The sequence below is a fragment of the Giraffa tippelskirchi genome, chromosome 9 (genome assembly GCF_054371585.1).
Source record: "Giraffa tippelskirchi isolate mGirTip1 chromosome 9, T2T-mGirTip1v1.2.pri, whole genome shotgun sequence".
Lineage (NCBI taxonomy): Eukaryota > Metazoa > Chordata > Mammalia > Artiodactyla > Giraffidae > Giraffa > Giraffa tippelskirchi.
This window is the reverse complement of record NC_137283.1, coordinates 123,369,546-123,441,634: the sequence shown is the minus strand read 5'-3', so window position 1 is coordinate 123,441,634 and position 72,089 is coordinate 123,369,546.

The window sequence follows — 72,089 nt, the reverse complement described above, 5'->3', positions numbered from 1 at the left end:
CAAACTGGGTGGTTGATTTGTTTGCTGAAAATAACTTTAGCATTTTTAGCATTTCAGTTGAAAAGGGGTCAGAATATTCACTGAAACCTGGTATTTGCAGTCAGTAAATGGAATTGCTAATGGTCTTAGCAAAGCAATTTTAATGACTTGGAAGACATGTTACCAGATTGCTCCCAGTCAAGGGGAGGAGAAAGCAAGAGGATAGTAACACACAGATGGGGCCTCAAAAGTTGCAAAGACATTTAAGTTTTATGTTTAGTTAGAGGGAGACAGGGGCTTTCCAGGTGGCACTGGTTGTAAAGAACCCACCTGCCAATGCAGGAGACATAAGAGATATGGGTTTGATCCCTGTGTTGGGAAAATCCCCTGGAAGAGATTGTCAACCCACTCCAGTATTCTTGCCTGGAGAATCCTATGGCCAGAGGAGCCTGGTAACTATGGTTCATAGAGTCTCAAAGAGTCAGACACAACTGAAGCAATTTAGTATGAATGCAGAAGGAGACAGAATCAAGAGAATTACTTTTTTTATGAAATTGAGCACATTCATATGAAGAAGAAACCAATGATGACCAAAATGTTATAGATAATGCAGAGAAAGAATTATTAGCTAGAGCAAAGTCTCTGAACATGTGAATTGGAGTGGGAGGCTGTGCACTGGGAGATGTATTTGCTTTAAATTATGTGGAGGGCGATGCCTCTTGCCATTTTGAACACAGGTCCTAAGTCATTTATTTTCACATCTCTGTGTCTGGAGACAAAGACAGTAGGGTAAGAGGAAAGTCAAAATGATAGGACCTGCCACCGAACAGATGAGAATTTTTAAAAATAAATATTATTTTTATTCTTTAAGAAGAGATTAATTATGTCATAACTGAACTATGCAACCAGAACTCAAAGAGCAAAATCTCCAAATATTTTATGGTTTAAGTTTATGACCTCTTCACACTTCCAATGAACACTTTATATTTTCTTATGACTGAGTCCAAATGTTATCGAATCAGAATGGGAAAATGAGTTATTTGCTGACACATGAAGTGGAAAGAAATTGTGCTTTTATTTTTTCAGAAGTATTTTCCTAATACATGTGTTATAAAATTTTATTTCTTGATGCTTTCCTTTTTAATTAAAATTTCCTTGAGATGAATGACCCTGCTTTTTTCAATCTTTTTTTTTTTTGTGTGTGTGTGTGTGACTAGAAAAGCAGTCCAATCTTCTCCAGACCAATTATGGTTTAAGTTGTTAATAGAATCTCAGTATATGTGGTCTACATATTCAGGTTTTAAAAACACTTAACTCTAATTTGCTTAAGTTTGTTACATATTTTCAGATATTACCTGTAAGTGTTTAAACATGTTTAGTCCTACTAATTGCTTGAAGAGAGTTAGTAAAAAGCAGCATTTTTAGAACTGATTTAGTGTCTGTTTTGTGAAATGTGGGAATATATAGCTCAGACCATTTTCTTTGTATTTATTTTGGAGGCAATAAGAGAAGTCATAAGAACATTTTTCTAAGACAAATTTATTTCACCCATTTGGGCTGCTTACTAAAACTGTCTGATAAGGATGATTTCAGAAAGGGAATAAATAATATTCACAATAAACTCTCCATGCAGTCTAATTAGAGTCTGTTATTGACACTGTGTACATACTCACTCCTTCTTCTCCCCTTGGATAAATAGATGAGAGGATGACACAAAGGCTATGATTATACAATGATAAAACATCTGGTTACTTCAATATACTTTCAGAAATCAAATGATCTACACTGTTTAACTTCAACACTGTGGGCTGCTTGAATTTTTTTTAATGAAATAAAGCTATCCAGACAAACAATTTTTTTCATCTTAAAGACATTCAGAACAAAATGAAGGTGGGAATGATTATCAACTTGGATTTTATGATTAAAAATCAAATGCTTTTTGCAGTTATAGAGTACAGACTGTTCTTTACAACATTAAGTAAAAAATGAGAGAATTATAAGAATAATGATCAAACTAAAATGTAAAAGGATAGTATAATGGTAAATACCAATATTAGCACATTTCTCTGTAAAGTAGAAAGGCTCAAATCAAACTATAGATAATGTAGTTTAATTAAAGTTAATTTATAATTAATGGAAAGCAAATGCTTTAAAAAAAAAATAAGCACCTCACCACCACAAGCAACAATAGCAACAGGACAAGAAACAAATGTAGTAAGTCTGGGTTGTGGCAGTGTTCATCAGCAGGCTATGAACTGAGACTGTAAAATCAGGTAGACTTCAAATCTAAGCTGAGATCTTAAGTCATGTAGCTGTCTTTCTGAGCCACTTTTGAAAAATGAAGATAATATACTTTATAACCTGAGCTTTTGTGAAAAGGCTAAATGAAAATATATATTAAAGTATTTATTATAAAAGAGTATCTGGAACAAAACAGTCATTTTAATACTGATATCCTTTTTACCCTTCTACTCTTCTCTAAATGCTGTTGTGTTGACGCTTCTTGACTCTATTTGCCAGTAAATAAAAATGTTGTTTAAGAGAATGTGATCATCCTGACGGGCTTTCAGAGAAGACAGAGGCTCCTCACCAAATCTAGGAGTAGGAACTCTGGGAAGTGTGAACCAAGAATATACTGAGTTTCAGTCTAAGGCCCTATTTTCATGTATCACTTACTGATTACATTTTAAAAAAATAGGTTTGCTTTGTCCTCATAAATTGAGTCCCAAAGATTTTTGCATGGCTTCACATTGAGGGCTCAGCTGAATGTCAGGCTTTCTAGTTATACAATCTGGGATTGTAACCTTCAAACCTATTGAGTTACAAATCATAACTTCCTGTTTCATTTTATTCATGGCAACTGTCACCATTTGAAATTATCTTATTAGTTTATTTATTATTTCAGTGTTTGTCTTCCCCTTCTAGAGTGAGAGGCAGTGATATTACCAGTCTTTTAATTGATTTTAAAAATCTATTTTGTGGTGACTTAATATGGTTGAATTAATTATCAAACTATTCATAACGAGTTTTCAGAGGCAGATAACCAATGCTAATACTTCTTGTGCACTTCTTACAAGCCAAGGCTTACTTTAAGCATTGTATATGTTTTAACTTATTTATTCCTCACAATTACACTCATCAGGTAGGTACTATTATTATCCACATTTTATCAAAGATCAAACAAATGTAAAGAAAGAATAAGTAATTTGCCAAATGCCCCAAACTGGTAACTGTGGACAGAAATTGGAACCCAGCTGGTTTTAGGGTACATAGGTTTAAGTGCTGTGCTGTGATAATTTTGCTTCTCCTGACACAGGATGCTTTCTGTGTTGCTATGGATATCTGCCTATATGATGGTGCTTATCTAAGATTGCTGTGTACTCTAACACATAAATAATGACATCTTATTTCCAGAAATTTTCACTATTAAAAACATGGGAAAAATGTCTTTCTGTAGTAAAGCTTGCTAAGAAATAGCATTTGATAAAGCAAGTTGTATGTTACTGTACAAAACTTCTTTAAACTTAATAGATTCTATAATCTCTGAGATCAGTTCCTAGTATTACAACACCAAGATGGAATAAGATATCATTCAATGAAACTTTTAGAATCTTACTGGAAAGAGATGTATTTTGAGAACAAATATAGATTTTAATTCCAGCTCTGACATTTATATTATAAGACTTATTAGATTTATATGAGTCACTTAATCTTTTTGAGCATCTGAGACTCATTTTCCTGATCTTTAAAATGGTTATAATGATATTTGACTTGTGAAGATCAAATGGGAAACATACAAAAGGCCCAGCAAAATGCCAAAAGCATAATGGAAGTTAAATGAAGGTTAGATGCCATGGATTCCCTTAGATTCTGCACATTAGGATAAAGTAAATTAGGCTAAAACCCTTCACTATGCATAGCTTATGATATATGCATTTCCTGACTCCTGTAGTTTATTCATTCAATCAATTATGGAGCTGTACCAGGAATCAGACACAATAATATGTCCCAGGAATTTGTGTGGGCAGTATGGAATAAAACAGGGTCTCTTTCTTCTATGAGAACAAATGCCCTGTCTTATCTTCCCTTCCATTCTGGTAGGGAAGGAAAACATTTAACAACTAATCATGAAAATAAATATATCATTATGGGTTGTGATATAATTTTTTAAAAAAAATTTGTAGCTAAATTAGCAAAGAATGAGCTAAAGAAATAGAATATTACACTTAAGGTATAGCATGAGCTTAGTGATTCAATTGATCAAAAATACTAATGTGTCAGAGTCACTGTATTTGAATTGAAGTAGTCTGAGACCAGATTGCACAGGTCTGGCCCTATTGTCCAGGTTAAGGATTTAAACTCTATTTAGAAGGAAGTAGGTAGCCAATGAAGCCTTACCAGCAGAGTAGTACAAAACTTAATTTATCTTAAAAAGATGATGTGGGCCAAGTTGGCAGCAGTCACAAGGGAGCGATGACCTGTTATTATTATTATTTAAATTTACTTATTTTTGGCCACATGGCATGTGAGATCTCAGTTAGGATTGAACCCATGCCCTCTGCATTGGAAGCACCTAGTCTTAACCACTGGACCACTGGGGAAGTCCAGTGATGACTGATAGAATTACACTTTGGAGGCACTTTCTGGGGCATGGTAACAGATGAGCTGTGTTGATGAGAGAAAGGGTAATGCTGAAAATGCCTCCTCCTAAGATTTTACATAAATAACTGGGTTGATTGGGAAGCCATTTATTGATAAAAAAGAGGAAGAACATATAAAGAAAAAAATGAACATGTTAATTTTGTGGTGTTTGAGACTACTTCTGATGGATCACAAATACTATTTGTTTTGTAAGCCTAAAAGTTAGAAGGAATGGTCTGAGCCGGATATACAACTTTGGAAAATATGAATTTACCTAGAGGAGTTTGGCAAGCCAGGAAAGTGAAGAGATTGTCAAGGGCATAGACTGAGGAGACTTCCCTAGTGGTCCAGTGGTTAAGAATCTGTGCATCAGATGTAAGGGTCACGGGTTCAATTCCTGGTGGGGGAACTAAGGTCCCACTTGCTATGTGATACAGCCAAGAAAAGTATTTAAAAAAAGAAAAAGAAAAGAAACAGATTGAAAAGTGAAATAGTCACACCCTTGAGCCTTGTGTTTGGTTTCTTCTGGAAACTGACTTTGAGGTAAGGATTCAAGTGCAAGTGATGTATTTGAAAAGTGCTAGGAACACTGACAAATGAGTAAGGAAATGATCTAAGGAGGATGAATCAGGGAACATAAGGCACCTTATTCAAGTCAGCTACTACACTTGAGCTTAATCCCCTGGTGCAACTCTTGGAGATGAAGTCAGTCACACACTTCAGAATTAACCTATGGTAGGGCACAGGACCTGAAATATTTCTTCACCAAAACCCTTTTGCCATTGGAGATGGCTACTCCCAGAAAGTGTTAATTATCTGGCATTCTCAGGCTGTTCCAGGTGACTGAATGGGTCTTCTCAGTTTCTAAGAAAGTTGGATTAGCAACAAATTATTATTTATGATCAAAACAAGGGCAGTTTGTCTCATGAGGAAAGATGGATATTTGGGAAATTAGAGTTGTCAGATAAAATACATGCAATATTTGGAATGTGTTTATACTAAAAATGATTTATTGTTTATCTATTTAAGTTTAACTACTTGTACTTTTTGATTTGTTTTGTTAGTCTTGCAACCCTTGGTGGAATAAGCTGAAGGGTGGATGGTAAATGAAAAATTAGTGACTCAGGAGGTGGTGGTCTTGACTATGTGTGGAAACAGAGAGCTGGAAAGGAAAAGGACTCAGATTGTGCTTTGGATGGCCATCCTACAGCATATATGAAGGCTGAGAGGAGGGGCAGTTAAGAATGAGAAGTAAAGAGAGCAGGGAGCAGAGTAGATTAAGGTAGTGCTTCCCTACTGTGTCTCTGTTTCCTGTGAGTCTTCTTTACTACTCACACAGAACATGTTCCTCCTGACACTTCTGGTCACCAAATGTGTGGGTTTTGTGTTTTGTTTTCTCCCCACAACAAGCACTTTTCTGCAGTGCCACATGGGTGTCCTATAAACAACTGAACTCAACTGTTACACTATCTAGGTAGAGATAGTGTCAAATTGCACAGGTTAAGGGCTCAATCCCGTAAGACTGCCCCTCAATGCAGACACACACACACACACACACACACACACACACACACACACACACTTTAGACCCAGGTTGTCACCTGTGCTTCTGATCAAACAGCTATAGATCAGAGGTTTAAACAATCCTCCCCTTGGATTCTATTAGTTCACTACAGCAGCTCAAAGAACTCAGGGAAACACTTACCTTTACTAGTTTACTAAAGGATGTGATAAAGGATACAGATGAAGAGTTGGATGTAGACATACAGAGGGTGAGGTCTGTGAGGGGCCAGGCACAAGAGCTTCTGTTCTCTTGGAGTTCGGGTGCATCACCCTCCCCTTGTGGACATGTCCTCCAGCCTGGAAACACTCTGAACACTGTACTATTAGGATTTTATGGAGCCTTCCCATGTTGTTGTTGTTTAGTTGGTAAGTCATGCCCAACTCTTTTGTGACCCCATGGACTGTAGCCCACCAGGCTCCTCTATCCACGGGGTTTCCCAGGCAAGAATACTGGAGTGGATCACCATTTTCTTTTCCAGGGATCTTCCTGACCAAGGAATCGAACCCAGGTCTCCAGCATTGGCAGGTGGATACTTTACCACTGAGTGACCAGGGAAGCTCCTTACTCATGCAGGCACGATCAATTATCAACTTTGTTTGTAAACCCCCTCCCTTCTCGGGAGGAGGAGTGGTGGTGCTGAAAATTTCAAGCTTCTAATTATGTTTTGATATTCCTAGTGACTAGCCCCATCCAAGAGCCACCCTGAATCACCTCCTTAGAACAAGATGCTCCTAGTGTTTTTATTGCTTAGGAATTTACAAAGGTTTTAGGAGATCTGTGCCAGGAACCAGGGGTGTATATATATATATATATATATATATATATATATATATATATAATCTCACAGTTAATGTAAAACTGGAAGGTATTTGATCCAGTGAATGAAGATGGACTGACTTCTGATTGAAAATGGGACACCTGCATCATACCATGAAGCACGAGAGAGGGAAGAACAGTCTTAAAGAAGTGGGGAACCATATCAGGGATTTTGATAAATAAGGAATCAGATTTTCAAAAAATATATTTGAAGTGTTTTGGAGACAGGGCAGGAGGAATGTCTGAAGCAGAGGAGGATGTGGGGCAGTGGGTTATGTCTGATTATCAAAAGGGCTTACGATGTGGGAGGCGAGGAGCGTAAATAAGAACGGAGATGGGATGGATTCAGACTGCAAGGAGACTGAAGAATTGAGCCTAGTCCATTAAACATATTTATTAGTAGACTAAAGATGAAAATCATTTAAGATAATTAAAACTAGCAGCGCTTCTTAAAAAATGTTTTCAATTGTGTATAGCTACATATGTTCATATATATATATATATATATATATGGATGAATCATTTAGGTATAATTGAAATAATTTAGGTTTTTCAGTGGTCAATTTATTTTTCAAGTTTAACATTATTTAAAAGATTGGTAAGTGGAATCCTTTCAAATACCTCAAAAACAAATTAAAGTTTTTATAAAAGTTTTTATGCTACTGAATATTTTACCAATTTTATTTCTGCGTAGTCTTCTAATACACATATAACTACAGTCAAGTTAACTATTGGTTTTGAAATACAGAACAATAGTTAACGGAAGGTAAGTTAATGGATAAAGTTGTATAATGACCAGTTGAGTAAACCTCCTTGGACATAAAAGATAACAGACCTTACTTATTACCTTGAAACAACAGAGGTATAACCACAGTTCTGTGCTTTGGGGTATGATTAATGAGTTCTGTCTTCAGTTATATTAAGAACTGAGTGAAAGTTTAACTACCAAAGGACATATATATCACTCCAAAAAGAAGCTGCACTGTGTACAATTCCCTTGGAGATAGTAGAGAATCTTAAGAAAAATAAGCACTGAAAATTCAATAGTTGGATGTCTTCTAGGGAAGGTAGTCAACTAACGGTGTAATGAATCACTGCAAACTGAAAACTAGAAGCAAATTATAGATTTTTGTGTTTTAGGCAAAAAAATAATAATAATTTATTAACCAAATACTGCACGTTGACCTGATCTGAATGCATAAATGAAAAAACAAAAAGACAGTTCAATAAAAATCCACCAGGAGTTATTCAGCATTTATGTTTAACAAATCTCTCTCTTTCATATATTTATAAGCTAATTAAAAATAATAAAAATTTAAGTACTAGAAACTAGAGGAAAGGAATATATCAAGATATATTCTTCATTTTATACATATTTTTATTTTGAAATATCCATGTATATTAAAATATATAATCTTTTTATGATGTATATTAGCCAAAATAGAATACCAAGAACAAAAAATAAAAATGTAGTCTAGACAAATAGAAATAAAGTTCACTTACCCTCATATTCAGTCAGAATAATTTCTTCTCCAGTAAATAGAGTCGTTCTGTTTAGAATGATTGATTTTTACTGATTCTACCAGATATAACAGCAATAAAAGCAATTCAACTATAATTTTAGTGAAGCAGCTCTCTGAAACAATTCTAATTCAGAAAATATATAGTTATATCAGTTTTTAAAAATCTCTATTGTCTATATACACCATAAAGTTGCCAGGAGTTTGAAAGTGTTATTGATACAGCCTCTCATGATGTTTTTATAAGAAGGTGGTACCTAAATTTGTCTTTCAATACACTTAACCTTTCATATGCTCTTAATCCTTAAAAGCAAATAGAAACCAGAAATAATAAAGGTAGTCAAAACATACTATGTGTATGACAAATCAATCATATAATTACATGGCATTTAAGCAAAGCTAAGCCATTGATTCATTAAACACATACAACCAAACACTAACCCAATTGTTGATTCAATAGTGAAGCCTTGATGAAATTTCCAGTGATAATGTTCATTTTACTGCACACTTGCTAAGTGGAAATTCACATGCCAGTTCAACCCTACTTAAGACAGGAATAGGCAATCATAAAGTTAAAATTGAAATACTCTCCATAACTCAATTCTAACTAAGAGCTATCCATTAATGATTATTTCCTTGAAGTAACTACATGATTTTACTATGGTTATTTTTTCATTTTAACTGTTATGGTAATGTCAGTTTGGGAAATCAGGGGGATGAGAATATCAACACACTTAACTGTGGTGACATATTACCTATTTATTCACTTGCTTCTATAATTTAATTCATAATGCATTTGTTTTCTCTATCCTACATTGTTCTCTGGTCTCTATTCAATTTATAGACTAAATTATTATATTTTAATGAGCTTATTTAAAAAAACAGATTTGATTGATGATTGGATTATATGAAGGATAAACATTGAAATGAGCTTGTTTCATGTAATCTACTATTAACCCAATTTAAAGCTTATGATAAATTCAGAGATTGGGATTTACACATATACACTGTTGATACTATGTGTAAAATAGATATGGCTTCCCTGGTGGCTCAGTGATAAAAAAAATCCACCTGCCAATGCAGGAGACACAAGTTGATTGCTAGGTCTGTAAGATTCCCTAGAAAAGGAAATGGCAACCCACGCCAGTATTCTTGCCTGGTATATCCCATGGACAGAGGAGCCTGGCAGGCTACAGTCCACAGAGTCACAAAACAGTTGAACACAACTTAGCCACTAAACAATAACAACATAAAATGAGATCATACTGTTTAGGTCAGGGAACTCTACTTAATGATCTGTGGTGACCTGAATGGGAGGGAAGTCTGAAAGTGATAGGATATATGCAGATGTATGGCTGATTCATTTTTTACTATACAGTAGAAACTAACACAACATTATAAAGCAACCATACTCCAATAAAAGTTAATTAAAAATAAATAAAGTTGATTATAAGATATGAATGTATAGGGAAGGTAGGTTGTTAACAATATGGAAACTGTAGAGAAATTAAACGAATGAGAAAACTTTTGCTTTAACATTCTCAAACAGATATTTGGCTCAGTTATGAAAACCTGAGGTTAGGCTATTTTTCTAGTTTAGAAGACTTCCATTCTTGGTGGAGAGCTTTCAGTCCTGCTGTGTAGGTACCCTGATATACACTCAGCCCTGATGGCATGTGACCATGAGCACAAATTAAAAAAAAAAACCACATAACCTGGGAACTGTTCTCATTCTAAATCTCCTCAGGTAAGGTTTTCATCATCTTTATTCTTACTTACGATATAATCCAGAAAGTGGTTAGCTTCAAGCTTTTAGACACTCACTCAACAAATATTTTACAACACGAGTTTTAGACTCTTAGCGCCATGAATGCATTTAAAGCTTTCAGGAGTATGGAAAAGGTTCTCAACATACTACAATCCAGTTTTGTGCATACACTTCAACAGAGCTCAACAGTGCTAAGGGAAGTTCTCAGGGCTAGCGCCAGGCACAAAGTATACAGTGTGCTAAACAAAGAATTGCCTACACAATGAAGTGGTCAGGCAGGTAGGGAATTTTCTTTACTGACAGTGCTTCTGTTTGGTTGAGGGGAGAGCTTTTGTTCTGGGGCTCTGACTATGGCTTCCCGGAACTTCATTCTAAGAAAAACCACCTGCACTAACTCAACTGGTCTCATACTGGTGGCCAATTGTAGCCCAAAGCCAGGGTTTACTTGTTTCACAGTGCTTGTCAGCATGATGCTGTAATGTCAAACTGTTTCTGGCAATCAAAGAATCTGGAGATTTCTCATAATCATCAGAATTTTTATCTTCCACTGAGAAACCAGTAGCACAGCAACATTAAGATCAGTTTTTAAATTAAAAGCATCAGTTGAAACTGAATAGAGCTGATTGTTCAGAAGGAGCCTCTAACCCTCCTTGGGGGTTCTGATACACTGAGGTTGTCTGGCCTACCTCTCTCTTTTACATTATGATCACCACTAGCAAGCAGTGTGACCCCTATTGCCCTTAAGTAAGTCTATTTAGACCATCTTCAAGTCACAGGGCTGTAGTAAGGGTTTTACTTCAGGGTCCCCTTCATCCTCCCAGGCCAAAATAACCTTGTTTGTTTGTTTGCTTTGTCCTTAGGGAGTTGTATATACTCCCTATATACAAAAATGACAAGCTCTAATGCCACGTGTAGAGATTAACATTCTGGCTGAGATTCTGAGCACTAGAACTATATCTGTGTGTGTCCATGATGTCTGATCTTTATTTCTGTCAAGATCTCACTTTTGTGGCATATCTCACAAACCATGCATTGAGAAGCATGTGTAATATTAACCTCCTCTGCTCCCCATATTCCTCTATTTCTCTTGCAAATCTCCTCTTAGACTGCCTTAAAAAATTGAATAAGTAAAAAAACACACACAAAAGGAGTAATGCAACAAACGTTACTTACTGAATATCTATAAATAACAAATATTAGCAGCCAGTTTTATTTTATATTAAAGAATCATTTGATCACTCTCTCAACTGACCTACCTCCCTCTCTCAGATGAGTACCACAATCATTAATTTGATATATATGTTTTCAGTGTTAATCATGTTTTAATTACAGAAAACTATATCATACTGTTGATTTATGGATTTAAATAAATATAAATTTTATTTTATATGTATAATTAAGCAAAATGGTTTTTCAAAGTCATGATAAACTGTACTCAAGTTTTATATAGATTCAGCTCACATTTTTATATTCTTTACAATGTTTCATTATAGATACATTTCATATATACATACACATAAGTATATCCTACTGATAGACTTTTAATATTTTCCCAAATGTGGCTATGGCAATTCTCCCTAGAAGATATTCTTCCATTCCTTTATTTTATTTGGCTTCAAATATAAGTCTTATAAATAGCACAAAATTGAGTTATATTTTATTTTAGATACATCTTAATAGGCTATTTAAATGTCTTCATTTATTTTGATTTAGTTCTAACATACTAGTTTCTATCTTCTATTTAGCTCATTTATTTTTTCTGTCCACTCTTCCTCCTTCCCTACCTTCTGTCTGATTGACCAAGTATGCTTTTATTATTTTCTCCTATTAATTGGCTTAGATGTCCTAATCTTTTTCAGTTGCCATAAACTGTTTAACGCTCATATTAAATAATGAGGTATCAATACAGCTCTTGAAGGCTGTGAATATCTTAGAGTGCTTTAACATGGAGCTCCCTAATTCTATCTTCCATATTATTGTTTCAGACATTTTACATTTTAGTTTCCACAAACTAGTATTTTTATACTCAATATTTATTAGTTTTATGAAGGTGTTACTTCTTGGATTATTTTATCTGTCTACCATTGGCTTTCATATACAAAGACAGAATTTAAAAAATAAGACTTTTGTGAAGAAACTACTAGTGATCTATTAGAGGAACTAACATGGTTTGGGGGAAAAATGCAAGGAAATAGAGTTTCAAGAAGGAACGGTGAGCCAAGAAATCAGTTAATGTGCTTACAATTTTTAGCTTAAATTGTTATTAAAATTTTTATTTTATTGGGATCAGAGTGAATATATAAGCTTTTCCTCATTTTTGTAATTTACTGAGCTTTTTTGTGGCTTTTCTAGCTGATATCTTCTGTTTGTCTTCACAAATTCATTCTTAACCCCCTCTGCTTTCTGACAAAGATGTGTGAACTCTATGGAATTATATCACTGGACTCCTCAATTTCTGACCTTGAGCTGGCTTTGACCCTCAAGAAGCCACAGCAGAGGAATGAACAAAAGTAGGGCTTTTATTATCCAATTATCCTTCTGGATGTATAACATCTCTCTTCTTCTGTCCTTTAGGCCTGCTGCTTCTGGCCTTGGGTTACTACAGATTGCCTAGATTGTCTTGGGTTTCATAGACCTCACACCCATTTTGTAAATAGTCACTTTGTAAATAAAAACTCTTTAAATTATTATAATTTGAGTGTGGCATTTATTCCTGTTGGGATAAATATCTTATAATCCTTTTGTCAATTTTTTTCAGGTTTTGCCTTGAAAAGAAATGTATTTGTGATAGAACACAGACATCAAAGATGTATACATAAAGTTCAACCTCATTAAATTATTCAAATCGGCTGTATATTTATTTTTATGAATTTAATCTATTATGCTCAAAGACCCGTAGTTTTGTGTTTAAATCTCCCTATACATTTATGCATTTGTCCATTTCTCTTTGAATTTCCAGCCGTTTTAAAAATAGACTTTATTGCCATATATTTAAATATACAGAGTCTTGATCCACAAATCCTTATTATAAACACTACTGTTTGGCTTTTACTCACCTTATTATTTCCCTTTATTTCTCATGGGTGTGTAATTTTCTTAGATATTACTATTCATATATTTTCTTTTTTATTTTGACTTACATGTATTTTCCCAAACTCTTAGCTGGACTTTTAACATCTTGTGTGTTTAAATCTGCCTCTTGTGAGTAATATATAATCTGATATCCTTTGCTTCTTTTAGCAAAAATATTAGCAACAGCAAACACAAGTTTTCTATGTGCTGGCACTGTCCTAAGAGCTTTTCTTATTGAAACTAATTGAATCATCCTCATAACTTTATGGGAGAGTATGTTATAATCCTCCTTTTATTGCTGGAGAAACTAAAGTCCAGAGTTTTTAAACAATGTCAGACACTAGCAAGCATTAGATCAGGTCTCTACTCTCAGGCTTTCTGCTCCAGATCCTGTTCTTAGCCACTATTCTACAATCCTGCTCACAATAGTAAATTTAAATCACTGGATGGCACATCTGATATAGGTGGTCTTATGTCAGTTGTATTGGTTTAGATTCCCCTTTTGTTGAATAAAAATGAAAAAGATACAATACTTCTCTTCCTCTCATTTAAGGTGAGATATTTGGTGTGTTCTCACTTTTTTCTCTCATTTGAAAACTATGTTAATTTTGTGTGAGTCTATAATAGGGTAGTTTCTCATGTGTGTTTTGTGTGCCTGTGTTTTTTTGTCCACATGTTTTTTTGTCCTCAGCTTGCAGCATGCAGCATCTAAGTTCCCTGACCAGGGGTCAAACCTGTACCTCCTGTATTGGGAGTGCAGAGTCTTAAAGATCATCACAGAAGTCCAGAGGGTAGTTATTTTTAATAATACAATATTATTAAATGCAATAATACTTAAATACAGTCTCTTTCAAAAATTCATTTTGATTTTACTGTCCTCAATTTTTCCACATGTTTTATTATTATTACTTATTCCAGAAGATCTATATCTATGTATTTTGATGGTTATCTCATATATTTTTGTTTGCAACAGGACTTTTCAGTGTTCTTATTTCATCTTACTTATTATAGCTTGATTCTATGTATATGTAAACATCTAACTATATCTATACTCTGCATTCACACTTATATACATTTACATTGGATACAATTGGAAAATATATTAATGTAGGTATACATATAGAAATATGGGCTTCCCTGGTGGCTCAGTGGTAAGAATCTGTCTGCCAATGCAGGAGACACAAGTTCAAAGACATGAATTTCATTCCTGGGTCGGAATGATTCCCTGAAGTAGGAAATGGCAACCCTCTTCAGTATTCTTGCCTGGAAAATTCCATGGACAGAGGAGCCTGGCGGGTTACAGTACATGGGGTTGCAAGAAGCTGACTGAGCACACACGCTTGTGCACATATAGAAATATACATATATATTCTTTTTTCTTACATATTTAATAATGAATTCCTACTGTCCTTCATATATAAACTATATAGAAATGAATATAGAATCTTAATAAGCACATTTTCTCAGAACTATGTTTCTTACAACCAACATGTTTTCTTTCAATTTTCACTATTGAAAAAGGCAAGTCTAATGTAGGAGGAGTTTATTTGTATGCACTTTCGTTATGAAAATTGTATGCAAGTTAAGATTTTAAAGTAATTTTTCAAGTATACTAGAATTGTGGATTTTATTGTCTTAATTATATTAGAAAAGTGGTGATCTTTTCCAGATGAAAGTCTTAGTTTCTTTTTTTGCAGCAGAAAAGCTTTGGCTTCTACTCAATTTATTCTGGATTCTTTTTCAATGTCCATATGTTAAAGCCTTGTTCTTACATTTATGATTTTCCTGTAATTTGGACTATTTATTGATAACACTCAAAAAGGCTATGTGTGTGTACATGTGTGTGACTTGTGCCTATATGCTTGTAAGCGAACTGTTACTCTTAATGCAAACTTGGCTCCTTTATCTCTTGACAACATATGCAGTGAATCTGAAACTATAAATGCACATTACTTGAACCTGGCAGATTGCATGGGCTTCCCAGTTAGCACTAGTTGTAAAGAGCCCGCTTGCCAATACAGGAGACAGAAGAGATGTGGGTTCAGGCCCTGGGTTGGGAAGATCCTTGAAAAAGGAAATAGCAATCCACTCCAGTATTGCCTGGAGAATCCCATGGACAGAGGAACCCAGTGGGCTACAGTCCACAGGGTCTCAAAGACTTGGACACCCCTGTAGTAACTTAACAGTAGCAGTAGTAGATTGCACATTCTGACATATTTGACTGGTTAGTAATACATGTCTACTCAGAATGAATAATAGATTATAAAATGTATAGAGAAAGACCAATCCTACAATAGCCATTAATAATCTACCTGGTTAGACAAAGAATCAGCATAAGTCTACTTTGTCTCTCTATCTGCATCCTTTCTTCTCAGTTCCCAGACAATAGCTTGCCCTTAGAGATATTACCTAGGATAATGATAGCACAGGTTTTTTAGAATGAAATGTATGGCTATTGATAGAAAAGTAGCCTCATCTCTCCTTCTTACCACCCTATGTTAAGTAAAACATTTCTGTTTGGGGTTAGCATACTGATGAAATTTGTTTTTGTTTTGCAAAGTTTGTGTTCTATAAATCTGGTATGTGTTTCTTTAGAAGGAAAATCTAGAACACATTATGCCATTACTTTATTTCTTAAGTGCAACCATTATTTGCCCACTACTAAGAAAGCTTTCTTGACAGGTAACTGTGAAAATCTTGAATTTAGTCCCAAAGTTTGAAATTAGCTTTTAGGCCCTAAAATAGGACATAGGATTAATGAATGCAGAAGATGGCTGTCATAGATCAAGATATAAGAAGACATTAACATAATATGATTAATTGTCTTTAATATATACACTTAGATTTCAATTTATACCAAGTTGCAAATGAAAGTCTGTAATAAATGCAGATCGTGGGGGAAATGCTGATTGAGCCTAGTAAGTAGCTTTTGTGCTTTTAATCTTGTTTACCATGTCATGCTAAATATATTGAGGTCATAAAAATGATTGGGTATGACATTATATGAAAGAGACTTAATCAAATACTAAACATTTAACTTAATTAATTTTATAATTTTCATACATATAAATTAATGCCTGAGACTAAATATAATCAAGTATATAAACTTCAGAGATATTTTTGTTGAAAAAATAATGTTCTCACTACCCAAGAAAGGTGTTATTATTTGACTAAGAATGCATCCTAAAAAATAGATTGCTGTTAAATGCATGTCCTGTCCAATGGCCTCTGCTATAAATTTTTTTGCAAACGTTATAACTGGTATATGCAAAGATGAACTTTATACTTTTAAAGTATTTTCAGAGTTCTTATAGCTAATTACTTATAAGGAATAAGGAATCACTTATTTCTTCAACCTAATCTCATATTTTAGTCAACTCATTCTTATCAGAGACTCTTTCCTACAAATGCCCTGTTATCCATTCAATTTCTGTACATTATGTAATTCTTAATCAAGCTACACTGCCTCCAGAAAGCTCCCAACCATTACTCACCATCCTCTTCTACCTCTATAAAAATATCATTCATCCATTTCATACAATTTTACTAAAATAGCAGACTGTGGTGTTACAACAGTAATACATACAAGTAGTTATTTAATAAAGACTTGATTGATAACCTGCTATTTTTAAGTAAGATACTAATGTTTGTACAAAAGAGTGATTATAATGATGAATCAAAAAACTTAAATCTAATACAGAAAGAAATAACTGACAAAACAATTTATTCGACCCAATTGATTTGAATTCTAAATGAGGTAGAAAGAATCGACACAACAAAAGAAATTAAAAACAAACAAAAAGTGACCTACTGAATGGGAGCAAATATTTGCAGAGGTTCTGGCTGTTAAGGGATCAATATTCAAAATATATAAAAAACTCATACAACTCAAAAAAAATCCAATTAAAATATGGGCAGAGGACCTGAACTGACATTTTTCCAAAGAATGCATATTGATGGCCAACATGCACACATGAAAAGATGCTCAACATCACTAATCATTGGGGAAATGCAATCAAAACTGCAGTGAGATATTACCTCACATCTGTCAGAATGGAAAACGTCTTGTATATAAAGAACAAAAACCAAGTTTAGGTGAGGATGTGGAGAAAAGGGAACTCTTGTGCACTCCCTGTGGGTTATAAATTGGTACAACCATTATGGAAATTATGGAGGTTCCTCAGAGAATTAATGGAGAAGGCAATGGAACCCCACTCCAGTTCTCTTGCCTGGAATATCCCATGGATGGAGGAGCCTGGTAGGCTGCAGTCCATGGGGTCGCTAAGAGTTGGACTCAACTGAGCGACTTCACTTTCACTTTTCACTTTCATGCATTGGAGAAGGAAATGGCAACCCACTCCAGTGTTCTTGTCTGGAGAATCCCAGGGATGGCAGAGCCTGGTGGGCTGCCATCTATGGGGTCGCTCAGAGTCAGATACGACTGAAGTGACTTAGCAGCAGCAGCAGAGAATTAAAAATAACATGACCATACAATGCAGGATTCCACTTCTGGGTATTTATCTGAAGTAAACAAAAATTATAACTCAAAAAGATATGCAGTATTTGGGTGCAGTCTCAAATATGACAGAATGATCACTGTTTGTTTCCAAGGCACACCATTCAATATCAGTAATCCAAGTCTATGCCCCAACCACTAATGCCAAAGTAGCTGAACAGTACTATGAAGATGTACTACCTTCTAGAAATAACACCAAAAAAAGATGTCCTTTTTATTATATGGGACTGGAATGCAAAAGTAGGAAGTCAAGAGATAACTGGAATAACAGGCAAGTTTGGCCTTGGAGTACAAAATGAAGTACGGCAAAGGCTAACAGAATTTTGCCAAAGGAACGCGCTGATCATAGCAAACACCCTCTCCAACAATACATGAGATGACTCTACACATGGACATCAACAGATGGTCAATACCAAAATCAGACTGATTATGTTCTTTGCAGCCAAAGATGGAGAAGCTCTGTATAGTCAGCAAAAACAAGACCAGGAGCTGACTGTAGCTCAGATCATGAGCTCCTTACTGCATAATATAGACTTAAATTGAAGAAAGTATGGAACTACTAGTAGACTACTAGAAAGCACTAGACCATTCAGGTATGATCTAAATCAAATCCCTAGGACAATACAGTAGAAGTGACAAATAGAGTCAAAGGATTAGATCTGATAGATAGAGTGCCTGAAGAACTACGGACAGAGATCTGTGACATTGTACAGGAGGTGGTGATCAAAACCATCCCCAAGAAGAAGAAATGCAGACAGACAAAATGGTTGCTTGAGGAGGCCTTACAAACAGCTGAGAAAAGAAGAGAAATGAAAGACAAAGGAGAAAAGGAAAAATATACCCATTTGAATGCAGACTTCCAAGAAGAGCAAAGAGAGATAAGAAGGTCTTCCTAACTGAACAATGCAAAGAAATAGAGGAGAACAATAGAATGGGAAAGAATAGAGAATTCTTCAAGAAAACTAGAGCTACCAAGAGAACATTTCATGCAAAATGGGCACAAAGGACAGAAACAGTATGAGCCCAACAGAGGCAGCAATACTATATACTAAGAAGAGGTGGCAAGAATACACAGAAAACCATACAAAAAAGATCTTCATGACCCAGATAACCATGATGATGTGATCACTCACCTACAGCCATACCTCCCAGAGTGTGAAGTCAAGTAGGCCTTCGGAAGCATCACTATAAACAAAGCCAGTGGAGGTGATGGAATTCCAGCTGAGCTATTACAAATCCTAAAAGATGATGCTCTGAAAGCACTGCACTCAATATGCCAGCAAACTTGAAAATCTCAGCAGTGGCCACAGGGCTGGAAAAGGTCAGTTTTCATTCCAATCCCAAAGAAAGGAAATGACAAAGAATGTTCAAACTACCATACAAATGCACTCATCTCACATGCTAGTAAAGTAGTGCTCAAAATTCTCCAAGTGAGGCTTCAACAGTGTAAGAACCAAGAACTTCCAGATGCTCTAGTGGATTTAGAAAAGGCAGAGAAATCAGGGATCAAATTGCCAACATCCATTGGATCATACAAAAAGCAAGAGAGTTCCAGAAAAACATACAAAAAAAAGAGAGTTCCAGAAAAACATCTACTTTTGCTTCACTGACAATGCTAAAGCATTTTATGTTGTGGATCATAACAAACTGTGGAATATTCTTAAGAGATGGGAATACCAGACCACCTTACCTGCCTTCTGAGAAATGTGTATGCAGGTCAAGAAACAACAGTTAGAACCGGACATGGAAAACTCAGCAGTGGCCACAGGACTGGAAAAGTTCAGTTTTCATTCCAATCCCAAAGAAAGGCTATGCCAAAGAATGCTCAAACTACCACACAATTGCACTCATCTCACACACCAGCAAAGTAATGCTCAAAATTTTCCAAGACAGGCTTCAACAATACGTGAACCGTGAACTTCCAGATGTACAAGCTGGATTTAGAAAAGGCAGAGGAATCAGAGATCAAATTACCAATAGCCACTGGATCATCGAAAAAGCAAGAAAATACCAGAAAAACATTTACTTCTGCTTTGTTGATTATGCCAAAGCCTTTGACTGTGTAGGTCACAATAAACTGTGGAAAATTCTTGAAGAGATGGGAATACCAGACTATCTTACCTGCCTTCTGAGAAATCTGTATGCAGGTCAAGAAGCAACAGTTAGAATCGGACGTGGAACAATGGACTAGTTCACAATTGGGAAAGGAGTCCATCAAGGCTGTATATTGTCATCCTGTTTGTTTAACTTATATGCAGAGTACATTATGCAAACGCTGGACTGGATGAAACACAAGCGAGAATAAAGATTGCTGGGAGAAATATCTATAACCTCAGATATGCAGATGGCACTACCCTTATGGCAGAAAGCAAAGAGGAACTAAAGAGCCTCTTGATGAAAATGAAAGAGGAGTGAAAAAGCTGGCTTAAAACTCAACATTCAACAAATGAAGATCATTGCATCCAGTCCCATCACATCGTGGCAAATAGATGGGAAACAGTGGAAACAGTGAAAAACTATTTTCTTGAGCTCCAAAATCACCACAGATGGTGACTACAGCCATGAAATTAAACGATATTTGCTTCTTGGAATAAAAGCTATGAAAAACTTAGCATATTAAAAAGCAGAAACATTACTTTACCGACATAAGTCCTTATAATCAAAGCTATGGTTTTTCCAGTAGTCATGCCTGGATTTGAGAGATGCACCATAAAGAAAGCTGAGTGCCAAAGAATTGATGCTTTTGAACTGTGGTGTTGGAGAAGACTCTTGAGAGTCCCTTGGACTGTAACGAGATCTAACCAGTCAACCCTAAAGGGAATCAGTCCTGAATATTCATCGGAAGGACTGATGCTGAAGCTGAAACGCCAATACTTCGATCACCTCATGTGAAGAACTGACTCATTGGAAAAGACCCTGGTGCTGGGTTAGACTGAAGGCGGGAGGAGAAGGGGACAACAGAGGATGAGATGGTTGGATGGCATCACCGATTCAATGGACATGAGTTTGAGCAAGCTCCGGGAGTTGGTGATGGACATGGAAGCCAGGCATGCTGCAGTCCATGTGCCTGCAGAGTTGTATATGACCAAATGACTGAAATGAACTGAACTGAACTGGTGGGACTGCAACATACAGCATAGGGAATATAATCAATAATATCATATTGGTAATAGCTTGTATGGTTACACATGGTAGCTAGACTTAGAGTAGTGATCACTTCATAATGTATAAAAATATTGAATCATGCTTTTGTACATCTGAAACTAACATAATATTGCAAGTCAATTATACTTTAATTGAATAAAATAAAATGAGGTGGAAAGATTATTGTAGAGGAATACTGAGCAATGAATAAGATGAATGAAAGTGGATGGTCAATTTCTGGTTGGCACAATTTTTTCATTTTACTAACATGAAGGATAAGACACAGGGTAGAGCTTTAGATGGGGAGGCAGTGATATTACGGGCAGAGTGGAGGATGGTCACCCCTAGGGATAGCATAAGTTTCAAGCACCTTCTTTGATGGCCAAGAGTATAGTATCTGTTCTCACTTTGTCTAAGTGTACCTTTTTTTCTGGTTTGGTTAAGCTTCTACTGTATTCTTTCTATAGAACATATATGCCAGGATTTGGTTACTTCCTATGTTTAAATTCAAACTCTATGTAAATGGTTTATATTTTATTTGCTCCCCCTTTTAGAACAAACCTTTCCCAATAAATGTCTGAAGAAGTTTTTTCCCTCTATTATTTTCTAGAAACTATACCCTCTTGTGTTGAAATCATATCAATTTGTCTGTTTCCTTGATCTTTCAACAGTCCTTTCAGCCTGATGAGCTATTTTCTGTTGTCTTTGTTGTACTATATTATTCTGAAATGTGCATTGCACTCTCTCTGACAGGAAGGATTCCTATTTTAGTTAAATTTTAAAAATGCATTTTCTCCATTGTATTAAATCATGACAATCATTCGACATTACTCCTTTTAATATTCTTTTGGCATTAGTAGTTCACATATTTCACCATTTAATTACTTCATCTCTTCTATCATGAGGATTAGACTTGCTCTACTGAATGGTTTCACTGTTTTCTCCAAGGAAAACCAAAAACTGCACTGAGTTAGTTTGGTGCAATAAGATCTCAAGTTGCTAAAATTCTTTATTTTTTATTTTGCTGTCATTATTGTCTATAATACTAACACTTTTTTTAAGGCTTCAATTTGGGAAAACCGTCAGGAAACACTATATTTGATAAAACTAAGATAATCATAGACATAAGACAGCAAATTAAAACTTCTGAATTAAAAAAGAAATGACAGCTGTACTCATGGTAAAAAATTAAATATGATAAAAATACAGCATGAAAAAGTATCCTTCTGAAAAATCTGATTAGCTTACTTCACTGATTTTAAAAATGTATACTGATTCAATTATTCTCTATTACCTAAAGCAGTTGTCTGTATATCTCTTTTTCTATCATATATCTGCCTTAGTAGAACAGTATTGAACAAGCACATCCATTGTATACATATCTATATTTAAATTGTAGTAATACTTTATTCTACACATATATTCTATAGAATTATGTACATATATAATAGGGATTTCTAAAGGATAAGAAAAAATATATAAATGAAAGTCTTTTGTTTTTCCTATATTCTAGGGGCTCATCTTGTATAACTTAGCACATATTCAGTCTCCTGTGGCAACCACGAACCTAGACCATGGGTCAGCATCTATGGTCTGCAGATAAAATCAAATGTGCCATTTTTAAAAAATAAAGTTTTACTGAAACACATGCACATTTGTTTATTTATTGTCAATGGCTGCTTTCATAATACAATAATGAGTACTTAACAAACACCTATATGGTCTGCAAAGCCCTGACCTATCTTCTATGTATTGTTTTGCTACCAATAACACTCAATCTCCAAATATCTGGAGCTCCTGTCTTAGACTATTCCTCATTGTTTCTTACAGTACATCATATGTTTTCACACAACTTCAGCTTTAAGCAGGTTTTTCCCTTTGCCTAAAATGCCTTAGTGGAGGTCTTTTGTTTAGTTCTTTATATAGTGTTCCTTACTTTTTTTTTTTAAGTACCTCCTCCTTGTGACCTCTATGGCATTATAAATTGTGGGTAATAAACTTTAGTCTCTCTGGTTAAAAATAAGAGCCAAGCAAACCAAATGTAACTCTGTATCCAAACTTTGAATCTCAAGTAGATAAGCCAAGAAAATGGAATTGGAGTATTTTTTTTTCCCAATGGTAGTGTGCCCATAGAAGGGTTCACAAAACTCACTATCGAGATTTTTGGAAATGTATCCTTATTTACATCATTCACCTGGTCTGGTCATTTTACATCTTCCTTTGATTTTGTAAAATACGTAATATTTTTTCTAATTCATTTGTTTTTGCTTAAGCTAACCGTGATCTAACATTATTTGTAAAATGTGAACAAGCCTATCAGGATCTCATTTCCTGATTAGAACCTGTCCAAATTATTTCAAGAAAAGTTTTTAAGTTATTAATTACTAAAACAAATATTTAACACATTCAACTTGTCATATAATTAAATCATGTCTATAAAAATTGGGACCATTTGTAAGTTACAGAAGACTCTAAATAATTTTCTTTCTCAGTAACTATTTGATTCCACTACTTTGGGAAAGGATACTGGCATAGTTTCCCAGGTGGCCCAGTGTAAAGAATCTGCCTGCAGTGCAGGAGACGCAGGAGACATGAGTTGTACCCTTGGGTCGGGAAGATCCCCTGGAGAAGGAAATGGCAACCCACTCCAGTATTCTTGCCTGGAAAATCCCATGGACAGAGAAGCCTGGTGGACTGCAGTCCATGGGATCGCAAAGAGTTGGATATGCATGAGCATGCACGTACATTGCAATGGTCAATATTAGTATATTTGTGAAACCCATTTATCACATATAACATTGGATTCAGAGACTGACTGGAGCTGAGTAATCAGAAAAAAAAATAGTACATATTATTGAAAGAGAATTTATCAAATGAAAATTTTTATAATCTTAAGAAATTTATATTTAAATAGATGAAATCAGCCACTTTTTTCTATAAAAGGCATTTGATAAGTATTCTCCACTTTGCAGGCCATGTAGTCTCTGTAGCCACTAAACAACTCTGCTGTTGTAGGACAGTAGCAGCCACAGATGAACAAGCACAGCCATGTTCCAATAAAACTTTATTTATAAAAACAGACATAGTTAGCTGACCTGGTATACAGACTGGAGTTTATGCATATCTATAGGCTTCTATATTGAAGCTGAAACTCCAATACTTTGGCCACCTGATGCGAAGAACTCAATGGAAAAGTCTCTGATGCTAGGACAGATTGAAGGCAGGAGAGGGGGACAACAGAGGACGAGATGGTTGGATGGTATCACCAAATCGATGGACATGAGTTTGAGCAAGATCTGGGAGTTGGTGATGGACAGAGAAGACTGGGATGCTGCAATCCATGGGGTTGCAAATAATCAGACACGACTGAGTGAGTAAATTGAACTGAAGTGATAGGCTTGTCACTGTTTCCGTGACGTGTAGTCAGGCATGGATGTGAGAGTTGGACTATATAGAAAGCTGAGCACCGAAGAATTGATGCTTTTGAACTGTGGTGGTGGAGAAGCCTCTTGAGAGTCCCTTGGACTGCAAGGAGATCCAACTAGTCCATCCTAAAGGAAATCAGTCCTGAATATTCATTGGAAGGACTGATGTTGAAGCTGAAACCCCGATACTTTGGCCACTTGATGCAAAGTACTGACTCATTGGAAAAGACCCTGATGCTGGGAAAGATTGAAGGCAGGAGGAGAAGGGGACGACAGAGGATGAGATGGTTGGATGGCATCACTGACTCAATGGACATGAGTTTGGGTAGGCTCTGGGAGTTGATGATGGACAGGGAAGCCTGGCGTACTGCAATCCATGGGGTTGCAAACAGTCAGACGACCGACTGACTGAACTGAACTGACAGACTTCTATACTTGTGGTTTCAATTGTCTTGAATGGTTTTAAAATGATTACAACTCATTTATTGATTGGTTGAATGCATATTTTTGAGCCCACATTTTAAATCAGGGGCTTTGCTGATGGCTCAGATGGTAAAAAATTCACCTTCAATGTGGGAGATCTGGGTTCAATCCTGGGTTGGGAAGATCCATTGGAGGAGGGCATGGCAACCCACTCCAGTATTCTTCCCTGGAGAATCCCATGGACAAAGGAGCCTAGGAGGCTACAGTCCATGGGGTCGCAAAGCCAGACACAACTGAACAACTAAGCATAGCACATTCTGAATCAGGAAAAGTATGCAAACTCAGAACTTCTTTTCCTTATTTCTAAAGGCAAAAAAGTGCATTGCTCAATTTAAAGTAATTCCTTAAATGAGGTACTGGAGAAAGAGCTTTTTAGATTCCAAATGTACATACATAACAGATGATCTGATGGCAACAGAAATCTGTGTTTGGATTTATCTTCTGTTAAGTTTGAGGGCATGTATCCCAGAATCTATGCTCAGATTCATTTTAACAACTAAGCCCAGGGACTCCTTCTCCTTTATTAGCTATTTACTTTGCTTGTGTCATGATTTGTTGGCTTTTATATTGTAATAGAAATATGAATACATATTCATATTTATACTTAATACATTTTTTGTGCAGTACCATCTTGAAATGTACTATCATTAACGCCATCATGTTTTCATAGTTGATAGTCTTTATGGAGCTAAGAAAAAATTCATTGCATATTAACCTTGAAATTTGTTTAAAACTCTGGATTTTGTGGCTGTTTTGAGAATGTTTCTTCCATTAGACTTACTTTTATGTGATAATCTTGCTGTTCAAATCGTGAATTAAATATACTTGGAAAGTGCTAATATTAAGGCTCAAAATGGGGGAAGGAGTAATTTTTTTCATCTCCAGTTGAGAACCTCTTATGAAGACTATAAGTAAACAAAGAGGTTACAGCTTTTAGGTAGTCAAAAAATGGAAGCTTCTACATTGAACGTGTGGATAAAGTTTCGTCTTGTTTTAAAGATAATCATGTAGTTATAATTATGTTTCATTTATTTGAGTACATTTCCTTGATGCTTTCTATTATCATTATCTTCCTGACAAAAAAGTTCCCCATCCCTGTTTTTTACCCTGTGTTGCACCTTATTGATTTGCTGTCCTTGGGCAGTATTTATATGTATAGTTTACAAATTCTCAATTCATCATACTGTCTTGTTGGGCTTACAGCTTTAATATTTTAAAGATAATCCTCATTCCCAGCAGTTTTTGAAAAAAGTAGTTATCCACATGAGCTACTGGATTCAACCCTGTCATCTATAAGTTTATCTGTCTCCTCTGTTTGGCATAGAGATCAGGGTCATTGCTAAAAGAAAAAATGATACGCCTTCTCTTGTGAAAAATGCCATTAATTGCCCTCTAGAATTTCCTGTCAGGTGTAAATAAGAGCAGATAAAATTGAAAAATTCACAGTAATGGCTCTCCTTTATCTTAGAAATAACCTAATTATGCTTTAGTATTCCTCAGTTGTTTTCAGTATTTATATTTCATATATTCAAACACTTTCATATGAAAACAATCACTATTAAAGTAAAAATTTAGTGTATCTCTAACATTCTTTTTTTCACAAGTTCTAAAACAAAAATTCCCTCTACACCAAAAAGGGAGAGAAAAGCCACTTGCATTAGTCCAGAAAATAAATTGTACAATTTTAGTTTATCGCTCTGAAAAGTAAAACAAATGCTGAATTCACTTAAAAATAACATATGCAGCCACCTTCGTCGTGTTGCTTCTTACAGGGGCATAAAATTTAATTATTATTGATACCACATGAATGGGCAATTAGAACCTGTTTAAGGAAAACCCCCAGAATGGTTGTAACCATGCTCATATAATTCTGCAAATAGCCTTCTAATTGCATAGCTCACACTCAGGTTAATTGTGGCGCAGACATTGGCTTTGTTGCTCTACTGTGAAGTTGGCACCTACAGTAAACATTGCATAGTTCAAGTGTTACTTAATAGTCACATTAGATTCAAAATGACTCGATACAGGTTGATTAAATGTTTCTTTGGTATCTTAAGCATCACTGTTTTCAGGAAGAAATATTTTTTTTCTCATTTTAATGTAATTATGAATATTGTTTTAACCCCAAAATACTGGGCAGTTGAGGGAAAAATTATAAAAATATTACCCAAGAGATATGTTTCTTTTAAAAAAATCAATGAAACATTAGAAATAAAGATCTGAATGCTGAGAAAATATATAGAAATATTTGATTGTAATTGTTAGATCCAAAGGCTGTTAGACCATCTATGCTTTTAACAGGAGGGTCACTGCAGACTTACTGAGTGTGGATAAGAGGAAACTTAGCTATGAGTAGAGTGCATAGTAGAGACAAAATATTTGATTACATTTACTTTTGTTTTGTTATTTGTGTCTCAAAATGCTTTAATTACAAATTTTTAAAACTGGAAAGAAAATTAAACCCATTAATTTTACAGAAGAAGAAGTTGTGTCTCAGACAGTTTAAACAGCATCAAAGAATTAAGAACAATCATTTACCAGGGGGAGATCTGGATAAAACTTGTTTGACTTTAAGATTGTGGGCTTCATAATTATTTCAAGAGAGATTATGTGTTTAGGATGGAATATATGTTATTTCTATCTATTGGAGAAATGTGTGTGGCTGTGTGCGTGTGTGTGTGCAGCTGGAGTGAGTACCGTAGAAGCTTACTCAGCTACCCTGGAAACCAAACTCCTCTCATTCAATCACTAATGAAATGTTCAGGCAAACGAATACATGTAAAGCATATATAAGTTATAAAGCAAACACTTCAAAGAATACTATCTCCCCAAGTTTCAGTAGGTAACTATTTGATGATGTCCCTTGAGACTGTTTAGATTTCGATTTAAATTATTCATAATTCAACACCTTTACAATTCCACACAGACACAGGGTGTCACAGTTCACTTCCTGTAATGGGTGCCAGTGAGTCAAAGTGAATGTGGAAGTGAAGGTATGAAAGAATAAAATATGTAATATGACAATGCAGAAGAATACAAATTCTGACGATGTGTGTGTTGTAAATAATCTGCAGGTAATTAGCAGTTAAGTCAAACAGGAGAAACATAATCTTTGGCTATTTGACACAAAGTAAAATCTTTAAATTTGAAAGTAGCACAATAACGTCCATAATAACATGATTGTTGATCTTATGCTATTTCATGCATCTCTGGTGGAATGCCCCATAATGTCTCCAGATTAAACATGTGAACTTATTTAGTTTCTTCTATATGTGCCCTTTAACCTTCTAAGAGAAATTTTAAGTTTTAATGGACTCATACTTTAAACATTTTTTAGCCTTTTACTATTATAGCCAATGTTTTCATAATGGCAATTTCACACATATTTCATACATGTGTACATATATCAGTGACAGGCTCCTGTAAGCTTTACAGTATGTCACAACAGCTTCCTTTATCCTAACTTGCCAGGATTAAATTTATTCTGTGGGGTTAACCAAGAAGAATCCTTACCAAGTGTTTTTGTCTCCTTATGGCTTGGACAAAGGAGCCTGGTGGGCTATAGTCCATGGGGCTGCAAAGGGTAGGACATGACTGAAAACACACACAGACACACACTGATGCATGTACAGGGGCACTGTGCTTTCTTACAATGTCCCAATTGGTTAAATTAATACCACAGAGTTTAAGCCCAACTCTGAGCCCAAATATATGACAACTGCTTAAACATTAAGTGCACTTTATTCTTTGTAGAAAATGCATTAAAAGAAATTTCACACTAGTTCTCTTAAAATACCTATAAATTTTCTGAATTTATTCTCCTCATTAAGTAACAATTATTGGACTTCCTTTACAAAATTTTATTTCCCTATACTGTAAGACTGAGAGAGAATGAATACAAAGGCTCTTCTAATTATTCATAACTTATTAGTTTATTAATATTATTAGAACCTTAGAAATGTGGCAAACAGAAATGCTGAGCTTCAGTTGACTTGTGATTGCATTTTCAAGTAGGGCCAATAGGATTTATTTTTGGAATTGCTGTGAGAGAAACAGGGGGAAAGGAGTAGGTGACATCATTTGCCTGAACAGGGAGGATGGAGATGTCAGTGACTGAGATGAAGAAACCTAGAAATAGAGGTGTTATGAAAAGAGGTCTCAAGTTCAATTTTAGGCTAGTTCACTTTGAGCTATCTATTATGTACCCAATTACAGATGCCAATTAAGTGGTTAGACATGTGGGTTTAGAATTAAGGGGAGAGGTCTGGCCTATAGAAATAAAGTTGGGAGCTTTCAGCCTAGACATTAAATGCAGTAAGGGAAAGAGTGCTGCCTGTTGGGTAAAATATACTCCCTGTTGGGTAAAAATAGGGGTGGGATATATATTTACTTGTATATGGACAACATTTTTAGAAATATACATAATACATATGCATAAAAATCTACACACAGAAATCTATTTAATAGTGTGCTACTTGTTGATGGGGTGGAACTGGACAAGGTATGGAGGGAGACACTGATGGTATATCTTCTGTCTTAAAAAATAACAGGCATGGTATTAAAGATACCATTAATTTAAAATAAAATAACTCTAATGAAAAATTAAGACACAAAATATTACAAGCAAAAATGAATAAAAAATAAAACATTATAAATGAATCCTGTTATAATTATTTTGAGGATTATATTTACTTAAAATTACTTTGTATAGAGTAAATCAAGCATCATTTACTGTAAATTCACATTGTTTAACGTTACTTCAAGGCTTCCCTGGTGAATCTGCATGCAATGCAGGAGCCCCAGGAAACATGGGTTTGATCCCTGCATCAGGAAGATCTCCTGGAAGAGGAAATGGCAACCCACTCCAGTATTCTTGCCTGAAAAATCCCATGGACAGAGAAGACTGGCGGGTTATAGTTCATAGGGTCGCAAAGAGTCGGACACAACTGAGCATGGACATGGATGGAAAACTACTTCAAAAGACTCTTGAAAGGCATATACATGGAATTTGAAAGATGGTAACGATAACCCTATATGCGAGACAGAATAAGAGACACAGATGCATACAACAGTCTTATGGACTCTAAGGGAGAAGGTGAGGGTGGGACGTTCTGGGAGAATAGCATTGAAACATGTATATTATCATATGTGAAACAGAACACCATTCCAGGTTCAATGCATGAGACAAATGCTCAGGGCTGGGGCAATGGGATGACCCAGAGGGATGGGATGGGGAGGGAGGTGGGTGGGGGGTTCAGGATGGGGAACACATGTAAACCCATGGCTGAGTCATGTCAATGTATAGCAAAAACCACTACAATATTGTAAAGTAATTAGCCCCTAACTAAAATAAATAAATTTATTAAAAAAATAAAAAAACATTAAAAAAAAAGATATATAATACCTTTAATCAAGTCACCCTAGTCAGATGTTTAATAACAGTATTTCTTTAGTTTTATAGTTATAAATTATAAAAACCCCAAACTTACTTTAAAAAAATAAAATAATTTTCAACTCAGATAAATAGTTTCAAACAACCTAGTCCTGCTGTTCAAAAAGTCATCAGAGATGTTTTTCTTGTCCTGATTTTTTTTTTTTTTTTTTCAAATAAGGTCTTTCCTTTTTCCATGTGTTGGTGAAGATGGCTTCTGGTCTCTCCAGGCTTCCATGGTTCTTCTTATCAGTGCACCCAGTAGGAGAGTATCTTTTTCTATATAGTTCTGGCAAAACTGCCAGAGATGAGCCACTATACCCAAGCCTGAGTCAATGTCTGTGTTCTGAAATGAGGTGTACTCTGATTCAAAAACTAAAATTCAGTGCAAGTCTTGAGAATAGAGAAACAATTTTTCTCCACGAAAATACAAGAAGCCAAAAAGCTAATGATCACTATAGATATCTTATTATACAGTCTATACAAATGCCTATTTTAATAGTAATATAGAATATACCATGAAAGCAGAGTAAATGTTCAAGTTTTACTTCCTCACATTACTTTTTTTAGATATCCATGTCTAAGAGGAAGGAAATATTTTTCCCAAGGCAGTGTATGTTAATTCACTGAATGTCAGGACAATAGGGTTTATATTTTATCTGCTTAACTACTGGATATGAATGGAGGTTCATGAACAGGGAAAACATAGCCATGATAATGTTTGAAATGATTATACTCATAAATTTAAATGATATGTGTAGTTGAGGTACAGAGAACACAAATAAGACTTTGTACTCAGAACGTGAGGTAGAAAATCCAGGTTTAAGATTGTTGTAGTAGAAATGGAGATGAATAACTTTTCTTTTCTCTCTGGAAGAAAGATTTAACCACACGTGGATTCAAATGTAACCAATTTAAACGTGTTCACATAACCTTCTTAAGTGAAATGGAGCAGCTTTCATTTCAAAGAGCCAAAGGCAATAGGCTTATATTTGCAACAATCACCATAACAAAACATTTTTCCAGTGGAGCCATACTTTAAAGAATGACTCATATATTCTTTCTATAATGGATACTGCCCCTTTAAGTAGCAGGAAACAGCTTTAGAAGATAATAGTTGTTATTATGATTGTCAATCTATCCAAGATCTGCTATTCTGTATTTTGTTGCTTATAGTCATAAATAGTACTTTCAGTGTGAGAATTTTATCTCAAGCCAGAGTGTCAAATAGCTGATGAATAGGAAAAGGATGGGGTGTGTGTGTGTGTGTAGGAAAAGGATGGTGTGTGTGTGTGTGTGTGTGTGTGTGTGTGTGTAGGAAAAGGATGGTGTGTGTGTGTGTGTGTGTGTGTGTGGCGCGCACACACACACACGCCTATGGAGAGAAAACAGACAGAATGAAAGCACTTAATGCCAAAAAGGAAGAAAATTATCCTATAGACTCCTTAAATCAATATAATAATATATATTTTAAATTAACTTATTAAAAATCAATTAACTGACAATTGCCTTTTACTGTTTAATTAGAAAAATATGTCAAACCAGTATGTGGAGAATACATGGGATCACAGCATGTGCTATCATATCTTTGAAATATCTCATTTCTATTATTTGTCAGTAATGCCTTTGAAAACATGTATCTGACTGTTTAGGATTAGGCACCATTTTAATGGATCTGAAACTATCACCTCAGGCTTACATGTATATCTTTATTAATTTCTCATTAGTTTGTTGACTAAACAACAGGTAAAGGCTCAAAAGCCTTTAGATTTTTTTTGAGTAGTTTATAATTTGTTTTAACTCCAAGCATGCATCTAATTGCCTTGTGTTGGTTAATTCATCTGTTAAATGGGTCTCTCCGTATTAACAAAGCATTCTTTGAGATGTTACATCAACAAAAATGCCATGAAGCATCATGCTCAATGTTTCAGAAATATAAAATTGTCATAAATGAAAAGTCAGCTTATTTTATTTAAGGATGAGTCTCTGGTTCATCTCAGGAAAATCTTTGCCTAATCATGAGTTTGTTATCCAATAATGAAGACAAGTTCTCTGAATTGCTGATTTACTTCTCATACATCATCTAGGATGAGATTTTATTTTAAGAACTCAGTGTCAACATAATATTGTTCTTCCAGATGTTATTTCAAGAAATAAAGAAGAAAACAATTTGAGCATTTTTTCTAATAAAGTGATATTTATGCCACTGGGCAGCTGAAAGAACAAAATACTCCTCAGGAAATAAATAATATAAATGCCAAAAATTACATTGCTTTGAACATAAATTGATGAAGGAAGCATTAGTTTTAGAAAAGATTATGTAATTAACAATGAAAATTATGGGGATTATAGAGGATCTGGGAAGAGCTATTCTACAGAGAAAATAAGAATGAGGTATGAAGCAAAAACAACTTGGTAAAATCTTCATGCCCCTTTACTGTCTATATTCATTCGTAGGGAGAAGTTTAGTAATCTGAATCTTTGTCTCCAAAACTGGAAAAATGGGATAAAAAGCATATCAGAGACTCCTTTAAGAGTTAAAAAGTAATGGTAAATAGGGACTTCCCTGGCAGTCCAGTGGTTAAGACTATGTTCTTCCAGTGCAGAGGGTGTGGGTTCAATCCCTGGCTGGGTACAAGTTATCACAAAAGAAAAAAGTAAATTAAAAATAAATAAATAAAACATTTTTTTTAAAAAAAGTAGTGGTAAGCATAAGCAAATTGCTTAACACATTGTCTAGAACATTATAGTAGCTTACTAAGGGTGTGTTCAGGCTTCCCTAGTGGCTCAGCTGGTAAAGAATTCGCCTGCAACTTTCACTTTACAAGGGTTTGTTATCTTCACCTATAGAAGAGAGATAAGCAAATAATATGAAGATTATAACAAATGAGAAGGATTTCAGGTTTTGGCATATATGTTTTTAAAGAGCTCTACTGGAGGAATTATAAGGCTTGAATTCTAATCTCAAATATGGTAGCCATCTGCTCTCTTCAGTTTTCATAACTAAAAAGAGACAGTTGGCTAATTTAACACTAAGAAACTTATAATTTCTAATATTGATGATTGGGTGACTATTGGTATGCTTTTTGGTTTTATTAATACAGACTATTAGTCTATTTCCTAATGTTTTCAAAAATTTAATAACTTAGAAAATAACATAAGTTGGGGTGAAATGAGTTCTCTAATTTAGCATCTTTTTGTTGTGGATTTGATAACTAACTTTGATATAATAGCTGTAGAAAATACAAAATAAAATTCAACTGTTCAGGTATCATGCAAAAATAAGAATAAAATCAGTACATCAGTAAAATTTGCACATAAAAGGTAGAAATTGATGTACCTTTGAGACACTATAGAATAATGCAGATAGTAAAAACAGAAATAACAAAATCAAAAGTTCAATAATGTTGGGCACTCAATAATATTGGGTACTGGTTCTAGTTTCCATAATGATTATTTGACTGTGGGTTTTGACTTTGTTTATTAATATAGTTCACAGTTGGTGGGGCAGTGTTTTTGTGGTTTTTTTCCACTATTACTTTAAAATTATCACATTTTAGAAGAATTTAGAAGAAGTCTATCTCTAGGAAACTAACTATTTCAATTCTAGTTACAATTTCTTCCACCATCATTGTATGCCTATTTTCTTTTTATGTTCTAATTTATAAACCTCAAATGTCTTTCAGTTTGAAAACTGATTTTTGCTATAAACAAGTCTTACAGATGATTTTTTAAATTCATTTTGCTCAATATTTGCAGAGGACTTAACAATTTCTAACTATCTTCTATTAAATCAATCTGCTTATGAGTAATGTTTATAGTAATTAAAAAGTACCATGACCCAGTGATTTAGTAGGCATGACATGAAGCAACATTCTTCAGAAGTGTGAATCTTTCCACATGTGAACATGTGTCAGCACCCATGGTAGAAGCATTGCAGAAGATGCTCTATAGAGATAAATGTTTCAACTCTCTTTGACCCTGAAGCAAAATAAATGAGAGTAATAAACTTCACCCCTTTGAGTTTTGCCTTGTTATCAAATATTTCCCAAATCATGAAGCCAATAAAAGTGAAACAGTCTGTCAGGGGATAAACAACAAAAATACTTCCTAGTGTTTTCCCCCAAGCATTTTAAGAAAACTTCAATTCTAGATGTATGAATGAAATTACTTCTAAAAATCAGAAAATTCTATCAGCTCAGAAATATGTGAACATCTTTAGCAGAAAGGTAGACTTCTATCCTCATAAAAAATAATATTATGCCATTTCATGTGTTTTCCCCTGCCTTATTATAAACTGAAGGAAAACTTTTGACTTAGTTTCTCATGTTTTAAGTCAATTAGATTCACATTTTAAAAAAATACAAGATTTGAAATGGTCTTTGGGAGACTCAACACTTCCCCTCACTAGATGGGTGAAGATCACTGCTGAAGAATCTTCATCACAGTTTTAGTGGATTGCAGGTGATCAAAAAGTTAATGTTTATTGAATAAATGAAAGGATGAAAGTCATAACCCAGGACCTACTCCACTGCTTAAATGCTACCCTGGCCTTGGGGTTGACTCTCTCCCTTTGATGTCCTTTGACAGCTATTTCAGTCACTATTTAACTGAGATTTTGATTCCCTTGGGCCTCACTCTCCTCCACTCACACTTCTCTCCTATTTATTAAAGCAATTCACAGGCTAGCGACTGTGGTTCAAGAAATATGTAAACTCATGCATATGGCCTTCATCTTCATTTAAAAATGTCTTATCATCTCTCATTTACACTTGCTTATATTTTTATATCACCTTTCCAAACATGTCCCATTTCAATCCTCATATAAAGAAAAAACAGAGGACATTCAATTTCCCTTTCCACCTCACCTTTCCCCCCAGTCTTTATGAATCTACATCTGACACACCCATTATCAGAGGATGACATGGTCCACACACCGAGGCTTATTCCCTCCAAGTCTCCTTCAGAACTCTGCTGCATGACTGATGGCCCCATGTCATCATCTTCAGTTCCTCTCTCCTCTTGATCCATCCCCTCAACCTTTTTTTCTTTCATCTCTCAACTTCTTATTGACTACTTATTTCATTTCTTATTTCTTCCAGTTGAGATTATCCACTGGCTTCTCCTGGTTTTTGTCAATAATTAGCTGCCTTTTCTACATATATATCTGTACTTAATTTTCATTTTTTAAATGGCGGTGTCCTTAAGCCTGAAGCTAAAGGCCTATTTTATCTTTCTTTTAAAATCTCCCCCTTAGTAATCTTATCCTAAAATCATAGCTTTATTTATCTTTACTTTATGGGGGATTTCCTAATAAACAAATGTATTTATTCCCATTTCTATTCTGAGTCTTACAGTCCTAGTTCCAAATGCTGCCTCTTTAACTACAAATTCACACCTTCCCCCCTCTAACCACTATTTTTATAAATGGTGCCTTCATACTATGCCCCTGCACCCACACCTATCACCCTAATCAAAAGAGAACAGTTTTTATTCCAGCCTTTTTTCTCTTGGTCCCTACTTCCAATGAGGTGCCCAGTCTTGTTCATTCTATTGTATTACTGTTTTACTGATTTTATGGAGGCCTTGGAGTGCATGACAGAAGAAAATAGAAGAGAAAAATTATGTAAATTAATTTGCCATTCTTTCTCATCCAGTAACATGCTTCTCATGCCCCTCCTAGGCATGAATTAAGATGATTACTCATCTCCTTTCCTCCTTACATTAAAGGCTAGATGCCTCATCCCAAGGGACTTAGAAACCTTACACTGCTATTTCAAATATAATTTAAATTCACACCTTTCACTTATTTTCTGTAGGTGTTTATTATTTAGTCAAGTAGAAAACATATCCTTTAATCTTATTCTTAGAAACATCCTGAGACAATTTTTGTCTGCTTCTGTAGATTTTTCTCTCTTGAGTACATCAGACTGTAAACTCTACTATTTTCTGAGTTTCTCCTAAAGTGAATATAATAAGTAGCATTAAATTTAATTGCAGTAAGCTCATTTATAAAGAAATAATAACCTATGAATCTGAATCCTTACTTTGAAGTCAGCTTTCAGAAATTTTGATATTTTACTAGGCATGATTGAGGTATCTTTAACTATGTACCTTAAATGATGGTGCTTCTAAAATGAAAATCTTATTTCAAAGCAATGCAAAAAGTTGACAAAACAAAAATTCTCCAGTGTATTCACTTGATTTGTTGTTATGTAAGAGCATTTTATAACTGAACTTCTCAGTAATGATTAGTACAGTATATGCATGTCTATGTGAAAGTCACTCAGTCGTGTCCAACTCTTTCAGACCCCATGGACTGTAGCCCAACAGGCAACTCCATCCATGGGATTTTGCAGGCAAGAATTCTGGAGTGGTTTGCCATTTCCTTCTCCAGGGTATCTTCCCAACCCAGGGATCAAACCTAGGTCTCCTGCATTGCAGGTAGACTCTTTCCTGTCTGAGCCACCAGGGAAGCCCATAGTACAGTATATATCTTCATTTAAATTCATCAAGAAATTATATTTTAGTATCAAAGCTCTCTGATACTGAATGCTCCTGGAATGCTTTCTTATAAGGAGTCACCATTGATCTTATCCTACAATTTACTGACTGCCACAAAGAGAAAATTATATTTAATTGAGGTGAATCAGAGAATCACACAACAAAGAACTCTGTATTATTCAATTCTCAGATACTTCTATTGTGGGATGACAAATAAACATAATTATTGATGGATGGTATATTTTAATATGCCACATAGTTTTAATCATAAAAGTATATTTTAACCTCATCCTAATCAAAAACATTTTAAAGCACCAAATGTTACCCAGCAATTTCAAACTCATGGTTACTGAGAAAGGTCCTTAGAGTCAAAGCTACATTTTTTCCAGTAGTCAGATTTGGATCTAAGAGTTGGACCATAAAGAAAGCTGAGCACCAAAGAACCTATGCTTTTGAATCATGGTGCTGGAGAAGAGTCCCTTGGACTTCAAGGAGATCAAACCAGTTAATCCTAAAGGAAATCGACCCTGAACATTCATTGGAAGGACTGATGCTGAAGCTCCAATACTTTAGCTACCTGATGTGAAGAGCCAACTAATTGCAAAAGACCCTAATGCTGGGAAAGACTGAAAGCAAAAGGAGAAGTGGGCGGCAGAGGATGACGTGGTTAGATGGCAACACTGACTCAATAGACATGAATTCTATGAATTCGAGAATATTCTGGGAGAGAGTGGAGGACAGAGGAGCCTGGTGCCTGCAGTCCATGGGGTTGCAAAAGGTCAGACATGACTGAGCATGCATGCATGATTTGTGGTAAATCTTTCACTTCTCTCTAGATGATTTATATCAACTATATAAATGGCTTACCACAGCTACTGATCCTTCTTGATACAGTCTCTACAAGAATTTTCTACAAGAAATTTTCTGCAAGAATTTTGTTCTCAGCACCCTGTATGAGAACTTACACCAGAGAGATACCTACCTAATCATACATCTTGCTGACAGCTACCAAAATGGCAGATCTACCATCTCCCACAACTATATGGTAAAAGCCTACATAAAACAGATTCTTCTTTCAAGGATCTCTGACTGGCTAGCACAGTGCAGCAGTATTTGTGAGTGAAGAGCTCAGGGTTGAGGAAGTAATTCCATAGCATAGCTGCATGAACACGTAATGTATCTTAGATGCTTTTTCTTAAAGCAATAGGACTCACAACCCTTACCTGATCTGAACTCAGAAAAAAAACACCTGAATATTTATTCAAAAATTGCATTGACTGAACATTGTTTCCCTTTAGGTTGATATATGAACACTGAGCTTTGAGTCAATTATTTTTATGTTTAGGATATGACTTCTAGACTAGATCAAAAAAAAAAAGAAAACCAGCAGGCTCATCCTTACCTTGAAAAAGTACATTACCATTATCTAGAACGCAAATACATTCAAAAGTCTGCTCACTTTTATTGATGAATGAATACACAATTAGTTTCTATATCAAAGTGTACTCAAATTTCAAGCAGTCTCTGTTTACGTATATATTGATTCCATATTTCCCTGATTTAAAAATATGTAAAAATTTCTATGTAGACATACAGAATTTTTAGTTTTTGAATACATTAACTACTTAATTTTGACCCAGTTGACATATTTCTCTCATTAGTTAAAAGCAAAAGGATTTGCCTACAGCATTTTCTGCATCTCTTCCTATATTATATATAAAGAAAAATGATTAAGGTTTTTAGTTTCAATTTTTAACTTTCTGAAGCAAAGCAGTTATGACTTTTTCCAGGTTTTTCTCCCATATTTCTCAGAGATCCTTATCTGTCAAACTCCACATTTGATCTTTAATTTCTTGAGGCTATTTAATACTGACATATGTGTTAACTGACTATCTTTAGTTCTTCAGAGTTTGGTTTCATCCATTCCATCAAGTATTTTAAGAAGCTTGAAATGCTCCCAGGATTTCTTATCTAAAAGAGATTTAAAGAAAGACAATGCTAGTAGGATTTTACTATATATCCATCTGAAAGGAAAATTAATTTTGCCTCAGGTATCAAATGCAAATGAGAACTCCATCATATAAAGCTTTGTATGAGTAGCCTAATTGAATTAACATATGATATTCAGATATTTTATGCCAAAAGATGTACTTTGTTTAAATTATTACAACTCAACATCCAATCTCTCCCTAATTCACCAGTCTAGCAATGTTTCATGTTTTGTTTCTATATCTGTGATATACTTCCTATAACATCCTAATGAAAATGATAAAGTGATCTCATATTACCTCAATGTTTGACAGTAGAGTACATAGATTTAAATGAAATATGGCAAGAGTTGACTTGGAGATGTGAGACAAGATCAATCACATATGATTGGAAATTATATTGCTTTTATTCCCCTCCTATAATAATTCTTCTGAAAAGCCAATCTTGTGGGATAATCTACTCTTCCCACTTACTAATTTGATCCCATTGTACTATAAATATAATATCAAAATCTCCTGCAGAACAATGGCTGGCAAAACCTTGGAATATGAAGGAAGCATATTTTTTTCCATCATTTTTATGCACAAATACCCAACATCTGGCCCACATTGAAATACATAGTTCCTGGCAGCTGGTATCAAACTTTGTACACCAAATGCAGTCAGAATTTTTTCTGAGCAGGTTCCCTCTACATGATCTGGGACACATGTTTGATATTAATCTGGGAAAACAAAAACAATGAGTTAATGGTTTGAGCTCTGCTTGACACTGAAAAGAAGTCTGGCTCCATAAACTATGTCTGAGAAGCATATTTCTCTCTGAGCGTAGTAGCTAAAAGTTCCATTATTAATGTAAATACATGAGAAGGAAGAGGGAAACCTTGATGATTGCCATGGTAAAAAATTAAACAGCCCTGGGACTGTCGATCAGAGTTGACTTTAGTAACTGGCTGGGAATGCAGACATTTGATCCAGCATATACACTATTACCAGAATTCACACTGACCAATGTCTTCTCCTATAAAACATTTGCACTCCAAGGAATTATAGAATTTCCAGTGACATTTGTGAAACCTCATGAATTTCTGGACGATAGATTTCAGAATACATACTATCTGGATTTTAGAGTAAATTTAAAGTAGTTTCATGTGTAAAAGCCAAATATTTTCCCTTCCTTAGATAACATATAGATTTAAATAATTTAGAGACCTTTTGCTGATTTTAGACTACATATGTACTTCTGCATTAATATCACAGGTCCCAAGATAAACAGGACTCATCTTCCAGAGCATCAGTTTTACTTACTGGTAATACCATATCAGTGTGAGCTCCACAACAATTTCCCAGAAATGACTGGAAATCATATATACCTGCTAAAAACAACACTGTAGACAAATGAGTAAAATTTTATTTTTAGGCTTTTTTTATTACTTTGATAGAATATTTTGGCAATAATTCATAAGAGGAAAAGTTCCCAAGATGTAGATCATCTTTGCAAAATCCTATTTTGATTAAGTTATACATATGTTGCCACTAAGTGTTAGTTAATAATGTCATGGACCAAGTGACAGATGGGTGTTGCCTTAAATTGAATTTATTACAATACACATACTTAGGAGTTCCAGATACAAAGACATACAGATACATATGTATGCAAAGTAATCATTCCTCTCATTTCAGTTAGGTACCTCATCCTAAATATCAGTTTCATTATGCCAGTAGAATTCTACCTGCTTGTTGGTAGAACAGAATGTTAAGCTAAACCCATTCATTCTTCTACAGTCCCCAAATGTGAAAAGAAAAAATTAGGTGGGGTGAAAATATGCTAATCTTTAGTAATTTCCATTTCCTATTTTCCAAACAATATCTATTGAGTCACCATAATAAAATGGTGTATCACAATAAAGTGATTTGAAAGATAATTCTTTTTCATGATTTTCAGTGAAATAACTTATTCTATAAGTAGACAAATGAGCTCTGGTCTATACAACTTAGAATAAAAGGGAATTAATGGACAATATATATCTGATGATTCAAGCCCATTCGGAGTTTGAACAAATGCAAATGAAGACCATATCAAGTTATCATTTTGTACCCATTTTACTGGAAAAAATAAAAGTCAGCCAAAGAAGCAAATGTCAGAAAGTATGTGAATGCACAGGATCTCTTCAGTTTGGGATGAGGCAAACACACATCCTCACATGAAAAGGGATGGAAATGTTACCACAGTATATCAGTAAGGCGACAAACAGGTAAGGGAAGTGGAAGAGATTTGAAAGATTTTAGTTTTTGTGTTCAATGGTGGTTTAGTGAGTGTTTATTCTTTTATTAAAAACAAAAAGCCCATCCAGTTAAATTTAAAAAGGACATTCATAAAAAATAATGTCTGTCATTAATCAAAGACTACATTTATGCTAATTCAATGTATCTGAGGAAAAATAAATATATAAGTAAATCAAGCTGTAGCTGTGAAAAAATATCTGCCGTATTAGAAACAGCATATAAGTTTATTGCATGTTTTGCACCTGAATTTTATTTGGTTTGCCCTTCTTTTCTTTAAATTCAATTACAAAGGAGCAAGGATGAGAGAATAACAGAATAAGATTCAAAATTCAGAACTGTTGTAGTCTCTACCTTAACAAATTGATTATCTTACACTTCATTCCTTTAGGCTTTTGTTTCTTCACTTGGAAAAATAACAGATTTACTTATTTCTGGATTTACTCAGAGTATTAAAACAAATTTCAGTACTTTTATGTGCCAGATTGGGCTTCCCTGGTGGCTCAGATGGTAAGAAATTCGCCTGCAGTGCAGGAGACCTGGATTAGATCCCTGGGTTGGGATGATCCTCTAGAGGAGGGCATGGCAACCCATTCCAGTATTCCTGGGCTTCCCTGGTGGCTCAAATGGTAAATAATCCTCCTGCAATGCAGAAGACCTGGGTTCAACCCCTGGGTTTGGAAGAACCCCTGGAGGAGGACATGGCAACCCACTCCAGTATTCTTGCCTGGAGAATCCCCATGGACAGAGGAGCCTTGCGGGCTACAGTCCATGGGGTCACAAAAGAGTCAGACACAACTGAGTGACTAAAAAACAACAACATATTCCAGATTCCATTTTAAATAGTAGAGATACAGAGATGTGTGTGTGTGTGTGTGTGTGTGTGTGTGTGTGTGTGTGCGCGCGCGCTTAGTCGCTCAATCGTGTTCGATTCTTTGTGACGGCATGGACTGTAGCCCGCCAGGCTCCTCCTTCCATGGAACATCCCAGGCAAGAATACTGGAGTGGGGTGCCATTTCCTTCTCCAGGGGATCTTCCCAACCCAGAGATCAAATTTGTCTTCTGCATTAGCAGGCGGATTCCTTACCACTGGGGCCACCTTGGGAAATCCACAGAAATGAATAAATATCAAATTTCTACACTTATCAAATTTACAGTATAGTGGAAGAAGGAAAATCTCTCTAATTAAACTCCAACTTAAATATAGCATTGTCACTGAGATCAGTGCTATGAAAGAGAAACGTGGTGCGGATGCTTGTGGTGATAGAGGATCACAGCACATTAAAGCGACTTGAGCTCATCAGAAAGATAAGGCAAGGCTTTCCAGCATGTGATGGCTGAATTGAGATCTCAAGGATGATCATGGGCATAGCCTGGTGAGGGAGAAAAAGAAAAGAACTTGATGCAAAGGTCTAATATAGGCATGATGGACAGAAGGGGTGTGGTCTATCCTAAAGGATGAAGCAAGAAGACAGGGTTCAGAGAGAGAATGAGAGAAAGAGAAAGAGCAAGGAGGGGAGGGAGGGAGAGAACATAATACTAGAAGGGGCTGAGGATCAATAGAGGGAATAGACCACTAAAGATCTATAAACTGGGTGGGAAGATTTTGTCATAATCCCGAGAGCAGTGAAATTCCATTCATGGTTATAAACAGGAAGGTAAGGTGCTCATATGTTTGCTTTAACAATGCTGCTTGACTCAAGTGAGAAGACAAGATAAGTTGGTCAAGAATGAATGTGGGTGACAGAACATTTTCAGAGTAGAACCACAAAGAAAAGAGAATAATTTGCATTAGTACACTGGTGATAAAAAGGAATATAATTTGATGAATTAGGTACCTATAGAGAAAGCAATATCTGGTACCCAGCACTGAGTTAGATATGAAGGGGAGAATGCAGAACCAAAGATAACTTCCATATATTGGTAAAATATCCTGGGAAAGATTGGTATTATCTTGTAATTGTGATGTCATCTAATGAGATAAGGAAGAATGGGAGAGGAACTAATTTGGTAAGAAGGAAATACTCATGTTTCATTATAGACAGGCTGAGTTTTGTGTGTTGAAATTCTCCCAAAATGATTGGCTTTGACGAGTAACAAAAATGAGTGCTGTAACGTAAGTCTTAGGTAAGTTTCAGTTTTCTCATTACTATAAAAATTACATTTCCAGCCAGGCATATTAAAGGCTATTAGGATAAAGAACACTGGAGAACAAAGCCTGCTGAATCTTCTAAGTTCCTCTTGGGTTATGTGTTCCCCTTGACAGTGATGGCATTTTACTTGCTTTTGGTGAGGTGCTGCCAAGTCATAGAATGTATTAAACAAGGGTTTAACTTTAACAAGCTTCTTTTATCACAGAACGTGTCCTATAGACCTAACTATCAAGTTCTATACACACTTTCTAAGTTTGTATTGGTGCTAACTTACCAACATCAACTTTAGATTAAATAATTATCAATAGAGTTGATGTATGTATATATGCGTTGCAATTTTTCACTGATGACTAGTCTGTGTGCTAACAGAAACACAAGCTTAGTCATCAACAGCTTCCTTCTGTTACAAGGAAGTTTAGGAGGAAGTGAACACAACAGGCCTACCTGGTACTCACTGTAGATGCCATCAAGACATTCACGAGAAAGTTTTCAGTAGTTAGGAGAAGTTGGGAGATAAGTATTTTTAATCTTTCGAGCACAAACAACAATTAAAGCAATGGGCACAAAACTGATTTTAGAAAGTATACAGAGTGAGAAAAGAGTCAGGCAATGTAGTTAAGACTCAGATGATGAGTTTAAAAGAGAGAAAATTGAATTTTAAACCAAATAATAAAATAAATATCTATGAGTCCACATTAGTATAAAAATGATTTAAAAAATAAATTATTTTTAAGGACAGTGAGTGAATGCTGGATGCAGAAGGATTCAAAATAATTTATGCAGATATTCCACCTTCAAGAATGGAGAGGATAACTCCCCACTCTTTGTCTTTACAGTAGAGAAAACTCATACTGTCTCAGCCAGGTAATTAAGGTTAGCATCATCAACTGTAAGCCATACCGACAAGATGTATCTTTGCTAGGCTGTGAGATTATCACTTTACCTCATCCTTCCTGCAAATTCAAGACTCTAGTCCAGGCATGAGATAATTTCAGATAAATACCAATTTGGGGACACTCTACAAAACACTTAACCTGTACTCCTCAAAAATGCCAACATAGTCAAGGCTATGGTTTTTCCCATAGTCATGTATGGATGTGCGAGTTGGACGGTGAAGAAAGCTGAGTGCAGAAGAATTGATGCTTTTGAACTATGGTGTTGGAGAAGACTCTTGAGAGTCCCTTGGACTGGAAGGAGATCCAACCAGTCCATCCTAAAGGAAATCAGTCCTGGGTGTTCACTGGAAGGACTGATGTTGAAGCTTAAACTCCAATATTTTGGCCACCTGATGCAAAGAGCTGACTCATTTGAAAAGACCCTGATGTTGGGAAAGATTGAAGGCAGGAGGAGTAGGGGACGGCAGAGGATGAGATTGTTACATGGCATCACTGACTCAATGGACATGAGTTTGGGTAAACTCTGGGAGTTGGTGATGGACGGGAGGCCTGGCATGCTGCGGTTCATGGGGTCGCAGAGTCAGACACAACTGAGCGACTGAACAACAAAAACAATGGAAGTTGCTGTATAAAACAGGGAGCTAAACCTGGTACTCTGTGACTAACCTAGAGAGGTGTGATGGGGTGGGGGAAGGAAGAGAGGTTCAAGAGGACGGGGACATATATATACTTTTGGCTGATTCACGTTGTTGTATGGCAGAAAGCAACATAACATTGTAAAGAAATTACCTCCATTAAAAATAAATTTTAAAAATATGTTAAAATAGAAACAATGGGAGGAACTAAAGTATACAGGTAAGTGCATGTTATCTCCTAAGGTCACTTCATAGATTTCATTTTGTTTTTTAGTACCTATATTCTATATATCCCCTTTCTCAGCCAGCTTCCTTGCATTACTTCATGGCAAATAGAAAGGGAAAAAGTGTAAGCAGTGACAGATTTCATTTTCTTAGACTCCAAAATCACTGAGGATGGTGACATAGCCATGAATTTAAAAGATGTTTGCTCCTTGGAGGGAAAGGCTATGACAAACCTAGACAGTGTAGTAAAAAGTAGAGACATCACTTTGCCAACGAATGTCCATATAGTCAAAGCTACGGTTTTTCCAGTAGTCATGTAAGGAACGTTAGAGTTAGACCATTAAGAAGGCTGAGCACCAAAGAATTGGTGCTTTCAAATTGTGGTGCTGGAGAAGACTCTTGAGAGTCCCTTGAATAGCAAGGAGATCAAACCAGTCAATTCTAAATGAAATCAATCATGAATATGTTTTTTATTTTTTTTAATTAGTTTATTTATCTATTTTTTAACTTTAAAATATTGTATTTGTTTTGCCATACATTGACATGAATCCACCATGGGTGTACATGTTTTCTCCTTCCAGAACCCCCCTCCCACCTCCCTCCCCATCCCTTCCCTCTGGGCCATCCCAGTGCACCAGCCCCGAGCACCCTGACTGAAGCTGAAGCTGAAGCTCCAAACCTTTGGTTACCTGATGCAAAGACCTGACTCATTGGGAAAGAGCCTGCTGGTGGGAAATATTGAAGGCAAAAGAAGGGGGTGGTAGAGGATGAGACAGTTAGATAGTATCACTGACACAATGCACATGAATTTGAGCAAACTCTGGGAGATAGTGGAAGATAGAGAAGCCGGTAATGCTATGGTCCATGGGGTTGCAGAGTCAGACATGGCTTAGTGATTGAACCACAGCAACAACCTCTATTCTATACAACCCCTTTCTCAGCCAGCTTCCTTAGCTTGATTAAACATCCTAAAAAAAATGTGACTGACATCTAGTTTCCAATTCTACATAACTTTGTAGCTCCTGAATTAGCAGACAACTGATATTTTCTGTCTCTAGATCCAAATCCACAAGGAGATAATTGGCCAGCCTATCTTTGCTATTAGTTTTCAGATATCATAAATTATTGGCTAATCTGTAAATGGGCTCCTTCTTCGGTTAGATGTTTCCCTCCTTCCATTCAGCTGTGACCAGTGGAGATGGGCAAACATTTGAGAAAGGGTACACTCAGGGTGGGTCTTCCCAGGTGGCACTATTGGTAAAGAACCCACTGGCCAATGTAGGTAGATGAAAGAGATGTATGTTTGATTCCTGGGTTGGGAAGATCCCCTGGAGAAGGAAATGGCAACCTACTCCAGTATTCTTGCCTGGAAAATGCCACGGACAGAGGAGCTTGGTGGGCTACAGTCCATAGGGTCACACAGAGTTGGAAAAGACTGAGGCAACTTAGCATGCATGCATGCTTAGGGGGGGCACCCCCAAAACTTTTCTACTGCAGCTACTGTGGTTAAGGAACACAACACCTTAGCCTGGAGTGGTAGGCCTTATAATAACTGCCAAAGATGTCCATGTTCTAATATCCAGAACCTGTGAATAATTGTTAGCTACAAGACAAGAGAGACCATGGCATGTACAGATGCAAACATGCTAATGACCTGGACTTAATAAAAAAAGGAAGAGTAGTAGCCTGGATTTCCCAGGTGGGTCCTGTGTAAACAATCATAAATCCTTACAAGTGGAAGAGGAAAGAAAACGAGTTAATATTAGAATGATGAGATGTGATACTCAACCTGCCATCACTGGCTTTGAAGTTGGAAGGGGTCCTGGAGCCAATGAATGTCTGCTTCCTCTAGGAGCTGGAAAGTACAAACAAAAGTATTCTCCTCTTGATCCTCCAGATCAGAACAAAGTCCTGCAGACACCTTGAATTCAGCCCAGAGGGACCTAGTTTGGACATGTGTGGATTGACCATAAGAAAATTTGCGTTGCTTTAATCCATTGAGCTCATGGCAATTTATCACAGCAACATTAGGAAACAGATGTAATTGGTTTGCAAGTGATATACATATCCTAATCTATACCTGAAGAGTACTTTAGCAGAGTCTGTATATTTATGGTAATTGTGGATATCCCTGTATGGACTATGCCTGATTTGCTGATTCATTTCTCATAAATAAGTGGGGATTATCCATTAAAAAAAGATAAATGATCCAGAGAATTAATATAAGAATAACCCCATCAATAATATGAGTCAAACTCTACTCCCCACATAATAAAATACACATGAAAGGTTCCTATAAAATATTTTTGTTTTGAGAGGAAGCTGTCTGGATATTGAGGCAATGAGATCCATGCTTATTTATATCTTACCAAGTGCTGTTGTCAGACATGATCTATTTGCATTTGTCATAGTCAAATTCTTCTGACTTTAGCACAGTGGGCAATGCTATATAAAGAAGCTGAAGAAGGATAAGTAGTATCATTCACTGATATGTGTAGGATAATATATATGTTAAGGAGCATGATAAAAAAAATTAAAGCTAAATGACACTTGGAAACTATTTACTTCAATAAATCCTCAACATTTTCAAGAGAAATCCAAGAGTTCTCACAGTTAAGAAAAGAATAAAGCTTACAAATATGCTTTCCTCATAAACGGTAAAAGGAAAGGAATGCAAGGTTGATGGTGAGATTCTGCTGTGCTTAGAACAAAAAAGGTCTCTAAATTATGAAGCCTGCTTCCTTTCAACAACTGCGTGATAACTAAAATCTCCCAACAGAGAACAGTTCTGCCTGTATCTTTCTCTATCTCCTCTATGCTTTCCAGGCCTCAAAAAGGTTTTTCTGGGCATCAGACCTAATGTATCTTATATTATCACAGAACAAAGGTATTTTTAATCAGCACCCCAAGTTAGAGGAAAACTGAAGTAATTTGGGGTCAGTGCCAGCATCAATTTGAACTTGAGTAACACTGTCCCGATTTCAACTCTCTCTGTCTGCCAAACCTAGATTTTCCCACATCATTTTAATGACTTGGATATAACAAATGCAAATGCTGTGGTGCCCAGACTTTGTCTTGGAAAGGAGGGACAGAGTCTTCTGGAGGGTGAAGAAAAAGAGCATGGGTTCCTAATGCTGACTAGGAATGCGAGACCAGAAAAACATCTTGTAGCCAATTTTTAAAAACAGACATGCATTTCCAAGAGTTTGGCAATCATTTCTGGCCTCTATCTCTAGAAATGGTTCATCAGGAAGGACATCATGGGAAGACTGACATGAGCCACCTGCTTATTGTTCCTATCGTCTGCAGGAAGCAGGGTTCTTAAACTGTCAGTGTTAGCATCTATAGCTCTGAGAATTGGAATCAAGTAGCTCAGCAGAAGAGGAAGTAAGCAGACATCTCATATTTAAAACAAGCAAAAAAAGTCACTTGGGCAGAATCCCTTTGGAAAAGGGGGCAACAGAGGATGAGCTGGTTGGATGGCGTCATCTGCTCAACGGACATGAGTTTCAGCAAACTCTGGGAGCTAGTGAAGGACAGGGAAGCCTGGTGTGCTGCAGTCCATGAGGTCGCAAAGAGTCAGACACAACTGAGTGACTGAACAACAAGAATCCCTTAGAACACCAAAAAGGACTTCTGTTCTCATTATAAATAGACCATGCTTCTTACTGATTAATATCCCTCTTAAGATAATTAGATTTATATTTAAATATTTTGAAAAACAAGCTAATGAAAGAGACATGTTTGTAAGGCAGTACAATTTTAAGATATAATTTTCAAGTTTCCAGCATCTGTCTTAATAAATAAACAAGATCATGTATCCCAAAGCAATTTACGTTTTGTGGTACCTTGTCTTAAGCTGAGAACCAAGAAACTCGGTTTGGTGGAAAAGAACTTCCCCAGTCCAGTCACTTTGCAAGGCCAAGAGAGGAAGATCCATTTTGGTTGGGGTTGCTTGGTGTCTTCTGTCCAATATCTGCTCTGTGAATACTCACCAGCCACCCCAGTGCCCCAACAAGGGCCCCTGGAATACGCTATGAGTTATTCACAGAGGAGATCTGTGGCCCTGTCGCTGTGTTCTTGCCTGCCTTTCAGAGTCATCAGCTAGCACAGTTTGAGGGCAGTGAAAAGGGAAAGAAATGGGATTCCTTTTACAGGTCCTCATTTTGTTCTGCCCAGTTTGTTCTCTCCTCAGTCTGAGCATTTATTTCAATCAATTAAGATCCATTAAACTCAACTGAATGAATATTTAGTTATTGCTTTCTGTTCAAGGAAGGAAAGTAAGTTACTTACTGGCTTATAACTGGTAGCATGTTTAAGAGAATTTTACTTAAAAATACCTTTCTATTCTGAGAGAAAAATAAAATTGCCATTTAACTTTTGGGGGCAAGTAGTGTAGAGCATGTCTCTAGGCTCTTTCTTCAATTTGTTTCAACAGAACATAAACGCAATGTCATAGCTCTCTTGTTATTTCAAATAAAGTGCTTACCCATCATAATACATGGGCACGTACTCAGCGCCTCTTGGACTCTTTCTCTAGCAACATCTCAAACATAGGACTTCTGTTCAAGGTACACCTCCTTACATTCTCCTCCCACCCTGTTCCTACTCTGTATTCCCTGTCTTGGTTAATCACCAGTTATCTACTAATGCATGCTGGGATGTGGATCATTTTTATTCTCTACATTTTCTGAACTTCTGCACCTAACACTACTCAATACATCTTATTAAATCCATTTTTGAAATGACTCAGAATCCCTTCTCTATGCTCCCCTCTTAGAGACCTTGGATTAACTGATTTTTTCATTTTCAGCCTGGATCACAAAAGTTGATTTCCCTTACTAGGTTTCTTCACCATTCTCATCCATGTGAAGCAAGTAGCATTATCTTTCCAAGTGCAAATTCAATCATGCCATACTCATGATTAAAACTATTCAATGATTCCTCATTATCTGTAAGATAAAGTGCCACTTTGAGGCCAAAGTATATCCTCAGCCTTTCTTCTTTTAATTCTCTATATCCTTTGTCTCCGTATGCCAGCTGTACTAAATTCTTTGCTGTCCCTTAAAAATCCCATCCATTTCATGACCCTCAGATTTCCATCCAACTATCTTTGACCTTATCTCTTTTCTTTTTTCATGGGAAAAAAATGGAAATGTCCAGCTTAGGTCAAAGTAATGTCATCACACATTTGGATTTCCCTTTGTGATTTCTGGTTTACATCTATTGTTTCAACATAATCGGTAATATCACTCCTTTTCACTCAGAATCATAGTTGCCCAGATGGTGAAATAGATGATTTCCTTAGCCAAAAGCCATCTTTATCTTTTTTTCCACTAAAACTTTCCTTGAATTATTTAGGATCAAGTAGGTGTCCATGGAACACAAAATATGTCTACACAGTTTGCATGGTAGTATAAAAAACTTATGTAGCAAATGTCCTACTAATTTATACATTCTATAGTAGTAGGCCTTTGACTATGTGGATCACAACAAACTGTGGAAAATTCTTAAAGAGTGGGAATGCCAGACCATCTTACCTGTCTCCTGAGAAATCTGTATGCAGGTCAAGAAGCAACAGTTAGAATTGGACATGCAACAACAAACTGGTTACAAATCGGGAAAGGAGTACGTCAAGGCTGTATATTGTCACCCTGCTTACTTAATTTATATGCAGAGTACCTTGTGTGAAATGCTGGGCTGGATGAAGCACAAGCTGGAATCAAGGTTGCTGGGAGAAATATCAATAACCTCAGATATGCAGATGACACCACCCTTATGGCAGAAAGTGAGAAGAACTAAAGAGCCTCTTGATGAAAGTGAAAGAGGAGAGTAAAAAAGTTGGCTTAAAGCTCAACATTCAGAAAACCAAGATCATGGCACCTGGTCCCATTACTTCATGGCAAATAGATGGGGAAACAGTGGGAACAGTGAGAGACTTTATTTTTGGGGGCTCCAAAATCACTGCACTGCAGATAGTGATTGCAGCCATGTAATTAAAAGACACTTGCTCCTTGGTAGAAAAGCTATGACCAACTTAGACAGCATATTAAAAAGCGGAGACATTAATTTGCCAAAAAAGGTTCATCTAGTCAAAGCCATGGTTTTTCCAGTAGTCACGTGTGGATGTGCGAGTTGGACTGTAAAGAAAGCTGAGCACTGAAGAACTTATGCTTTTGAACTGTGTTAGTGGAGAAGACTCTTGAGAGTCCCTTGGACTGCAAGGAGATCCAACCAGCCATCCTAAAGAAGATCAGTCCTGAGTGTTCACTGGAAGGACTGATGCTGAGCTGAAACTCCAATACTATGGCCACCTGATGTGAAGAACTGACTCATTTGAAAAGACCATGATGCTGGGAAAGATTGAAAGTGGGAGGAGAAGGGGACGACAGAGGATAAGATGGTCAGATGGCATCACTGACTCAATGGACATGAGTTTGAGCAAGCTCCAGGAGTTGCTGATGGACAGGGAAGCCTGGTGTGCTGCAGTCCACGGGGTTGCAAAGAGTCAGACATGACTGAGCAACTGAACTGAATCGTAGTAGGAATAACAGTTAACATTTAATGCAAGCTCAGTGTATGACGGACAATTTAAAAAACCTGAGTAAAATTTCACAACAATCCTGAAATGAAGGGACTCTGGTCATCCCCATTTTGGACATAAGGAGACTGAAGCAAAGCAAGTTTAAGTAACCTGGCCAAGGTCACATACATGATAAGAGGCAAGAGGTAGCGTCGTCTGGTAAATCAAGGAAATGGTTTCAAAGTCCACACTGTTATGAAGTGCAATGTGCATATTTCCCTGTGTGTCCCTTCGCCTACAATTAAGTATCTAAGTGGTGCATAATAAATGCCATTGTAAGAAAATGATTATTTTAAAGATAAATGTCATTTCAAATATCGTAGTCAAATACAGCCTTAGATGACTGGTTATGTCAGAATGCTATCCCCTTCCTCTTTGTTTTATTTTATAAAATTCCTGTGATAGCACTGTTAACTTTCTCTCCCTCAACGAAGAATGCTACTCCTGAAATTATTCTAATTATACAGCTAAATAGTTATACAAAATGCTTTTTTGAAAGTTATAATGAGTAGCTTTTTTTAACCATCTCTAATTTTAGAACTATTTATTGCTTTTCATTTTCATATGTGTTTGTCTCAATAGTAGAAGTACACTCAGGGTTTGTACTGGTATTGGGAAGTCTTGAAATAAGAATAGATGGAGAAAAATTAAAATTTCAAATTGTATGTTGCTGGCAAGTGGAAGGATTGCTCAGATGCTAGCATCAGTAGTGAAAAATGACTATAATTCCTTAATCGAGTATTTGGCTTCCTACATAGAAGAGAACTTGCTTAAACAGTTGGTAAATTCCTTGAGAGTTAAGCAGAGAAACATGGCAATACCTTGCTTTCCAGTGCAATTAGATTTGCAAGTTAAGTTGAGAGAGAGAGAGAGAGAGAGAGAATACTTAGGAATACTTAGGAATACTCTGACCCTCTGAAATTAAATATAGTTATTGGTAATAGAAGAGATTTAAAAAACTGAGAAAAACTGTATGCATTTAAGAAGAATCTTCATAAAGGTACCAATCTTCAACTCTCCCTGACTGGAATCTGATTCCATAATGAGTTGTGTGCACCTACACACACACACTTATCTGTATAAAGTTTTCTTTGGATCACAGCACAGGAAAGAGAATCTGATATCCCTCAAGAACAGACAAGTCTATATTTAAGCAGATAGAGCCTCAGATCAATTAAATAAAATGAGCTTTATGAGAGAAAACACTAAGCGGACTCCTTCCTGGATTATTTTTCTAAAAGAAAATTTTAGTTCTAATTGATGTCTTGAAGCTCGTTGCTTCAAATTGAAGTTTATGTCAAATATTTGGCAGGGGTTCAGGAAAAGGTTTCAGTTCACCTTGATTCCCTAATTGAGATGTTCTGGGGGTGTTTTGCTTCCTTTTTACCTAGACGTGCTGTGGTGACATTGTCTACATGGGCTGTTTCAACTTGAGTTCTCACTTCTTTTCTTGCTGAGTGCTAAATTGTTTTTTAGTCTATCTGGCAATCTGTTATTTTTTTTCTTCCCCCCAACAGGGTTCAGCATTTGTCCTTGAAGAGTTGTCAACTGCAAAACGCAAAGAAAATTGTATGTCCAATTAAAGCGAGGCAAAACACAACTGTCAAATAAAAGCCATTAACCCCATGAGTACCATAATTTTTGGTATACCTGACAGCTCCCTTCTCAGTTCCTCCAGTTCTAGTCATTCCCAATCCCTTTCCTTTCTTTGAAAGATAATGCTTATGGGACAGTTTCAGAGTCTGCGGTATGCAATATCAATCAAGTTTTGTCACATCTTCATCCAGTTGTAAGTAGCATATTTTATTTATTAGACATGTTTTCAGAATGAATGATTAAGTGTATTTAGAAGAACAATAGTGACTCCTCATATTTAATATTTTCAATTTTATCCCACTCATTCTTTTCACTTTACCATAAAAACGTCATTCCTAAATCCAGGGCTATACTGGATAGACAACATTGAATAAGCCAGGAAAGTTTATTACCTTACAAGTTTATAATCCAGTGAGACATACAAGCAATTAATAGGCTATGATTCAATAACAATTGTCATCAGTGACAAGGAAGAACAGGGCAGAGTGCTATGAGAACAGCAGATCTGAGATAGCCTTTGGTCTACCTTGAAGGGTGGACAGCAAGGAACTGAGCCACCAAGAGAAGACTTGAGGTCACTGCCTTCCCTGCAGAGGATAGAGTTTGTGTTAAGGATTGAAGAATAATGCTGATATTGAGGAGAAATACATAGGCGGATGAGGAGGAAGATAGCTAACATGTATTGAGGGCTTCCTGGTTTTCGGTTCTGGTGGTTTATACCTTCGTGTTACAGAAAACAGTGATGCTAATTGGTTTTAAAATTCACAACCCTATGAAATGTGGTCCAAGAGTAAAAGTCTCCACTTAGGTTCAGATCATCAAGCACCTAGGATTTTGCATATGTCTTCTCAACCAACTGTGTGTGGCGATGGCCCTTAGGCTGCCTCCACTCATGACTGTAAAATGGCAACAACAGTTCCAGGTATTATAATCCGAGATGACAATATTCAGAGGATGACTCTTTCTCTGTCTAATCTCTTTTTTTATGAGAGGGAACTAGTTTCCAAGATGCCCTCAGCTAACTTTCTCTCATGTTTTATTAGGCAGAATTGGGACACAGTCTCCATCCCTAAGTGAATAATTCAGGAGGAGAGAGATAAGAGATATGATGGGATTAGAGATGGAAATTAGCAAATCAAGCCTGTAACTACTTCAGATATCCTGAATGTTTTTCATGCCACTTTAATGTATATATTGAAAACTCTAGATATATTTCTTCTTAAAGGAAGCTTACTATTCAAAATACATTTGCAATTTTCAAGTCAGTTTCTCATAATCATTTCCTGCCAATTATTATCAACATATCTGCTGCTTAAGACAGTAAACAGAAGATGATAGAAAACTATGGTAGTTAATGCATTTTCATTGCTCAAGTTTATTCATGTGAAGTATTTTAAATCTAAAAAAATAGGGGACAGATGCTACTGAAAGTGATACAGTCTATCTTCCTTGTCATTTACTGTGACAATGAACAATATGTCAAGTTGTCTTTACCAATGAGACACAAATCACAGAAGAAATTGAAAAAAATGAGAAAATTTAAAATACCACAAGGAAACTCCTTGTACTGACTGTACTCAACTACCTTTTTATTATACTGATAGTGTAATTATAAAATAGTTTCTGGCCATTGAGGATTAACATATGGTTGATGTTAGACACTTAATCTTAATTCTTATAACATCATATGTGCAGTGTATTTTTATCCCCATTATCTTGGAGTTCAGAAATTTCTATGAAGTTAAATCAGTGTGAGAGGCTGCCAATATTCACATTTATCCATCTTACTCTAAAGCCATTGTTCTTATTACAAAAACATTCTGTCTGGCATTGTGTCTTGACCCTAGAAATTCCCTCCAAAGAATCAGAAAATGGATTCAACAGTCAATGGGCTTTTGAGAATCCCATTAAGAATTTGTACCTATAATTCATTTGTCAATAAAACTTAAAGAAGTTTACATTTCCACCTTTCATGAATAGCACCCAAATTAAAGTTGCTTTGCTATCACTATACTTTCATGGTGATTCACTGCTACAAACTTGCTACTTTTAACTTTTATAAGCTTAGCTCTCTAAAGATTGAAAAGAAGGTGAAAAGACATTTATTCTCTACAAGTGTCTATGCTTTATGTTTGGCCTAAGAAGTATAGAATTTTCTTACAGGAAAGTTAGAGATATTTGTGACTATGAGTAGAGCCTACTTGCCTTCCTATTCTATTTTGATATTTTTTCACAATTTTTACATGCTTACTCACCAATGTCCTTTTGCATGAGATAGATATAATTTTATTCTTTCAGGTAGATATAGTAGTATTATTCTAAAAGTAACTTTTAGTGAGTGAAATTCTAATGACAAGGCTTTTTCATAGCTTATTTTCTTTTGGTTTAAGTCATTGCTTTTCCTGTTATGTGCCTTCTCTGCCATAAATTAATTGAAAGTGTGACGGTATATAGTCCCACTGTTCTTTCCATGGATAGGTAAAGGTATTTTAAGATACAGGGAAGAGAGAGAAATTAAACAGTTCTCAAGATAGATTATACATAGAGAGAAAATATTGGTTATACTTCCCTTGCTCAGGGCTAGAATACTCCATGTACTGAGTTTATATTTCAGAGAAGTCAAGTTTATAGACCCTTACTCTCAAATGCCTCACAGCTTGGATGATTTAGGGGAAAAAAAAAAGAAAAGAACTAGTTCTATTTGAATTTTACATATACAACAAATATATATATATATATACATATATATATGTATATATATATATATATATATATATATTTTTAGTAAGTAGGCTTCCCTGGTAGCTCAGTCTGTAAAGAATCTGCCTGAAATGTGGGAGACCCAGGTTCAATTTCTGAATTGGGAAGATCCCCTGGAGAAGGAAATGGCAACCCACTCCAGTATTCTTGCCTGGAGAATCCCATGGACAGAGTAGCCTGGCAGGCTCCAGTTCACGGTGTCACAAAGGATCAGACATGACTGAGCGACTAATGAATGAATGAATGTCCCATATAGTGGTTGAGACATGAGGAAGGGTAACCTCCTAGTGAGAATGCAAAGAAGCCCTTACCATGAGGCCCCCTAAAGGCCAGATCTGTGAACTTTGTATCTACACAACTTAAGTTTCTGGCATAGAGTGAGGACTCAAATAGTTGGTGGTGTTGGAAATGGAAAATATAGGCATGATTAATAGAAGAAAATGAAGCAGAAAAGAGTATGTGCTTGATAAATATCAGCTGAACTGAATGAAATGTCACAGATTCTGATGCTGGGTCCTGAGGACATTATTATTTATTTACATTACCGGGAAGCAGAAACTAACTGTAGACACGTGAGCACCCAAAACCTCTGGACTATGCATCAGGAGCTTTCAGTGCTGTCAAAGTTCTGACCAATCTCCTAATGTTAGCACAAAAGGACTACAATTACCAAAGACCATTCAAAAAGTAGATTCTTTTTGATGCCACTTAAAACATTCAGTTACACTTACTACCTTAGTGCTTTTAAGGTGTATCATAAAAGCTACCACATGAGAGGCAAAAAATAATTCACCTGACTAAGACTTAACTAGCAGGTATTAACATAAGAAATTATTATTTTAGTATATGAGTTTTAACAAAAGCAGAACTCTTTTCCTTCTTCGGTGTTCTTTGCAAATTTCAGAGAAATATATACTGAGAATATCATTAGATGCTGTGAAAATTTTTTTTTCTATGTGGAATTCAGACTCGAGGCTGAATAGTTCATGCATTTTGCTTATGTGATGTGTTTTGATTTGTATCTTTTAAGATGTTGAGCTAGAATCAAACTGATTTATGATGCTTTCTTAGTCACCCACTCTCCTGTCACTATCCCCACTACAACATGTGACATTTCCGTCACATTTCATGTGACTGTACAGTTCATAAGTCTGCACAGAAAGTACCCTAACTATATCTGAAACCACAGAGACAGCTGCAGGTTATGGCTGAATAAACTCACACATTCTTTTCATATCTGTGATGTCTGAACCAATAACCACATGCCATTTGAACTTTGAACCTTGGAAAAATGTCAACTAGAACAAATAATTTCACAATTTGTATGGAAATACAAAAAATCCTCGAATGGCCAAAGCAGTCTTAAGAAAGAAGAACGGAATTGGAGGAATGAACCTGCCTGACTTCAGTCTCTACTACAAAGCCACAGTCATCAAGACAGTATGGTACTGGCACAAAGACAGAAATATAGATCAATGGAACAAAATAGAAAGCCCAGAGATAAATCCACACACCTATGGACACCTTATCTTCGACAAAAGAGGCAAGAATATACAATGGAGAAAGGACAATCTCTTTAACAAGTGGTGCTGGGAAAACTGGTCAAAGAATGAAACTTGAACAAGAATGAAACTAGAACACTTGTAAAAGAATGAAACTAGAACACTTTCTAACACCACACACAAAAATAAACTCAAAATGGATTAAAGATCTAAACGTAAGACCAGAAACTATAAAACTCCTAGAGGAAAACATAGGCAAAACACTCTCCGACATAAACCACAGCAGGATCCTCTATGACCCACCTCCCAGAATATTGGAAATAAAAGCAAAAATAAACAAATGGGACCTAATTAAAATTAAAAGCTTTTGCACAACAAAGGAAACTATAAGCAAGGTGAAAACATAGCCTTCAGAATGGGAGAAAATAGTAGCAAACAAAGCAACGGACAACAATTAATCTCAAAAATATAAAAGCAACTACTGCAGCTCAATTCCAGAAAAATAAATGACCCAATCAAAAAGTGGGCCAAAGAACTAAACAGACATTTCTCCAAAGAAGACATACAGATGGCTAACAGACACATGAAAAGATGCTCAACATCACTCATCATCAGAGAAATACAAATCAAAACCACAATGAGGTACCATTTCACGCCCGTCAGAACGGCTGCTATCCAAAAGTCTACAAACAATAAATGCTGGAGAGGGTGTGGAGAAAAGGGAACCCTCTTACACTGTTGGTGGGAATGCAAACTAGTACAGCCACTATGGAGAACAGTGTGGAGATTCCTTAAAAAACTGGAAATAGAACATATGACCCAGCAATCCCACTGCTGGGCACACACACTGAGGAAACCAGAATTGAAAGAGACACGTGTACCCCAATGTTCATCACAGCACTGTTTATAATAGCCAGGACATGGAAGCAACCTAGATGTCCATCAGCAGACGAATGGATAAGGAAGCTGTGGTACATATACACAATGGAATATTACTCAGCCATTAAGAAGAATACATTTGAATCAGTTCTAATGAGGTGGATGAAATTGGAGCCTATTATACAGACTGAAATAAGCCAGAAATAAAAACTCCAATACAGTATACTAATGCATATGCATGGAATTTAGAAAGATGGTAACGATAACCCTGTATGCGAGACAGCAAAAGAGACACAGACGTATAGAATAGTCTTTTGGACTCTGTGGGAGAGGGTGAGGGCGGGATGATATGGGAGAATGGCATTGAAACATGTAAATTATCATTATGTGAAACATATCGCCAGTCCAGGTTCAATGCATGATACAGGGTGCTCGGGGCTGGTGCACTGGGATGACCCAGAGGGATGGGATGGGGAGGGAGGTGGGAGCGGGGTTCAGGATGGGGAACACATGTACACCCATGGTGGATTCATATCAATGTATGGCAAAACCAATACAATATTGTACAGTAAAAAATATATAAAAATAAAACTGGGGGAAAAAGAGCTTATAAAATAAACAGATGATTGATGATGTCTTTTTGCAGATAAAGACAAGTAAAGGGCAAAACCAACTATTCTAATCCTAAATTTCTATTGATTTATATAACAAAAGGGAAATGTTAACTCTAACTTTTCCCCCTTATCACATAACTTGGGAATATAAAAAAATATAACAAAAAAGAGACAAAATATGATATGAAACAAAAGTTCAGGGATATGGAGAATGTGCAAGCTCCAGTGTACAACTAATTATCATATATGATACTGTGGCCTTTTGGTTATTCATGACACACAGTAGGATTGCTCACTTCATGATTTGTGTTAGTTTCACTATATAACTTGCCTTGAGTATTGAAATGTAAGTGGAAATATCATATATCACTTCAAGGCAGAAGCACTAAGAGTATATACTTTGCATATTACTCAGACAATAAAGAGTGAAATTTTGCCATTTACAGCAACATAGATGGACTTGGAGGGTGTCATGCTAAGTGAAGTAAGTCAGGTAGAAAAAGATAAATACTGGGTGATATCACTTAAAATACAACAAACTGGTAATATAAAGGAAGTAAATTAACTATATTTCAATTAAGAAAAAAAAAGAAGCAGACTTACAGATACAAAGAAAAAACTAATAATTACCAATGTGGGGGTGGGGGGAAACATAGGAGTGGAGAAGTGGGAGGTACAAACTGTTGGGTATAATACCTATATTCATCTCATAATATAGTGGGGGAAAATAACAAAAATTAAATAATAACAAGAAGGAATTGGCAAATCTTTTTTATAGTGAAAGATATTAAAATATATTCCATGATACTTGATAAGCCAAGCAAATAATAAATGAATTAAAAATAAAAGACTTGTGCAACAAAATCATCAATATTTATTTAAGGCATATGCATATACCAATAAATTGGACAACCTAGACAAAATAAATTCCTAGAAGTATACAACTTGCCATGACAAGCATGAACAGGAAATCTGCACAGATTAATAATGATAGTAAGGAGACTGACTCAGTAATCACAAACCTTGCAAAAGGAGAAGCCCAGGACTTGATGGCTTTACTGACAAATTTTCCAAAACATATGAAGAAGAATCAATACCAGTGTTTATCAAATAATTCTAAAATATTGAAAAGGAGGAAGCACTTCCCAATTTATTTTATCAGACCAGTATCACCTTGATACCAAAGCCAGATCATGACACTACAACAAAAAGAAATTTATAAGCCAGTATCCATGATTAACATACATGCAGAAATCCTCAAGAACAAACTAGAAACCAATTTAAGAATACACTGAAAGGAACATACTCCTTGATCAAGTCAGATATATCTTTGGGGTGTGAGGAAGGTTCAACTTAAATCAATAAATTTGACAAACCTTAGTTTTTCAAAGAGAATGTTTTTATTGAATTATAGTTGATTTATAATATTATGGTATTTCAGGTTTATAATATAGTGATTCAATATTTTTATAATTATACTCCATTTAAAACTATTATAAAATATCGCCTGCATTCAAAAAAAAATTTTAAAGCATATTTTTTAAAAAATAACTTCTTCTCAAGCCCTTAGCATATTATAAAATTTGTCACATGCTCATCAAATATAAAAAGTTCTAATAGGTTTTAGAAAACTAGTATGTAAGATACTCCCTATGCTAATGGTAATAAGGTGAGAAAAAAAATGAAAAGGATAATATAAAAATGCATAAACATATTTAAATGCACCTTAGTCATTCACGGATCAAGATATAATACAAATTTTAAATAAAACTTGGAATAGAATGTTAATGAAAATATGCAATCTTAAACTTTATGGGAAACAGCTAAAAATTGATTTGAGGGCAATTCATCTATATGAATACTTATATTCAAAAACAATGAATGTTTACTATTGATGAGCGAACTGCCAACTTAAATGATTTGGAAAAGAATAGAGAATTCAAAGAAAAATAAAAGGAATAAAAAGATCAGAAATTAACACAACGGAAAACAGAGATAGCAGTTAGAGAATTAAAGAAGTTGTTTCTTTGACAAGACCATTAAAATATTTTTTTCAAGAATGAGAGATATAATTAAATACAACATATAATATTTATTTAGAGACTTCTACAAAGAATTATCTGTTAACAAGTTTAAAATTTTAAAGGAAGTTTAATGTCCCCTCATATCTTTGGCCTAGAACTAATTTGATCAAGCCTGAGAGGAAATTACCAAAATCTTGGCTAAAATAAACTGAAAATGAACAAAAAACTTTCTACTGTCCACGCAGGTCTTGTAATAGCTTACATTTACAACAGCCAAGAGGAAAGACCTTGTCATATATAGAGCATTAGGTAGGATTCACAGAAATGTAGCATTGTAGTGCTTGGATAAATTTGTCTTGGATAAAACACTACTTTGGACTCACCCTAAATAAGTTAAATTCATGGCAGACACACAAAAAAAAGCCAAGAACATATTTCTAGGCATATGACAAAACATAGTAATCAAAAAATTCCTAATGTCTGGCAAACCTGAAAGCCAATGAAAAATTATTCCTCATTCACAGAAGCTGGAAAATGTAACTCATAACCAGGAAAAAAAAATCAATAGAAACAGATTCTGATGATGGAACTAGCAGATAAGCATGTGAAAAAAGGAATAAAATGGTCTGTATGTCGAAGAATGTAGGAAAAACAAGAGTATAATAGGGATAGAAATAGAAGATTTTAAAAGAATAAAAGCAATTTTTCTAATATGTAATTGGGGTCCCAGAAAGAGAAGTGGTAGCTCGAGGAAACAAAGGTTTAATAGCTTCTTAAGATGATAACAATAAATTTACAGGTTTAAAAGATTAACGAATTCCCAGCCCAACAAACATAGAAATATCCCAAGGGACATCACAATTTACTACAATCTAGTGTTTAAAAAGCCTATTCAAAAAGCAGCCGGGGGGGAAAAAGGCACATTATTTACAGGGAAAGGAATTTATAAATTTACACCAGAATTCTCATCAGAAAATGTGCAAAACAGAATATGGAGCAATATTGTTAAAATGCTGAAAAAAATAAACTGTTGATTTAGAAATTTTGCCCTTTAACAGTAAATAAGAACAGGCTTTCTCAGAACACAAATCTTATAAGAATTCATTTGCAACAGATTATACTATAGGAAATGCTAAAGAATTTCTCCTAGCAGAAGATTTACAGCAGTTAGAAATTTGGATCTAAACAAAGCATGTGGGCAAAATACAAAAATAAGAAAAAAAAAAACTATATTGTAATTCCTTTAAAAGATAACTGTTTTATGTAAAAATAAAATTTATAGCAACAAATAAAGGGTGAAGTAGACAATGAAAAATTACTGTCATTAAATTTATATTACATCTGAACTGACTTAATATTATGACAAGGTAAACTGTCAAGAAATAAAGGTACTTATTGTAAATTCCAAAGTAACCATTGATAAGATTATAAACAAAATACAGAAAATGTATTTTTCAGAAAATAGTGTAGATAAATTAAATCATTAATTAAATCAAATTTAATCCAACAGAAAGCAAGAAGAGATTTTAAAAGAAAAAAAAATCTGAGAAAATAAGATTAATGAATACATTAAATTTAAAACATTTAAACACCTCAATTAAAAGGCAGAATTATTAACTGAAGAATTATTAACTGATTAAAAAAAAGACCCAGGTCTATACTATCCACAGAAGACTGCTAAAATACAAAGATACAGCTACAGTTAGGGTAAGTAGAACAAAGTTTTCCATACAAATATCAAAAGCAAGCTATGCAGATGCAAAAATGGTATGATACTTTACAATGATAAAGTCATCAAGAAGATATGACATTTCTAAATGTATTTAACATACATTACTGACAATGCACTTGAAAATACAGAAAACAAAATGAATAGAAATGAAAGGAAAAACACATAACACCACATACATCTCTCAGTAATTAACAGAACACTTAAGACAAACAGGAGACTTGACCAATGCTCTGAACAATTTGACCTAATTAATATTAGAACATCTCAACCAACAACTGCAAAACATGCATTCAATAATACATGTAGCATTCATCAAGATAGATTATATTCTATGCCATAAAACAAGTATTGATAAAACTTAAAAAGTATTCAAATCATGCACATATATATTATAATAATTGGAATTAAATTCAAAATCAGTAACAAAACGATCTCTAAAAAAAAAAATCCCAAAATATTTGGAAGTTAGCATACTTATAAATAACCCATGACTCAAATTAAAAAACCTTATAGAAAATAATAAAAAAATTTTAAGTAAATTGAAATCAAAACTCAACATATTAATAACATTTGCAGAACACACTTAAAGCATTTTTACTGCTTCTATTAGAAAAATATTAAGTCAATCATGTAAGTTTCTACCTTAATAAGTATAATAAAAGTACCCCAAATAAACAGGAAATAATGAAGTTAAGATCGGACAATGATGGGGAAAACAAAATCACAAAGGAGGTCAAAGAAACAACTAATTCTTTAAAGAGTTCAAAAAAAAATTGATAAGCTTCTATTCAGACTAATCAGAGGGAAAAAAAATCACAAATCTGCCCTTGTGAACCACTCTCTTCTAATATATTTTACTGTTTTGCTGAAAGTTTTACATTTGTTTTAGGTTCGAAGGATTTGATAACAAAAAGACACCATTCGTTACACACACACACACAAACAGTTTCAATTATTTTAATAGAAAGTCATTTAACTTAATTTCAATATACAGTCATTAGAAGGAAAGAAAGAGCATTTTTAGATCACCAAATTGGGCTGAAACCCATAACCAGACTTGAGCAATCGATGGGAAGTTCCTGATAATAGCAATATGAAGTCCCAACTGGGAGGAGGTCCCAGGCAATGATTTCACCCCAAGGGTGAGACTTAAACTGTAGTTTGGGGGAGTCTCACTTATAATATCAGGCCCCAAACTGATACTATCAGTTTGAGTGCAAATGGGCTGCTCTGTTTTTCATCAACAACATTGTTCGTTTTACCTTCTGTATCATAAGATTTTCCATCCAACCTCAGGGAGTAGGCCAGATTCTCAAAGCTCAAGAAATTCCACAACTAACTCCCTTCTTTTATCTTAAGTGCCACCAGGTTTAGGAGCAGACTTCCCTGGTGACTCAGACGTTAAAGAGTCTGCCTGTAACGCGGGAGACCCTGGTTCAATCCCTGGGTTGAGAAGACCCCCTGGAGATGGAAATGGCAACCCACTCCAATATTCTTGCCTGAAAAATCCAATGCATGGAGGAGCCTAGCAGGCTACAGTCCATGCGGTTGACTGAGTGACTTCATTTCACATGTAGCCCAGGCAAGGTCATGAACAAATTCATCAGAGACCTACATTGTCTCTGAAGCCTGAACAAAACTACTTCTATCTTAAGTTTCCTAACATTTACAACTTAGGTGAAATGGACAAATTGGTTGAAAGAAATCACCAAAGTTCATTTAATAAGAAATAGATGACCTAAATAGTCCTATAATTATTTTAGCATTTCAATTTTTAGGTTAAAATTTTCCAACAAAACAAACAATTCCAGACCCACAGAGCTTCACTGGTAAATTCTACTGAACATTTAGGCAAAACAATTTAAAACTAATGCCAAATTTATACATACATTTTAGAAATATAGGATGGGGGACCCCAGCAATTCATTCTATGAAGCCAATCTTTCTCCAATAGCATTACGAAGCATAAGAGAAAACTGTAAACTAATACTTCTCATGAACACAGTCTCAAAGATTTTTAACAAAAGGTTAGCAAATTAAACACTGATCTGTAAAAGAGATAATAGCCGAACAGGCTGAAAACCAACAACTTACTTAAGATTCATTAGAAATAGGCAAATGCAGCTCATAGGAGCTGAGACTCACCAGTGGAGGCGGCCTCAGGAACCAGTTCTGGGGTAGGAAAGCTTGAACTGCAATTAGTGACTTGCTTGAGGCTTGGTCTGGACAACTCTGAGATTTGAAAACTCCAGGGAGACCCAAGCATAAGGGCCCCCACAGTTTTGCAAGATTTACCTACAGGAGCTCTCAGTAAATATAAGAGAAGAATCCTCTCAAGCTTCAGCAAGGAGAGGGGAAAGAAGCCATTTTGAATTGCAAGAGCTCTTGTTTCTTAACAAGGTCAGCCCTCAGGAGAAGCTAATTAACCAGTGATTAACCCACAGAGGTATTACTAGAGCCTAACTGACCTACTGGGATATTACCAGAATCTAACTAACTTATTGATGCTGATCTTTTACCATCAGTACACTTAGAGAGGCTTATTTAGTTCATGATGAGCTCAACTGCCCATAATCAAAGAATTCACAGGTGTTCTAACTTGGCTGCAAGCTCACTGGGAAATGGCAGGGAAGAAACATTACAAAACAATAGGATCCAAAGCAATTTATCCTTCGATTAAAAATAATTAAATAAATAAAAATACAACTCAGCTAGAGAGAGTGGATTTGGATGTAGATGAAAGAAAGCCTGTGGGACAGTACTCTCAGCAGAAAAAAGATTTTTAAAAAAGTCACACTGTGGGACAAAGTAACAAAAATGGTCTACTTATAGGGTTACTTGGTACAGGATGAGATTTAATTGATGAGAATGATATTAAGTTACTAGAACCAATGCTAACCCCTGAATATTGATCAACTTGCTTTCTGGGGATGTAAAATAGAATAAGGATGCTATGTGTGTGTGTGATTTAATAAAGATGAGTTCTTTCTAATCAGCACAGAGTGCTAGTCTGTCCTTAAAGGACTCTTAAATCATGGGATTCCTTTTGAAAAATCCATTTGTGCAGGGATTGTCTTCCATCTCCAAAATAAAATGCTTAGCCAAACATTAAAAATATATTGCCTAAATCCAAAAAAAAAAAGCTTGTCTCAGGGAGCATGGCAATTACTGTGGTTGTGGTTTTGAAGATAGCTCCAGTATTTTTCAACATTTCTCCCATTATGTCTGTGGTGATGGTGGTTTAGTTTTTAAGTTGTGTCTGACTTTTGAGACCCTATGTACTGTAGCCCCCCAGGTTCCTCTGTTCATGGGATTTCCCAGACAAGAGTACTAGAGTGGGTTTCCATTCCCTTCTCCAGATTGAATCTCTCCCTTAATTCCAGGTTACATCACTGCTTGGCCAAGGGAATATGGTGGAAATGATACTGTGCCAGTTTCTATATTCAGGCCTTATGAAACTGACAGCTTCCATTTCATGTCTTTTGGATATTTGCTCTTAAAAAATCAGGCCCTAAGCAGTGAAGAAGCCCATGCTAGTTGTCCCATGGAGAGGCTCAAGAACAAGCATCAAATTTCCAGTCAGGAGATTAAATCATTTTGTAAGTAGGTCCTCCAGCCAAGGTGAACTGCTCCAGCTGACAGCATGTTGAGTAGAGATTAGCTGACAAAATTACACACTGGTAAGCAAAATAAATGAGTGTTTTTGTGCAACAGCCCTGGAATTTTGAGATAGGTATTGCACAGCTGTGGATAACTGGATGACTGGAACAGCTATATACTTAGTAGCCCTGGAGTTCTGTACAGACCTCACAGACTTGTGGGAATTTTCCCTTTATGCTAGGAGTTCTAATTAGAACAGATACAGTAACATCTTTCTTTCTTTAGTTACTACCAAATCTTTGTTAAAATCATGTTAAAATCAGCAGCCTGCTATTATCCCATTCAGAAAACAATTTGAGGAAAGATTTTACTGTACAAATGAAAAATCAAAGACAAGGTATTAATTTGTTCCAAATTACACAGTTAGTAGCAGAACCAAACCTCGTTCATTGCACATGATTCATTATATAGTTGCCTCTCAACTCTCCCATGTAAACATGTCTTCCTTAGAATCCTAAAGGATCTCATGAAGAATCTTTGGGCCATCTTTGAATTGCCAGGAGTTGTATTTATCACCAGCACCTTTTCTCTCAAGATTTCCAAAGTTTTATCAATTTCTCAAAAGGAATCCCTCAGACTTTGTTAGCATTATTTATACTCAGTTATCATAAAGAATTTTGTATTTATTGAGTTAAAAACAGCAGTTGTAAATTTATGGAAGGATAAATAGAAGTTATATCTGCATTGTAATAAATATATGGCACACTCTACAGACTGGTATTCAGACTTATGAGACATGTTAACTCCTCATTACTTCATTGAAACTTTATTAACAAAGATCCTACTAAGTGCCAGACATGCAAAAAATGAATGAGGTGTGGTCCTAAGCTGAATTTTCAGATTTGGAATTTTCTCTTCTCAGGCTTTCTGATCTAAGGGCTTGGGTTGGTAAACACAATTTGAAAAAAGGAACACCTGCCTCGCTAATCGTTTGTTTGTTTTTCACCTTTTTCCTGGATTCTAAGCAAAGTATTGTTTAGAGAAGAAGGTGTTGGAGAAGACTCTTGAGAGTCCCTTGGACTGCCAGGAGATCCAACCAGTCCATCCTAAAGGAGATCAGTCCTGGGTGTTCATTGGAAGGACTGATGTTAAAGCTGAAACTCCAATACTTTGGCCACCTGATGTGAAGAGCTGACTCATTGGAAAAGACCCTGATGCTGCGAAAGATTGAGGGCAGGAGGAGAAGGGGATGACAGAGGATTGAGATGGTTGGATGGCATCACCGACTCTATGGACATGGGCTTGGGTGGACTCAGGGAGTTGGTGATGGACAGTGAGGCCTGGTGTGCTGCGGTTCATGGGGTTGCAAAGAGTCGGATAGGACTGAGAGGCTTAACTGAACTGAAGCAAAGTATTAAAACGCCCTTTTTGATTCTTTGTCTTTAAAACTTGACTAGTTCTCTCTTTCCTAGCTTATTTCACTCTCAGGTGACAGCAGTTTTGACAAAGCTCCCAGTTGTACTTATTCCCTGAGCTACCAAAAAATATATATATATCTTTCAATTTCAAATAAGAGTTCTTTGTAATCCTCTTTGCTCTCAGATTAGAAAAACTAGAATGAAAGCTTAAAAGGACATTTCCCAATTGAGAGAATTTCTATTTACACTTTCTTCCCTAGGTTTGATATTTTACAACAAACAGAAAGAAGTAAATCTCTACTTTACCAGTTTTGAAAGAGAAATGAAAACATACACCTTTCTTGTCAGGGTGTTATGCCAAGTAGATGTATCTTCATTTTTTTGGTCCACTTCTTAGCAAAGGTTAGCACACTGCAACTGAATAATCCTCACCAAAGAGTGCTTAAGAAGCTTTTTGTGAAAAAGATATGTAGGCATTCTCACAGGACACAGGATACTTGGGCATTTTATAAGCTTTTAATTTTATTTGCTTTCATGATAGTCAATAAAAATGTTAAAAGCCCATATTGGCTTCATTTGATCATTTATTACATAAGTTACACTAGGAAATTAGTGTCACATAATGTAAATTGTGGTTTCTAGAGAAATCAGCAAGTTCTTTTCCCAAATACATGACCCTTCCTTGGAACCAGAGACTTTTCCTGGATGGAATGGTGAATGCATCCACTTTGGGCTGACTAGAACAAAAGCAAGCTTCTTTTCATTATGTCAGGTGCTGCCAGCTGTAGGACATAGGGCTGACCATAGCATTTATTGTCTCAACCCGTCTATCTTTGAGGGTGAAAGTAAAGGCTTTTCACAAACAAGCAATAATAGACATAAACAAGGCAACTGGGTTATTCTTATGAAACTGGGACTTGTGGTCTTCCACCATAGGTGACGGCACGGGATTAGGGCTTACTTTTTTCTGAACTTTTCTTTAAATTCTATCTAGGCAAGGAGAGAGTTTTTTGTCAATGCAGAGCTGTAAGATTGTGAATTTGAAGTTGTCTTAGACTTTTTCACTCACAGTGTGTAGAATTTGGGCTTACCTGGTGGCTCAGTTGGTAAAGAATTTGCCTGCAATGCAGGAGACCCAGGTTTGATCCCTGGGTAAGGAAGATCCCCTGGAGAAGGAAATGGCAACCCATTCCAGTACTCTCTTGCCTGGTGAATTCCATCAACAGAGGAATTGGGCAGGCTACAGTCCATGGGATCGCAAAGGGGTGGACATAACTGTGTGACTTTCACATTCATGTGTGGAATTTAATCTCAGCAATTAAGATATAATACAAAAAAAAGGGAATATGAACAGTAAGAAGAAGGAATTCTGATTTTACTTTGGTTTCTGATTCTTATTGCCCAGGTCCATTTTGCTGTCACTGGCTGCTTACACAACCAGTGTAAATAGTGCTGATAAATCCCTTTTATGCTTATTCTTTCATGTTAGGCTTATTCCTTGCAAATAGAAGTATCCTAATGCACATGCATGGATTTTAAGATATTCATTAATATAGGAATTTTCTCTGGGACAAGAAAAGGAATAATATTTTAGTGTGGGAACACAAATGCTCTCTGCTCCCTTTTTTGCTTACTTGGCAATTTTGAAATTCAATCTCCCTTGACTTGCCTTTTGGATAACATGAGTATGGTTCTTCCTTATAGGAAGGTTCACTGTGCTAAGCAAAAAGAAGTTATAGACCTGTCTATATATAAAAGAATAATCTCTATAATTTCATGCTGGCCAACTTAGTTCATCCAGAAAAGTAATTAGCTTTTGTCGCAAACACCTTTTAGTGATAACAGAGTTCTATCTGCCTAGAGTAATTTTATGCACATTTATCAATAACAAATCAACACTTCCTGCTTATAAAAAGTCCTGAATTTCCCTGTTTTCTGTCTGTTCCAAGCCTGTCTGTTCAGCTTTCCCCTTAGTCTAGTGTGTTCCCTCATATCCTTTGAGTAAATTTCTTTTACATCAGACAAAGGATATTATGATTTGCTACTCACAACCAAATTGCAAAAGCAGAACACAACATTTTATACAGGAAATAGAATCAGAAAGTAAGTTGCCAGCCAAAAACACTCAGAAAAGCGTAGGATACTAGAAATAAGTTATCTGGTCAACTGCCTCATACTACACAATGGTAACCTAAATGCCCATAGCATGCCGTGGTGAAATGCCTAATTCAATTATTACCTAATGTAACTAGAACTACAGTCCTACTGAAAGCAAGACTCTGGGATATTGAGTGCACTAGGATAGGAATTGAAGGGATGAGGAATTATAGAACTGAAGAGATTGCTTTCGAGGTCTTAGGTAATTTAAAGAACGCCAAGATTCAATTTCTATCTTCTTGTCTTGAGGCAAAAAATGAAGCTGAGAGTTCTCTTACTGGAAAATGATTTCTTATTTCTTTATCTGCTGGGCCAAGTGAGTAAAAACCAAAGTGCAGAATTCCTTTCTGTAGGTTTCTTATACATTCAACTGAATTCACAGTTTTGGCATTTAGTCTTATGTAAAACTTGAGCATTAGCTAACAGAATAGGGGGAAAACAGGGATGGTTGAGCAAGTCAAAAGACAAAAAAGAACTCTAAACTCTCTAGTGCCTCCACAGCTAATCATTCCAACAAGGCAATATACTCTCCCTTATCTTCAGAACTTATTGGCTATTTCTCCCTTGTTTACAGATGTCATTATGCTATGCCCCTACCTGAAAGATCTCACTGCAGGAGGAAACCAGTAAGGCCTGTCTTGCCTCCCTCTTCATCACCATTAAATTGTATCACTGAACTAGCAGATAGCATCATGTAAAATCTTTTTGAAAGACTTTTTGAAATTTTTTATATTCAGAACCTAACTGTAGGACTGAATGGCAAATTATTGCTTAAATTGACTTTTCCAGTGCTGTATTGTTGATAGGGCTCCGCTTACCAGTGAGTCTGACTGCAGTAAACAGCCTTCTGCTGCTAATGGCCCCTAATGATTTCCTGGGTTGAATAAAAGCAAACCTCAGCTCAGCAGAGGGCAAGAATGTGGGAGTGCCAGAAATCATCTGGTGAAATGCAGAGGAAGAATACCAAGAGTTTAAAATGCTGGACAAAATTTCCTATGTGTGAACCATCATTCCAATCCCTGCATGTGTTTCATGGCAGGATCCAGAAAACAACTGTATTTGTTTCCTAGGGCTGTCATAATAAAGTACCACAAACTAAGCAGCTGAAACAACAGAAATTTTTGTCTCACAGTTCTGGAGTCTAAAAGTCTGAGATCAAAGTGTCAGAACAGGTTTGGTTCCTTCTGAGCTCTGTGCGGAAAAAGCTGTTCTATGTCTCTCCTAGCTTCTGAATTTTGCTGGCAGTCTTTGACATTGCTTGGCTTGTAGTCATCTTCATCATCACTTGGTGATATCCCAACAGACCTGCCATCTTTGTGTTTGAATTTTTCATAAGAACACCAATCTCATTGGATTAGGGGCCACCCTAATGACCTCTTAGCTTAATCATCTGCAAACATCTTTTGTCCAACTCAGATCACATTCACAGGTAGCAGGGATTAGGACTTCAGCAACTTTTGGGAGAAGTGATTCAACTCATAAAAACAGATCTGAAAGATATCTTGGCAAGTGAAGCAGCAGTACAGTTCTTCACCAAGTTACTGGCTAATCGCTGTGTGCCTGGTTATTTATGTCACAGAGTTAAACTCATAAAAACAGATCTGAAAGATATCTTGGCAAGTGAAGCAGCAGTACAGTTCTTCACCAAGTTACTGGCTAATCGCTGTGTGCCTGGTTATTTATGTCACAGAGTTAAATTATGCAAGGATGAAAAAGACTGCTCAAAGCATATTTTTGGTGACATGTTCTTTCAACAATCAGGTCTTCAAGAGTTTTACGTACTAAGAAATGCAAATTGATAGATACTGATTTGTTTCCTTCAAATTAGAAATTAATTGATAATTCAGGATATGGGAGAGGAAAAGAGTTTTTATAGGAAAATATACAGTGTAGAGAGGTGAATATCAGAAATGGAATAGTGACTGGGACACAGGTATAAAAGATGCTTTAAAAAGAGGGCTACTGATAGTGAAGAGTAGGTGGTAGTATTCACACCATAAAGATGTCTGGCATATTGAAAAAGAGATTCATATTGAAATTAATACAGTTTAAAAAACTAAATGGGAGATTTTTTACATATTTTTCCACTACTACTCCATTAACATATGTGATTTATCCTATACAGGCATTGCACTTTGCACATATTACATTTTTTACAAATCGAAAATTTGTGACAACCCTGCT